The sequence below is a fragment of the Mytilus edulis genome, chromosome 4, assembly GCF_963676685.1.
Source record: "Mytilus edulis chromosome 4, xbMytEdul2.2, whole genome shotgun sequence".
NCBI lineage: Eukaryota > Metazoa > Mollusca > Bivalvia > Mytilida > Mytilidae > Mytilus > Mytilus edulis.
Genome location: NC_092347.1, coordinates 64,442,147 through 64,514,235, shown reverse-complemented (window position 1 = coordinate 64,514,235; position 72,089 = coordinate 64,442,147). Strand labels below are relative to the sequence as shown.

The 72,089-nt window shown below is 32.9% G+C and overlaps 1 protein-coding gene and 1 long non-coding RNA gene across 2 annotated transcripts; one reads left to right on the top strand and one right to left on the bottom strand.

Annotated features, from left to right (window-relative positions):
* Nucleotides 1-1,284: 1,284 nt before the first annotated feature.
* LOC139520231 (glycosylated lysosomal membrane protein-like) lies at nt 1,285-10,405 on the bottom strand. Its single transcript, XM_071312714.1, has 6 exons — nt 10,250-10,405; nt 8,053-8,337; nt 6,801-7,010; nt 5,150-5,377; nt 4,332-4,612; nt 1,285-3,429 (listed from the first exon to the last, which is right to left on the bottom strand). Exons 1-6 carry the CDS (start codon nt 10,337-10,339, stop codon nt 3,243-3,245), a joined length of 1,281 nt encoding a protein of 426 aa, XP_071168815.1. The 5' UTR covers nt 10,340-10,405; the 3' UTR covers nt 1,285-3,242.
* A 9,392-nt stretch (nt 10,406-19,797) lies between these two features.
* On the top strand, nt 19,798-70,120 carry LOC139520233 (uncharacterized). The gene is made up of 3 exons (XR_011663842.1): nt 19,798-19,915; nt 69,236-69,485; nt 70,079-70,120. It is a non-coding gene; the product is annotated as an uncharacterized lncRNA (long non-coding RNA).
* Nucleotides 70,121-72,089: the final 1,969 nt, after the last annotated feature.

Here is a 72,089-nt window from a genome sequence, read left to right as displayed (position 1 = left end):
TTGTCCTGTTCGTAAACGTAAGAGTTTTCACAGCAAATCTTACAAGTAAAATTGATCATAATTACACTAAAATATGCATGACTTACACAAGTATTTTTACTCATAAGAATTTGTTGAGAAAATAGCCCCTGATCGTTTTGTTGTTCCTACCGGCCAACACAATGTTGTACCTGTAAACTTGCGGACAAATAAACTCATCATAGATACCAGGAGTGGACTAAATTTTGTATATAAGCCAGATGCGCGTTTCGTCTACAAAAGACTCATCAGTGACGCTCGAATCCAAAAAAGTTCAAAATGCCAAATAACAAGTTACTGTATTGGTTTATACCATATGTATACTAAAACTTTTCATCTTAATTAATTTAGGTTTTATATCTAATGATAGTTATGCATTGACTGTGTGTCAAGTGTCTTGTATATAATTAAGTAGCATCTTTTGGTTCTAACAAGATCAGTAAGAGTTCGGGAATTATCTTTAGAGAGTTTGTCTATAAAGCAGATTTTGCCTAAATAATTGGATCTAAAGTATTCCAATGTCTAATGGTGTTGGATATTAAGCTGTACATGTATGAAACTGCTCTTCCGTGAGGCTGGGAACAGTATATCTGTTCTTGCGTCAGGTATTTGAAATTGATTGTTGTGTCTGTTTCGATTGTTCTCTGTGTTCTATACAAATTGGAAAATTTAAAAAGTTTTTAAAAACAATTGCCCTCATTACTAAATAATGTGAGTTTGAAAGCCTTTAAAGGTCAGGTGCATGCGACTACAATCTTAATTGACTACGATTGCCAGTTTTCCTCCCAAAGGTTATGAACTATATTCACGAGAGCTGAAAGTGGTATTAACACCAACAATCAATCTAACATGCAAATTTGTTTACATATTGACCTTGTAATGGTTCAAAGGTTTAGGGATGGACAGTTTAAAACAATATGCTAAACCGGTATTTATTTTTGTTTTATATTGTCAGTTGAAAAATATCTCATGCCTACTGTTGACAGGAACAAAAAGTTATCTATTGTTACAAATTTGCATACAAATTACAAATCCTGACCAAGACCAATGTATAAATCAATTCAAACCTCTGGGCTCATGGTTTCTTTTTTAAGAATCAACGCTTATCCATTGTATCTATATCACGTAACCAATGGAGAACTAGACAATTTTTAAGATCAGTTCTTTTTTGGAGTTAACCTTAAAGTAGGGTAAAGAGAGTTCAATGTTATTTTTTTCTTCTTTGTATGATTTTACCAACCAAAACACAAATATCAACATAAATATAATTTTAACTTTTATTTATTAAAGTATAACATACAAACAAGAACAAAGATATCACAGTAAAACAGATAATGTGTACTTGTAAATAGATAGAAGTAATTTCAATGATAATTTACTGATTTCCCCTTGTTTCGCTTTAAACCTTCCATTTATTATTTGTAACTCAACTGAAAATTTGCAATTTTTCCCAGCAACCCTTACATTTGTCAAAACTTTTTTACAGCAAACTTTTTCACATATTTGAAAACACAGTAAACATACTAATAATTCAGCCCATACATTTCTGATCAGATTTCCAGAAATTCTATTCGTACAAAATTCTGGTCTTCAATGCTTGTATTTCAAAATATATAGACAATAACTGTTTAGTGTCTTTAAATATCAGCTGTATTTGTACGAGGCTAGAAAACAAGGTGTATGCGAGCTTTTAGCGAGCTACTACACCTGTTTCGAGCCGAGTACAAATACAGCTGATATTTAAAGACACTAAACAGTTAATGTCTTTTATCCTCCAATTAATTCTGTATATTGTTTGTGTTTTGAAAGACACAAAAACTAACATATTTAGAATTTATTTTGGATTTGTAATCCCTTGAGGCCCTCGTAGTAATATCAAAATCACACATAACGCTGAAGACGGTTTTGCAAAAATGAATCTTGAATGGTCAACAATAATACATCGCTTAAGGTGAATAATTATCTATTTTAACATAACAACTAATTTCAACAGTAAAAACAAATAACAAATCATTGTCAAATTTGAAACAGAAGTGTACGAGTTGTCCTACGCTTCAGACTTGACATTCACTAAACATGCATGCTGAAATTGACATGGTTGACTTTGTAACACAATCATACACAAGTTTTGAAATCGACAATTGTCATCGTCATTGGAATGCAACTGGAATACACATTCTGAGGTCACACAGGTTCAAACAATACTCAATACTCAGTCCGGCAGTGGGCGGAGCTTTAAAGTGATATCTGTATAGTATACAGATACAGCATAGCGATATCTGTATAGTAGGACACCCAATGCAAGATAAAGTGCAATAACCAAATAACTTTGATTTATTCTTCAAGTTCTTTTGACTAACATTTCATTGATTTTTTTTTTATTATCTGAAAATGTGTTTAATAAATCAGATATCATCATATCGTTAAAGCTATTGATTATAAAATAAAACTTATTTTGAAATTAACCTTATTTCAAGTGGAGGATAAAAGATAAAAAAAAAAAAAAAAAAAAATTCAAAAGGGGCATGTGTATTCTCTTACATTTTTACATTTTTTATGTGTATATTTTATATTCGGAACCAATTGATGTATTAGAATTTTAAAAAGTAAACTTCTAAAGATGAAAATAAATTTTTATTAATTTTTAGTCTTTAGTGCTCTTCTGGAGTTACGTAACTTAATAAATAACCATCAAATCTAAACATTTGAAAGCAAGTGAAGGAAAAATAATTACAACTTCTTTTATTTATCATTCTGTGATTAGTTTCACAAAGAATCTTTCCAATTAAGGATGTTGACCTAGGATAAAGGAAAAACTCTTAAAATCATCACTTCGTTTGTGTCCACCATTTTCAAAAATATATTCGAGGCTTCTAGGTTACATAGATTAGTTCCAATCTGTTTCAGGTAAATGTTTAAAATACATTGATGAACTTGACTTTTACAAACTCATAACTGATTAAAAGAGTTATCTCCTTGAACCAAGGTTAACCCCCTTAAGTTGATTGAAAGTATACTGACTAGTTCATGACTTACGATGACCTTTAGTTGTAAGATTTTAACCTCTGTCAACATTAATAATTGTTGGTGGCAGAAACTGCTTTCCTTAGTCTTGCTTTTACAACTTTTGAAGTAGCTGAGACATAAATTAATCTAAGACTTAAAAAGAACAGTCAGTAAAACTAATAAATGAGTATTTTTTTTATCACTTCACTGAATTGTATTCAGTTTACAGACATAGCATTTTTAGAAACATCAACTAATAGAGGATCTGATTTTTTCTTTAGACAGACAAAAATTCCTCCAAATATAATAAGTACAACAGGTATACCAAGTCCAACAGATATCACAACAACCACTAGAGATGATACAGCATCCATTGGAGGTTTGCCGTAACCTAGGGAACCAGTCCTGAAACAAAAAAATACACAACATTCAAACTGGAAAATTAGTGTGGATTCATTTTGATTTTTAAAATACCAGCAATCTAAAATTTTCATTTTTAATCTTGTGTGTTTTGCCAACATTTTCATAAAAAGTGGTGGTATAAACTTTTTCTTAAACAAAACTGTCATCTAAAAATGTATGCAGATTAATGCATTTTACATGAACTTGTATGTCTGTATATATCAACAAATGAAGTAATCCAAACACATCAAAGGGAGACAATTCATTCTATTTTAACAAAGATAATTGCAATTTATTTTCTCATCAAAATTTTACTGTTTGGGCTGGTTTGTTTTTTCTTTTTTTTTTCTCTCTCTGCTAAAAACCTTTTGTGGAAAATTTCACAGCTTACTTGTTAAAAATGTTTAAGTTGGAGATTGCTTATTGTTGTAATCTGTAAATTGACCTAAACCTTTCCTTTTGTTGTATTTTACACAAGGCAGTCCATTTATTTCATCCTCAATCATATGTAAGCTGCATGGCCAAAACTCAGGCCTATGGATTTGTTGGTCATTGTGTTTAAGCCTCCCTATGAACAAGTTTGAGTACATAAAAACCAAAGGGAGGCTTAAACACAATGACCAACAAATCCATAGGCCTGAGTTTTGGCCATGCAGCTTACATATGATTGAGTCAACAAACTTTTGACCTTGAGCACTAACTAGCAACATAATGTTTGCATAAAGTATACAGAAAAATAAGATTTAAAAGATTTACTGAAAAATTTAAAGGTGAAAACCATCTCAGTAAAGCATACATGGATGAAGAGTTGTCTCATTGGCACTCATACCACATCTTCTTTTATCTTTGCATGTACCAGGCTTATAATTTGGTATGATTTTGTCTCTAAAATAATATGTACTAACCAAACAGTGTAATTAGTCTTTGTAAATGTTCCATCTTCACTTAGACCAAATGAAAAGTTTGTAGAGCTAATTCTCAAGTTAGCCATTTTTGCACTTCCAAAGTACGCCAAAACTGCACTTTGGTTTAATAAATACTGAACATCTGTCACTTTGGTCAGACCATAACCTCTGACATAAGTCCCAACGGCTCTTTCACGATATGCTTTAGTATAACACACTGGCTTATGTTGAAGATAACCACCCTGTTCTTCTTTCTCTGGTCTGGTTAGCCAGTTTGATATCTATCAGAAATAAATTGGGTAATATGAGAAATAAACAAATGTAACAAGAAACATAAATGGATTATTATATATGTGGGAGATTGTATTTACAATACACTTATTGCAGAAATAAAAAATTTACAGCACAAAACTCTACAGAACAGGAGGTAGAATTAAAATTGCTGCATCAGTGTTCAAAATATATGAAAATAATAAACTAAACAAGCCCTCATCAAGAGTAACTCGAAAAGTCCAAAATATTGTTTAAAGATGGGTTTTTTTACTAATGTTTAAAATCACATTCCAAATGGCAATGCAAAATGACAAAAATAATTAGTAGTAAATATGATGTGTTTTCTCTTGGAAAATGTAGTAATGGAATAGGACATAAACTATATACCATACATATGTGTGTGTGTTATTGTTTCTACATGTACTTAATTAAGTTTTGAATTATAAGATAGTGTGTTGGCCCTTGTCTTACAATTAAAAGAGAATACACATAGCCAGTGTGACAATTGATATGATTAGAAATAAATACTGCTTTATAATACATACCGTAAACACCCCAGGTGTGTATTCATCATCTATAGACTTGGTCTCATCAAATTTCATATCTCTATCTGCAGGATCAGTACTAAATAATACAGTTTCTAAAGCAAATCTGGATAGTGACATGTTCCCTGTATTAATATTCATCAATTTAAAGTCAAACTGACTGGTATCTTCAGTATACTGTAGATGGGGTAAATCTGTAGCTCTATCCATATGGTCAAAAAACATAAACTGAAATTACAAGTAGAATATATTTTTTTATTGTCATGATTGTGAACCAAATGAAAGTTTTTCCACAGAGTTATCTGCTCTTGGTCTAGGTATTTTAATTTTTGTAAGTTCTTTTGTCCCATTGAATAAATACACTAGCTATCGTACTCCATGTAGTTTATTTATTTCTATATGATGTTGTATTTATTCCATATCAATAACATATTTTCAATCTGTTCAATACAAACACTGATTCATTTTTTGAATTATGAAAAGTGTATTTCTGAAGAAAAAAAATTAGTATTGGTCCAATGAATTTGCATGTTTTTTGTGGTTGTTCAGTTATAGAATACATTTAGGAATAACTTGATTTAAACATAATTATTTTAAGTTTTATTTGGTCGAACACACACAGAAAAAGCATATATTACATGCAAATTCAGGAGGATTACATGTTAGTAATATATATTGTGATTTGATAATAAATCCTGCACCAAGCAGTTCAAAAATTTTAAATGACAAATTTTCTTGAATCTATATGGTGTGAATACTCATCTTTTAAGCAACACGACGGGTGCCGCATGTGGAGCAGGATCTGCCTACCCTTCCGGAGCACCTGAGATCACCCCTAGTTTTTTAGTGGGGTTCGTGTTGTTTATTCTTTAGTTTTCTATGTTGTGTCGTGTTTGCTGTTGTTTGTTTGTCTTTTTCATTTTTAGCCATGGCGTTGTCAGTTTGTTTTAGATTTATGAGTTTGACTGTCCCTTTGGTATCTTTCGTCCCTCTTTTTTAAAACAGTATTTCTATTTGGTTTGGCTGTTATTTGTTTGTTTTCACAATAAAATATATCATTGTAGATTCTGTGTCTACATTTATTCATAATCTGACACAAACATAAATTTACCCTTGAACACCTAATGGATTACAGATTTTTACTGTTCATGCAGTCATGAGTCATTACACTTTGTAAGTTATAAGTGGCTACTTCAAATAACTGAAGATGTATCTATAATAATCTGTTAAACAATTAAAAAAAAAAATATGACCTAATCATTAGTACATCTAACGTTTTTAGTACAATATTTTTCCAGAATTATCTTTCTACAAATTTCCTGTTTGTCAATAAAACTCAATTGTCAGAATGAAACATTACTGGTGTGACTCAAATGATCCAGTCATACACTTAAGCCAAACATAAAAGTATGTGTGTTAACTGTCATGTGATGAAAAAATAGGGATTTTTAAAAATTTCAATAAACTTTTTTACATTGCATTTATGGGAGCAACATTGTGACTTAAACAGTGCTTAATCAAAAACGGTAAAAAAAACTTTAGGGTAGGGGATAAAAATAAGGGTAAGTGGGGATACAGTAAATTCACATACTTTTTTGTTTGGCCTGAACAAAAATGAGCCAATGTATGTGCCTGTAAATTTTAAACTTACTTTAAATTCTAAAGAGCCATTATTTATTGTCTGTCCCATCACAGCTGAACTATTTTTAACCCTCAACTTAATTGCAGAATCTGATGAGATGGCTTTCAGGTCAAACCATTCAAACATTGATCTAGAGAAGTCAAATACTCTAAAGGCTGTTTTGTTCAAATTTAATTTTCCAAGCTCTGCTACATCTGTTGTGTCGTTGTATTGAAATAACTGAAAAGTAAATAAAAAAAATGTACATGTAGGTTATAAAACAAGCTAACTTAATTCTGGTGCACATTTTGTGCCAGTGTTCTCCCCAGGGTCTTAAAGCACAGTGGTACCTTGGTGCTATATTTTCTACCATGGCGCTTTCTTGAATGATTTTATGATAGACTGTATAGGGGCTATGGTGCTATATTTTTTGAAAAAAAACAGTGCTACTTTGTATGTTAATTTCCATGGTGCTATTTAAAAATTCTGGTGCTAATTGTGTGCCTTATATGATAATATATCATGAAAGTGACTTCAAGAAACTAACTAACTCAATGATAATATATTGCGTTGTCTTCAAGAAACTGACTTAATCTAATTGAAGCAGTCAGGGATATAACTCTATAGGGTTAATACAGAAAAATAACATACATTTGTTATTGTGGACTAAAAAATCAAAGAACTGTGATAACATACGTATGTTACATGTATGTTACATGTTTCAAAAGGACAATATATATATCATTACTCTAGTTAAAATGTATAAAAGTTCTATTGATATTGCTTCTGTCTATATGTATACTTAACTATTGAAAGATATAACAGTTCATAGTTTGCAAATTTTGCATGGTACACCTATATGTTATTACAGAAAAATTATGCCTGTAATAACTAAAGAGTGTTATCACAGCTTCTCTATCTCACTTCAAAGCATTTGCTCAGACATAAATCATTCTTAATTACAATGTATTTTAATTTATTGTAAGAAATAATTACCCGAGCATGTAATGAGGTTCAGCGCAAGATTCTCTGTAATTCCCAAGTGTCATATATAATAAGTTATATTCCTTAAATAACCTAGCCTTGTTATCACAGCTAAGTTTCTCCCTTAATAGCCTTGTCTCATTCTGACATTAATCAAAAATATTAATTTAATTAAACAAATAGTTAGCAAGGTTATGCATTCAGTTTCTGCGCAAAGTCTCAAGTGTTCCCTATGCCCCACTATAAATGAAATAATTTTACTAATAACAAACATATATTATTACAGATTTAGATTTACCCTTGTAAAGACAACTCCATAAGAATACAGTATTTTATAACTTGGATCTAGTTTGATTGAATTTTCCATTTCTGTGATATTGCCTGATTTAAAGTTGTCCCAATTGATGCTTATTCCTGCATCTTTTGTTGTTTTCTCCGTCTTGATGACCAGGACTGTGGGAGGTCCAATGGCTGTGAGTATATAATGGAATGTATTTTGATCTCCAATAGCTTTGATGTAAGCCACTCCTCCTGCACAATCTTCCTTTGTGTCATCACACCCAGGATTTAATTCAGTTTGTATCTATAATTGAATCACATATTTTTATAGCCTAAACAATTGTATCATATACATGATATACAGAACTACTAAACTAGACTGTTCAGCATTATATAACCGAAAAAATGAGTGCAGAATAAACATGATTTTCCAATAGACTTTTTTCATACTACATGAACATGTACATGTACATGAACAAATGAATCAACTGTCCTCAAGTACCTGTGACTTTTGTGTCCCAGATGTCCGCGTTCAAGAGTTAAATAATATTTGGCCAATTTCCATTAAAAAAAAATGCATTATCAGATAAAATTTGTTTTATTTTAAGTCAAATTTATATCAAATTGAAATAATTTTTGCTCTGCATCCTTGGTAGTGTGCTTGATTCAAATTCAGCTATATTTCGTAGCAGAAATCTTTCCTATATTCAAAATAAGCTATTTTTGGAAGGCATGTGCGAAATCACAGGACATTTGAGGAACTCTCAGAACAGGAGTTTTCCTAATTTTGGACACACATTACACAAAATCTGGGTCTCACTAATTAGCGACAACAAGCGTCAAGAAGCGACAACAAGCGTCAACAATCGACAAGAAGCGACAACAAAAATTATTTTAGCGACAACAAGCGACAAGAAGACTATTTAGCGACAAGAAAACATTTTTTTTTATTAGATATAAAGAAATTTGTATTTAATGTTTTTTTTTAAATATACGAGCAGATATGTCTAATTAAAAAGTTTATATTAGTATATTGGTAGATGAAGAAATTTAACATTTGTGAAAAAGAAAGAGATTGAGCTTCTTTTTTTTTTATTTTTAAATATGAAGAATATGTATAAGATAATGTATGTATCTGTTTTCATCAAAGTCAAAGTATGAATAAACGAATGGAGATATTGTAACACAATTTGTGTTTCATATCATTAATTATTATTATTATTACTGGAGTATTAATGATCATTAATTAGGAAATTCATTAAGAAGGAATTAATTCTTATCCTCCTGTTTGGTTTCAATTCTTTGCATTTCACAATTTGTGTCAATATTTTCAGGACAATGATGCACAAGTAATTCATTTTGCGAGCTTAATACATATTGCACGAAAAGAGTTTTAAAAAACAAATTATAAGATAAATAATATGTTCTAAAACACAAGGAAAAGTAATTTCATAATACAATAATTAAACGTAATACTGGCTGTTATTCATAATAGATGATAAAATATTATGTAAATAATGTTTATCAATTTTAACTTTCTTGTCGCTAAAATTATTTTCTTTTGCATGTTCTTTTAATATTTATTGCAATAATTAGTTTTGATTAAAAAAAAAAATGTTTTCTTGTCGCTAAATAGTTTCTTGTCGCTTGTTGTCGCTAAAATAATTCTTGTTGTCGCTTCTTGTCGCTTGTTGACGCTTGTTGTCGCTAAAATTCTTGTTGTCGCTAATTAGTGAGACCGCAAAATCTTAACATGCTTAAGGGTGAAACCATACAAACAGATATTTTTATGAAATAAAAGTATCTTATGAATGTGTTCACACAATATTATCCAATACACCTTATCGCTATTTGTCCACCATTACTGGATATCACGCAGGTTCCCGTAAAATTTTGACATCATAAAGCAAAATATACCTGTAACGCCACAAATTTTATGGAAAAGTAATTGTTGTTGATGTCAAAAGTTGAAGCGGCAGTGTCAGCCGGGATTAGCGATAAGGTGTATTATTAGCTTTATCAGTTGAATGAAGTGAATTCATAAGTCTTACATATAGGTGCGCGGATACACCGACTGCACCGTACATGTATAAATTTTAAGTTCTAATACCGAATATTTTTTTAGTCTTGGTTTTAAATTTCTCTCATATATCTCATTATTTGACAATAATAATTGAAATATATTATTTCGTCTTAAAACAAAATCATAGTCTTACCGTTCTTAATGCAACTATTGTCTCCAATAGAACAATAACAAGCAGAACAACTGAAAAAACTTTTGAAACAAATGTTACGGTTACCGCCATCTTTAAACTGTGATGATCACATGATTCATTATCAGCTGAGCGTCAAGTGATAACCAAAAGGTATGTTTTATACCCGCATAAAACTTTTAAAGTATAACGGACTGAAAAGAACTTTATTTTTTCTTTCAAATGAACTGTCAGAGGTTAAAAACATATTGTTTTGAAATAGATAAATTAAGTTTTAAGTAAAAAGTTAAATTTCGTAATGGTCCATTTAAAAAATATTCCTCACAAAATATTTTGCCGACCCTAAGTCTTGAGGGCCTGGACCGGGTATTGGGAGCATGGGAGAGAGGGGCGGGAGAAGATAGAGGGGGAGATAGAGAAGGGAGAGAGGGGCACCGGGGAGGAAGGAGAGAAGGGGCAGGAGAAAGGAGAAAAGAGTATAGAAGGAGACCGTGAAAAATGTGTATTTTAAATTTTTAATATTAAAATTTAGCAGGAAAACAATTATTTAATAAATGAGTGAATCAAAAGTTTCAAGAAAGTGGTAATAAAAAGTAAAGCAACAAAAAAAAAAAAAAAAAAAACCGACTCCGACAAAATCTAAAAACGGAAAGTCCTTAAAAGAGGGACGAAAGATACCAAAGAGACAGTCAAACTCATAAATCCAAAACAACTGACAACGCACGATGGCTAAAAACGAAAAAGACAAACAAACAACAGCACACACGACACAACATAGAAAACCAAATAATAAACAACACGAACCCCACCAAAAAACTAGGGGTGGTCTCAGGTGCTCCGGAATCTAACTGCAAAATCAAACAAATATATAACAAAACGGTTATATTCCGAATTGGTTCAGCTAGGCATTTTCTTATGCAGAAAATGGTGGATTGGACCTGGTTTTATGGTTAGCCAATCCTCTCACTTGTATGACAGTCGCAGAAAATTGCGCATAGTAACGGAAAAATTATTCCGAACCTTTTCACTAATTCATTACGATCTCATATATATGGGAAAAGAATAAAAAAACTAACAATTTCCAGGATTTTATTGTGAACCTGTGCATGTATATAGCGACACATGTCACCATCCTTATTTTTTTTTTAGATAAATAGCTTCAAAGTGGCCGATATGCATAGAATTTGGCAGAAAAAGGATGACATTACTTAATATAGAGTAACGGTTTTTTATTTCCCCTGTCTGCTTTCGTAAATTTCCTATTCTAACTGATTTAGTTTGATTTCCAACTAACAGGGTGGAGTCTGAGATTCAGCTTTCAAAATTTCATTGGGTGAACAATGATTTTCAAGTACAATTTGAATTGATTGATTTGAGGTTGCAAAATGTCCGGTGGCAAATATTTCAGGCATGTTCAGGACCATACAATACAATTTGAAATGGATGTGTCTAAAAAAAAAAAACACACATTTCTAGATCTAATGCAGCCATAACAAAGGTTACAAAATCATCCCATCAGTTATAAAAGTGAAAGATAAAATAATACATGTTTTTAATGTAGTATATTCTCTGTATGATGTAAACGTTTGGGTAGTGTGCATAGTTGCAGACAAACCTTGCAAACTGTATTAAATGTAAGTTCAATTAACATTCTGTCTTTCGTGAAAAATGATATAATAAAAAAAAATCTGAGACCATACATGCATCCTCTATAATAGGTAAAACACTTGGTGCATTATAAAATTTCCACCTTGAACTTGTACACTGTAGAAAAAGGAAGTCAGACATCGTGGAATATAGTTGGGAAATCTCAATTGTAAATCATGTCCAACTCAACAACAAAACACACCCATCCCTGTAAACCCAAGTGTAATTAACATGAACCAAAATGATATTAAAATGTTTACGTGTTTTCAGTTTGTTTCTGAATTTGAAGAAATATATCAAACAAATATATATCTCTTTTATTTTGTTTTGGCGTTCGGAGCGCTTTTCTTGGTTTACCTTCGACAATTATTAAAATAATTAAACAATTATTCGTTTATTGTTGGCCACTGAGTTTTATTTAATGAATTGTGTGATTGCAAATTTCAAGAAATATTTTTTAAACTACTAAATTGAAAGAAAAAATATGTAACGGGGTCTGAGAGATATAATTTTATTTCGTCCCAACGGATGCGCATTAAGTGTTGACATCCCAAAATGACAGGCCTTTGCTAACTTTTTTCTCATTCCGATGTTGCTGTCCTGTGTAAACTGTAACTTTAAGATTACAGTATCGGAAATCTTTTCGTTTACAAGCTTCCGGAACCATATTTTTCTCATGCTGTACAGTCCAATATTATTCCAAAACTGGTTACACTTGGAACATATAGGAAAAGTTGTGTGCCAAAATAACCAAGTTCAAGGACAATGTATTATTCTTCTTTGTTAATTCCATTCCAAAAATCATGTTCTGCCTGATTTTCAAAGACTGCTTGTGCTATGTATTTTCAACAAATTATATCCCGTATTATTTGTCAAAAGAATTTTATTTTTCTATTTAGCAAGAAGCGTTTTTTTTGTCAACCATTACAAAACGAATTGGTTTCTTACGAAATTGCTCAAATAGTGTCAGAAAAATTCCCCGTATTTTCACAAATCAACCTTCGTTTCTATAGTTTTGATTTACAGGGGCGTAGCAGCCGGCTGCCGTACCAATAATTGTCGTTGATACGGCATGCCGTACCTATATTTTTCATAATTTATTGAAAAAACAAAGTTTTTACAGGGAAAAACAAAGACAGAAAATCCCATTTTTGAGTCATAGGCAATGTAAACGGTATACATTTATTAATACTGGTTCAATAGAAATAAGGGGATGTGGTAGACTAGTAGCCAATTAATGAGACGAGTTGAACTCTTAATCCAGGTTTCACAATTTGTTAAAAGTAAACAGTTATTGTAGGTCAAACTGAGTACGACATTCAGAATGGAGCCTATGCTCACACAGATCAGCAAGCTAAAAAAAAAGTGGGAACCGAAATGAAAAAATAAATTATAGAAAACTTTTTTAAAATACTTTTTTATGTCTAGATGATGCAACCTTAGCCTACCAGTTACGATATTTTTGTGTAGCTGTACTTTATGTGAAAGATTTTTAAAACTTACCACGATTTCTTTAGAAATGATGGTGAATTTGGGATGTCCCTGTCAGAATAGGCTGAAAATGTTCTATTTTCCTTTGTTCATACATTGTCACAAAAAATGTCAGTATTCACCTCAAAAGCTAAAACAACCTTTAAACATACTTATTAAGAAGTGTCTCTGGCCTTTGTTAGTCTTGTATTATTTTAACTTTTAGTTTCTTGTGTACAATTTGGAGTTTAGTATGGTGTTCATTATCACTGAACCAGTATATATTTGTTTAGGGGCCAGCTGAAAGACGTACGCCTCCGGGTGCGAGAATTTCTCGTTGCATTGAGGACCTGTTGGTGGCCTTCTGCTGTTGTCTGCTCTATGGTCGGATTGTTGTCTCTTTGGCACATCATCCCCATTTCCATTCTCAGTTTTAGTTACGATACTGTTGTCAGTTCACTATAAAGATTGCTTATTTTAGCTTTAATATTGATACACTTACAGGGTCTTTGCATAGGAATTAAACACGTTTATTCTAAAACCAGTTGTTGGCATGATACAAGTTATGTTCTTTTCATGCATATATTTCCGGGCATCCTGGAGTTTCTCCCTACATTGAAGACGTACCCGTTGGTGGCTTTCGGCTGTTGTCTGCTCTATGGTCGGGTAGTTGTCGCTTTGACACATTCCCCATTTCCTTTCTCAATTTTATGATGGTATACTACATAACCCCTAACGACAGTGGTTGTGCTTGATATTCATATGATGAAGACGATATCATTACTTAGTTTAATTCAGGTCTCGAGCTCGCATGTCAGTAACTGGAAGTCCTTTGTTAAATTATGTATCATTGTTAATTAGTTTAGTTTCTTTTGTTACCTATTCTTACATCGGACTCGGACTTCGCTTAAGCTGGGGTCACACATTCACGATTTGTACTGCCGTCCTTGACAGGACCATTCCCGATTAAAATTTGTCAAAAGTCTGATCAAGATCCTGTGAATCGTGGATGGAAATTCGATTTGTATCTTTCTCCAGGTAAAATTCGACCGCGAGTCTGTCACGACTGCGTCCCGATTCTACCGAATGTAATCCGACAGAGATCAGATAGTGACAAAACAGTGAACCGACGCTGACGGAAGTTATCCGTTCGAAAACTGTCGGCATAATCGGGATGATCAGGTACTGTCGGAGCGTAATCCTATCACGGTCCGCTCTAACGCATTGCAAACGGCTTTGTCTGGTCTCAGTCGTATTGTATTCTGTTATTGTCGGGACTTCTCCAGATCATTCCCGTTCCACAGGACACCGTCCCGAATACACAGAACATTGTTAGGAATTCGATCCGATAAAGCAGAATCTGTCACGACATAGGCACGATTGTAATCCGACTAGACAAAATCGGCTGAGTTTCCCCGAATGTTACGGGACGCACCTAACTGTCGGGGTGCTTTGCCGAACTATTAGGACCCTTCCCGACCAGTAGGAATCTGTTACGAACTAAAACGACTGCGTTCAGACAATAATAGGACATTCCAGATAATTGAGGATACTAATCCGACTTTTTCACTTCTCGTGTCGTATCGCTGTCTGATCTCAAACGGGAGCAATAATCGGCAATGTGTGAACCCCGCATCAACTGAGTTTTACTGTGCGTAATGTGTTTGTTTTTCTACATTGACTAGAGGTATAGGGGGAAGATTGAGATCTCAAAAACATGCTTAACTCGCCGCATGTTTGCGCCTGTATCGAGTCAGGAGCCTCTGGTCTTAAACAAAACTTTCCAATAGTCTAAAACAATGAAATTTCGAACCATAAATTCGTAAAACAGCCTTTAAAAGCTACTTTCGAAATGAAAATAAACTTCTTAAAATTAGCATAAAAATCTCTGTATTAAATTACGATTAATTATAATACGTTTTAGTTAAATAAATAAGTTTCGAAAACGTCAACACTTGGCCTTACTTTCTATTTAAATTTTGGCAGCGGTTCGTTCCCCTAGTAAAATGACGTGAAAGTGACGTCAGTGCAGCGTTTTTGAAAGGTTATAAATATAATACCCGCGCTGCACGGGATGCTCTTGGAAAGATATCTGCATATAGTATCGCCTATTCTAGACGATCCGGTACGTAGTAAATTTGCTGCTTGGTCCTTTTTATAGACTTATATATATATAAGGCAGCAACCATTTGATTTTCTGGGGGGGGGGGGCTATGGTTTTTTTTTCTGGACACATTTTTTTTTTCGCTTGCGGCGAAAAACAATCTATTTTTTTCGTGACAAGTCGAAAACAATTTTTTTTTCTTTCAATTTTAGCATTAAATATAGTGGCATGCAGCTGAGGGTGAAAAAAACAATTTTTTTTTCTCAGAATCAAAAACAAATTATTTTTTTCTCCAAAAACTGGAAAAAAACTTTTTTTCTTCCAAAAAAAACCATAGCCCCCCCCCCCCCCCCGAAAATCAAATGGGATCCAAGGTCTCCAAGTAACAGCTCATGCCAGTGCAGTGCATGCATATATATATAGTGTTTATGCCTGTTTTATTTTTACTTGTATTATTTGTGTGATTATATGGTTTGTGCAATCTTATTATTAACTTGTGCTATGTTTTAAGTGTACTATATACTTTTAACTTATATATGTCATTATGGTATCTTACTATGCATTATATGTTTAAACTATGATTGTGTTGTTTTCATGACTATTGTATGTGTGTATTGTATTTTGTTATTAAGTCGATTTGAAAAACTCACTAGAGCTTGTGTTATGTAGTTTATTGAATATCGACTCCAAATAAAACTTTGAATTTAATTGAATTGAATTTTTCCTGACATGAATATATCACTGTTAAGCTATTGAAAGCCGGTCAGTATAGAGCTTAACTACAGATGTTATTCGCTCAATCCAGTAGGCACTGATACCTATTTTTAGCTTTATTTAACAGTTCATTCATGGCCATTTTCATCTGAATATCTAGCCACTCACTTCAAGTGCATTTTCCTACATGGCCAACTATTGTCCTCAGTGTAAGCCAGTACGAGTTATCGCGCATGATTTTGATTTCTTATCCGTCTGATCAGTCCTTTCTGCGTGTGATATCTTATCAAGACAACATGCTGAGTTTGTAAAGACAATGTTGACACTCGTAAATAATTTGACTACCCTAAATAAACAATATTATAAATATATGACACTGTAGCATGCTAGGTTCCGCGGCATGAATACGAGTTGTAAAAAGATTTTAAACTGACTTTATTTCCCGAAAGATATACAATTCGATTTTACCGAATATCAAACCATGCATACAAAATAAAAAGTCGAAAAAGGACAAATATGAGATCATGATTACCAAACATATATATATATCGTTCGACCTAAACCCGAATATGAGACAGCGTAGAATTTGAATATACATACACAACTTGAACACAAACTCATTGCAACATTTTGCTTTTTTATTAAAAGAATAAATTCAGTCTTTATTAAAAGAATAAATTCAGTCTCTGATTTTACTCTTATTTTCAGTTACCTCCCAGAATTGTTTGTTTATCAATATTTGCCCTAACTTTTCAGCCATGATTTCTGAGAGAAAAATTGGCCTTCAACACTAAATGCTTAATAGTACGTTTGCCAACGACGATGCAGTTTAATAGTACTTTTGCCCGCGACGATGCAGTTTGTTTATAAATCACAATGGAAAACACGCTACAGTACATCAACGTATTGTCCTTTAAATAGCTTTAATTTTGCTATGTGAAAAAAAGACAAATGTCGTATTAATAATGAATAAGTATAAATGTACAGCTAAATTTTCAGATTTCTTTAAAAATGTCTTCAGTTAAGACAAACTGTTTAACGATTTGAAAAGCAGCGTCTTCTAAGTAAAATAAGATTGCAGATTTTGGCACTTCTATCACATTCACTGGCTACCTATAAAACAATAGACAATTTTTCAAATTGGATTGTTTTTTTAAAGTTTGGATGTTCCGAAGTGACAAAGTTTTTCTATAAAAGATGAGTTTGCAGGTGATCTTAGAATGGACACTATATCAATACATATTTCTCAGTTTCAACAATATTTATACACGCTTCACATGTTCGTTGATGGATGAAAAGGTCTGTCTCTTACAATAATGATATAGTCTTAGATTACTTTTTTTTTATATAGATAAAAGCCAATCGAAGCACATACTAATGAATTTATATACTGATATTCTCAAATTTTCCTAAAACCGTAAAGAAAGTCCCACAGAAAAAGTGTTTACAATAATGTTCCGAGTATAATATATAAAAAAGGGGGGGGGATACCCTACCCGGAAAATAATATTACTGATATGTATAGGAAAGTTTATAAACCACGGATTTGACTGAACTTGACAGTGTTATCTGAAATTCACAACAGGTGATCAAATGAATGATGAAATTTGTGAACTTCACACGGGTATCTTTAGAAAACATGCTAATCGAAACAACAGGGGTCACAGGCATCTGTTTGCATGTATAATACTAAATTTTAACGATTCCAACTATCTCATTCATTCGATAAATAAAAAAATAAAAAATTCTGCAAATACATGTACAATATAAATGCAAGAAGATTTGCGGGGATGAGTTGGTATGAGTTCCAATGAGACAGCTCTCCGTAAACTTTACCTTAACAGAACAATAATTAAAATAAGTTTTCTTTTTAATACAAATTTTACATAAATGTTCAAGTATAAAATTAAATATATTTCATGATAGAAACTTCTGAAAGGAGAGAGACAAATTAAAATTAACTTTATTTTGTTCTATGCGATTTATTTTTCTCAGTAACAGTTAAAATAATAAAAGGAGAATGTACACCAAACAAGCAATAGACTAGTATACATCACATGTACATGTAAGATAGTACAGCGATTCATATTGCCAATCAAAAGCAGTGAAAAGGTATAAAATTGATGAAAGAAAATTTGACGTTTAAGATTTCATTCCAAATCCATCTACTACAAAAGATCTTCCGAAAGTGTTACTGCATCTGAAAAATTTAAGATAATGACACTTTACCTGTTTCATCAAAACTTATTGGTCTTTTTAGAACATGAAAATAATATATATAAAATATGTATCTATTACTTCTATGTAAATCAGATGAGCATGTTTATTTATCAAAATTGTTTAGTAACGGCCGCCTAATTATTTAAAAAAAACTTTTAAAAAGATATGTAAGAAAATTGCAAAAAAAAAAATCATTTTAGATGGGATTTCATCTTTTTTAATACGCTTCACGAAAAACATCCAAAAGTCTCAGTTAATGTAGTAGTGAAAGATTTTATACTATCAAAAATAAAGAAAACTGACGGCTGGACAAAAAATTTCTTTTAAATTAAAAGTTACACTTCTTTTACTTTATTTACTAAATTTTTAAATTCATGATATAAAACATTGTATTAAATGTATAAATATTTTATGTGCAAATAGATTAAACTTTGTTTTGTGACTTGTGGGCGATTTACTTGGTAGGACCATGAAGGTACTATATCAATATAATACTTCCATGGACTTAGAATTTTTCTCGCAATCTTCAAACAATGACAATAACTCCAGTTTTGGATAAAAAAAGGCCCCGATTCATTAAATTTTCTAAATTATCAAATATATATCATTGGAAAGATTATAAAGCAAAGAATATATATTTATGCCAATGAATTTATTTCTAAAAATAGTGAAAGATGTAATCATATATGAAAACTCCTTTGCAAACGTTTTTGATTTTGAATTGTATGAAGTAATAGGGAATGGACCACTTTTTTAAAAATGAAAATGGCCGTAACTTCTGCTATCCCGATTCAATTATAAAATATGTCATTAGAAAGCTAAGAAAATGTATTTTCTAATGTGATGCCAATGAAAAAGATATTTATTTTTGTTTACTGTCAGCTAACCAAAATTCAATATTTCCTTTAATAATCTATAGTAAATTTATCGATATCGATTGCGATCAAATTTAGCGCATGCGCACTGCGGGTGCTGATAATAGTTGCGTATGGATCGTATTTTAGCATGATTGTTTTTACTTCAATAAACCAACTGTTACTATTCATTGACTTGATGCACAATTGCCTCATTGCTAGTTGTTTTTGGGTTGGGTACATACATTTATGAAGAGGGTCATAACCTTAAGTGTATTTGTGCTTCTACTGGTACTAAGTATCGCACAGGGGCATGCACGATGGATCTACCCTTAAGTGCCTCATCTTGCACTGATAGCCAATCAAAAAGCTCCATTCTTTATCAAGTTGAAACGACAAAGAATACAAAATTATTAAAATATAAACTTTCATATTTTCTAACTTTAATCGTAAAATAAAACATTTGTATAACAGTTTCCACAAAAATTAAGGTAAAATACTTTATTATTTTGATCAACCAATGAAATCGCTAGCCTTTCATCTGAAGTAATGGCGATACATGTTGTGAGACACGAAGATCGACAAGTTTAAACAAAATGCATAACCTTCAGTGGGGAAAAGTAAATTCTAGAACTCGAATTTAGAAAAGAGTGTATATAAGTAAGTTTGGTTGTCATTGTCCAAAACTGACAGAAAGTATGTCTAAAGTGATCCCGAAAAAGTTTCAGATGAAAAAGTGCGGGAACTTTCTCAAAATAACAAGTCTCAAAAATCTGAATATCACAATATTCCTCATTTTCTACCCATTTGTTGGTACAAGTTAATAAACAAACACAATTATTCAAGCATTTGCAATGACTAGATAAACATAAAAATATGGAAAGTAATTTCAACAAAATCTTGATGTTTACAATTTATATATGCAAAAATGAAAACATTCCTGACTTGGAATACTTAATGAAAATATCTCTTCTATAAACAATAAACAAACAGTAAAGTCCTATTATCATAGAAACTTAGCACTTGTATAGAATAAATAACATTATCAACAATTTTAAACATATATCATATCTATAACAAGGAAAAAACATATTTACAGCTACATGTAGTCCAAATAATTATGACGTCTGGCAATGCTATGTGTCCCAGAAAAATAAATAAAATAGCCTTGCCAAACGTCATAATTATTTGGACTAATTTACAGCATAATAAAAATATAAAATCAAAGTACTGAAGTACTGAACATCAGATGACCGCAGGTTCTTGCAGTCTGCACCAAAAACATTTTGAACTACTACATGTAGTCCGAAGACCAATATCCTGACATTTTTCTTATTGATCCAAACAAAATTTTGAAAAAACTTACTATTCCGAATGAAATTTTACTAGTCTGGGGCATCAGACTTGTGGCTAACCGTGCAGACACTTCTTGTGGATGGTCAAAAGCACATATCACAGAAACAGATCACATCTCTATACCTGAAACTGAGGTTAATTTATAGAGATATTTTTTTCTGACACAAGTTCGTGCTTGGATGATAAACATACCTGCCAAGTTTTGAAAGTGTCCATGGGGGTTTTAGTGCGCGACAACAATTTCAAAGGTTACAATTCTTTGTGACGACTATTTTGCGTGTGCTGTTTTGTGGTCTAGAAAAAGTGTCATATTTGTCAGATGAGCTTACATGCCTTTTTCTTAAGTTTATTTGCATGATTCTAGTTATTATATATCAGTAGAAAAGATGAACATGTAGCTGCAAGATTAGGAATTAATTTCATGTGTAAGGATATTAAATAATTGTTGACTTTTCCAATTTAAAATTATGCACAAAGAAAGACCTTTATCAGGTTGGGAACAACACCTAGGGGTATCCCCTCAATGTAAGGACATTAAAAACACTTTTTTAAGTAAAAATGAGCACATATTCATATTATTTGAAGAAACTTTTCCCAAAGAATTATACATCTTATATGATCTATCTGGTATAATATGGTAAACACATGTCCAAGAATTTTGGTATGTTCTTGGCCTAATATATCATGTCTATCTTCTTTATTTTTCAAAATAATTGGACCCTACATTAAGAAAAGTAGTTCTAAATATAATGTCAGAATTTCCCATTTTTAAGTTAAATAAAAATCTACATTTTTCATTTTTATTTTTCACAGAAGTAAAATGACCCCTTGACTAAGGGAAGTCCCTCATTTAAGGGATTCCTCATGTGGGTTTTTTTGTTTTGTCCATGTGAAAAATAAAGAATAGTACATTAAATGATTTGGTATTTTAATTAAATACATAAATAACATTTGTTACAGCAAGTGTAATATCAATAAATTAGTGAATAAACTACTATTTATTATCTTTATGGTAGTACTGCATCATTGAAGTTTGTCAATCAGCCATGCTTTTATTCTTATTCTGTGTAAGAACCTCCTTGCAGGTGAAAAACCATTTGCCATGTTTACGATTTTAAAAAACAGAGGAATTCAACACAAGTTCAAAATCTAGGATGTTAGAATTATCTTGAGAGAAAACGTTTTTGATTGGCTGATTAATTTGATCATGAGAAACATAGAATTTGATTGGCTGAACACGAATGTCTTCCTTTGACACAGTTCAAAATCAGGAACCATCCATATTTTTCGCGTAGATTTTCACAAAATCGTGTTTTAGAGGGTTTTTCACGATCACGATCGTGCAATCGTGACAAAGGGTCAAAATCGTGTAATACACGCCTAAATCGTGAAAGTTGGCAGGTATGGATAAATAAATGCAACCTCACCGTAATAACTCATATTGTAGTGATACAAATTAGTATACCTTGGACTATTATACTAATATAATAATAGTCCCAGAGAATACACTGGTTTGTTGTTATATATGTTATATATTATATTAATATTACAGTTGCATGTATCATCTATTTATATCATAATCTTAGGCATGTTAGGAAGGCCTGTGAATGGGGATGAAGTCTATGAATTTATTTTTTTTGTAACTTGGATAATTGTTAAAAAAAAAAAGGAACGGAAATACCGTAATGTTTCCGATTTTGATTCTGTTGTTAGAGATTATACTTGTGATGTTATTAAAGTAATGATGTCATGTTCAATGTAAACAAGGAAACGCAATGCATCAGGTAACGTTAATTCAATATAATCAAAGACAAAGAATTATTAAAAATGAAATATTGGTATTGTGTTACTTGAGTTCCTATATTTTACCTATACTACTATAACACAGAGATTGGTCATTACCGATTTATCGTGTAATGTGAGTCTCCAGCTTTTCAGCTACGTTAATATAACATAGTTTCGTATTTAACTGTAGTTTTGTATTTAACAGTAGCAGACGACATATATCTCCACTTATCACTGAGACTACTAATTGTCTATATCAGTATCGGATGTAATTAATAATAAAATATAAAAAATAATAGATAAGAGGGAAAAGGAAAATAATTTATTAAACCTTTCGCCGATGAGTCCCGGTTTACCGGGATTCACGCTTCAGACAACTGACGACGAGTCCCGTTTTACCGGGATCGGAATACATCTTTTATGTTTCCCGCTCAAAACAGTGCAAACATGAGTTATCTTTCTTTGATGAATACCCGGATGAAAGTGTAAACATAGCGCTTCCGTTTGTTGAAAACCGTGTCAAAATCAGACGAAATTTACGGAATTTACGAGAATTTGAAATGAGGGAACATTTTTTTTGAAAGAATATGGAAGAATTGAAGCCAAACTAGTATACTTTTTTGACATAAAATGTCGTTTTATGAACAAAACACTTGGAATGGATATCGTTCAGTGCAGAGATGCAAACAGTTTTTTTTCCCTGTCAGACAATGGGGCCTACAGGGTACCAAGTTTTGCCAGACCCATCAAATTTCTGCCAGACCCATATTTTCACTCAAAAATCAAATGAAATTATGCTATTGAACAAACGTTAATTTTGATTTTGTTGATATTATTATTATTTTAATATAACCTGTGATTCATAACAATTGTAGTTCAGTGATCGGGAAAGTCGTGCGCCCTGCGCCTATAGCGCATATTGACAAGAAATGGCGCATACAGTGACAAATGTAAGCGCCCACGTGGCGCACGATATTTTTCACTTCGTTTCAAAACGCTTAGAAATCGTCAAATGGATTTCCGATCGTGTTCCGTGCCGCAATGTGTGTGTACACAACTGTGTAATGTTCCTCCAATTATAGGAGCACCTATATATTTTTGGGACGTCTCGGGTTTTTCCCTATGATAATAGAACCATGCGGTTTAACGTCTCGGGTGTTTTCCTATTGTAATAACAGAACCATGTGATCTAACTGAGAACCGGAAAAACGTATTTAACCATCATTCATGATATATTTTTTTCATAAACAACTTTAAATTTGTGAAATTTGGCTAGTACAGACGAGATTTAACTCTAATAATAATCTCATTTAGTTTAGCTTTCTATTATTTCGATTGAAGAACCCCAAAGACTTTTTAGGAATATAGTTTTTGTCTCCAAAAAAGGCGCTTAACTGTCCTTGTCATTTTTTGGTCTTTGGCTCGTTTTGACATTTGGGTGGAATCAGAAAAAATGAAGCAAAAGTGTGACATGGGGGGTCCAATTTCAAACTTAATATTTTGTATTTCTTTTTGTCTTGCCCTATTACCAATACTTTAAATTTTATAATTCCAAAGTTTCAGGCCGAACGAAACAGACACATTGAATAATCTTAAATTTTAATAGCATACATCTCAAAAATATTTAACAGAAACCATACTACTTAAAAACAAGTTTGGTAATAAAACAGTCCAGAAAACATTGCTCAGACCTTTTCCAAATGAAAGTCAATATAAAAAGGAAAATTTTAAAACCAAAATTTCCATCTTTTCTGCTAAATCATATAATAACAATCAAATTGAATAGCTTAATTTGAAAAAAATAATAGTAACTAGTGATTGAAGTTTTTGCCAATAAAAAGAATCTTAATATATTTCAGTTACAATAGTAAACTTTGAAAGCCCTGAGATTTTGTGATCATTTGCAAAAAACAAAATGTCATTTCATTGTACCGTTTTAATGTAATTGTATGTAGAAAAAGCCTTCTATTTTCAGTATTTTGTCACACTCCTGACATATTTTATAAAGATTGAAAAATGCTTTAAACTTTCACAAAAAATCACTAAACACATTGCTATATCATTGATTTCAATTTCTGATATCTTTACCCATAGAACAGGACTTTCTTTTTAGGACCATTTAAAAAAAACACAAAGAGAGGCACCCCAAAATGTCGGGAGTGTGACAACTGTCTTTAAACATCTACCAAAGAATACAAAGGACTTAAATGTTTTATTTTTTTTATTTTTGAGAAGTGGCTATTCCAAAGAGAAGAAAAAAAATCATTACCACTGTGATATGTTTATATCATAGATGTGGGAGTGCATTATATATGTCAGGAGTGTGACGCTTTTTTAAGGCATTTTCTGTCAATTCATAATTTCACAAGAACAAGTTCCACAAGTTTCTTTGTGTAAGAAATGTTAAAACCAAGTAATATTCATATCATTTACCTCTTAAATGTGTTATTTATCATGATTGTTTTGGCACAATCAGTTTTAATTAGTCATTTTTCTATTTTTTGTGCACTGAGTAATGCAAATTTATCAAAGGAAATAAGTGTGTACAACTATAATATCATATAGGAAAGTGAGGAAATGAATTTTGTACAAAATAGAACAATTATTTTGATTTAAAATGGTATATTTAAAGATGTTTCAAGGATTAACCATTCAGATGTAATTCGTCACACTCCTGACATGAATTTAACAATTTAAGAAAAATATGAAAATTAGCTTTATTTTTAGGACAGATAATTGAAAGACAGCTAGTAAAATGAAGAAACTTATGGTAAACCTTCCATTCCTTAAAACATCTACCAGATTTGCTGAAATAAGCAGGGCAAAATTTTCTAGAAGAAATGATTCAAAGAAAGAGACTTCGAATGAGAGAACTCGCAAATACTGGCTGAATCTGAAATAAAAAATTGATCAGTGGAAGTTGGACCATCTTAAAATAAAAACCTATAAAACCAAGCTAACAAAAAAAAGCTTAAAGAAAGAAGAACTTCAAATTCCAAATTTTATAAACAATATAAAGAAAAACAAAGGCAGTGGCAGAGAAACAGTAGAAAAAAAGGAAGAAAGATAAAAAAGAAGTTGGGTTGAATAAGGACTTAGAATCGAACAAAAACAGCTCAAAAATTAAAATGAGAACAGATCTGTGACTGTGTCAGATTCCAGATCTACAGTGAGAAAACCTGCACAACAAACAAGAAAACAATTGCCACAAAACAAAAATGCTTATAAATGATCCCTTCTAGAAGGCCCTTCTGGGTGTAGCATTTTTTATGATGTGTTTCAAAGAACTCGTCCAAACATTTGGGTTTTGTGGCAGTTGTTTTCTTGTGTGTTGTGCAGGTTTTCTCACTGTAGATCTGGAATCTGACACAGTTACAGATCTGTTCTCATTTGAATTTTTGAGCTGTTTTTGTTCGATTCTAAGTCCTTATTCAACCCAACTTCTTTTTTATCTTTCTTCCTTTTTTTCTACTGTTTTTCTGCTACTGCCTTTGTTTTTCTTTATATTGTTTATCAAATTTGGAATTCAAAGTTCTTCTTTCTTTAAGCCTTTTTTTGTTAGCATGGTTTTGTAGTTTTTTATTTTGTTTAAGATTGTCCAACTTCCTCTGATAATTTTTTAATTTTATATTCAGCCAATATTTGCGGGTTTTCTCTTTCCAAGTCTCTTTCTATGAATCATTTCTTCCAGATAATTTTGCCTGGCTTATGTCAGCAAGTCTAGTGGATGTTTTAAGGAATGGAAGATTTACCAAAAGTTTCTAAATTACTAGCTGTCTTTCAACTATCTGTCCTAAAAATAAAGCTAATTTTCATATTTTTCTTAAATTGTTAAATTCATGTCAGGAGTGTGACGAATTACATCTGAATGGTTAATCCTTGAAACATCTTTAAATATACCATTTAAATTCAAAATGATTGTTCTATTTTGTACAAAATTCATTTCCTCACTTTCCTATATGATTTTATAGTTGTACACACTTATTTCCTTTGATAAATTTGCATTACTGTGCACAAAAAATAGAAAAATGACTAATTAAAACTTATTGTGTCAAAACAATCATGATAAATAACACATTTAAGAGGTAAATGATAGGAATATAACTTTGTTTTAACATTTCTAACACAAAGAACCCTGTTGAACTTGTCCTTGTGAAATTATGAATTGACAGAAAATGCCTTAAAAAAGCGTCACACTCCTGACATATATAATGCACTCCCACATCTATGATATAAACATATCACAGTTGTAATAAATTTTTTTCTTCTCTTTGGAATAGCCACTACTGAAAAATAAAGAAGAAGAACATATTTAAGTCCTATGTATTCTTTGGTACATGTTTAAAGACAGTTGTCACACTCCTGACATTTTTGGGTGCTTGTATAGAAGTTAATCCAATATGTGAATTATGCACCTCAGGATGTCTGTATAGCCTTTTATGGATAGCTTATACATGTATACAATAAATACTTACCAGTTTTACACACAAATACTCCTTTAAAATACAACCATAACACTTTAATTTAGAAATTATCAAATTTTGCCAATATTAATTTTTGGTACATACCTTTTCACAATGTATATTTATTTACATAATATTTGTGCAATGATAACACCAATCTATAATCTACAAAACCTAGTATTGAAGAATGATTATAAACCATCTTCATATACATGCATTCATCATAATAATTTTTACTCAACATGTAAATTATTAAACAAAAATCCTGTCACACAAAAAGCGTCACACTCCTGACAAATTTGACATGTTTTTTTAATAAAACTTTTGGCTGGTACAAGATATCTAAATGAAATTTGGCTGCAAGTTAGCTGGTATTGAACTTGTTGGTTTGACATTTAATTTACTTTCCTAAATATAATGGGGGAAACAATATGCCCCAATATGTTAAAATCTTCATTTTTTCTGATTCCACCCATTTTGTAAACATGACTTCAGCGATTTGTTGTTTTGTTCTATGAATTAATGGTACTCTATACTGGTATTCTTGCCACACCGTGATGAAGTTATAATAATACAAGAAGTGCAGAGGAAATGCCTGAAATGTCCTCTGATACGGAACGTCTGGAATAAGTATGGTATCGACCAAGACCCAAATTTAATGTACAAAAAAAACCCATGAACATGAACACGGCAACAGTACCAGTTTAAACATTGTAAATAAATTTAACGGGTAACTTAAATATTGTTCGTGTTGGAAGAAGTTATTGTATATTCATTGAAATTGAAATTACAAAATCACAGGAACAATACCCATGATTTTATTTAAAATCATAAAGGTAAGTACAAACATCTCTTTGCCAAAATATACTGATACATTTTTTTTTTTTACAATAGTCAATTCAAATGGCCCACTCATTTGACAACATGGCCCATAATTTTTTAAAATGGCCCATTAAATTTATTTTTGAGGGGCCCTGGGCCCATAGGGAAAAAAACCTTCCAGATCACTGTAGTTTATTGAATAATACATTACATAATATTGATCTGATTAAAAGTTATTCTTCACAAGAGTACTTGGAAACAACTATGCTTAATAGACCTCCTTCCTAGAGAGCAAATTTCTAAAACAAAAAACATGACGGAAATACGGAGAATTGTTCGGGGCGAGATGGACAAGGTACGAAAGACTATTACTGGGCGGAAATACTGGTTCCCGGAGTTAGAAAATGCGGGGGAACAGGACATTTACTTTTATTAAAGATGATCGCAATTTTATAAACAAAATACTCTGCCGGGGCCGACGGGGATTTCAGTTTTGGCGGACCCAAGCTGACTTAAATATTGCCGACCATCAGGTCCTGCACAGCTACGAGTTTTGCCGGACTTGCATAAATTCTGCCCCTTAGGTCCGACGGGTCCGACGATTAGTTGCATCTCTGTCAGTGTGAGGAATTTGTACAGCCTCATAAAATTTTTCAAAAGTTTGCCGTTTTGGGTTAAAAAATTACAATTTGGGGTCAAAGAGCAGAATTTTTAGAATTTCACCTAGATAATGCCGAAAATTTGAAAATTTGAATATTTTATGAGGAAAAAATTATCAAAACATGAATAAAACTGTGAACATGGTGTTAGTGAATGAAATAAATACACAAATAACTACAAACAAGTTTTTATTGACATTTATTATGAAGATCTCCCACTTGAGCAATAGTAGCCAGGGAAGCCATCGTCTCAGAGTAGCTTCTGTCTGGGCAGCAATCGGTGAAAGGGTTAATATCTTTGTTATCATGGTTATCACTATTCATATCTATTTATTTTTTTAATCAGTTTATAGTTCATTAATTATAAAAAGGAGATAATTAATCCAAATGACTTCATAGGGGGTGAACAATAAAGATTTGTTTTATACTGTCAGGTTTGAGGTAACGGTAGGTTATACTTTGTTTATAATGTATTAAGGGGAGATACATGTAATCAATCCTCTTGACTTCATAGGGGGTGAACAATAAAGATTGGTTTTATATTGTAATGTTTGAGGTAATGGTAGGTTATACTTTGTGTATAATGTATTTAGGGGAGATAAATAATCCAAATGACTAAATAGGTGGTGAACAAAAAGATTTGTTTTATACTGTAAGGTTTGAGGTAACCGTAGGTTGTATATACTTTGTGGATAATGTATTAAGGGAAGATAATCAATCCAAATGACTTCATAGAGGGTGAACAATAAAGATTTGTTTTATACTGTAATGTTTGAGGTAATGGTAGGTTATACTTTGTGTATAATGTATTAAGGGGAGATAATCATTCAAAATGACTTCATAGGGGTGATCAATAAAGATTTGTTTTATACTGTAATGTTTCAGGTAATGGTAGGTTATGCTTTGTGTATAATGTATAAAGGGAAGATAATCAATCCTCTTGACTTCATAGGGGGTGAACAATAAAGATTGGTTTTATATTGTAATGTTTGAGGTAATGGTAGGTTATACTTTGTGTATAATGTATTTAGGGGAGATAAATAATCCAAATGACTAAATAGGTGGTGAACAAAAAGATTTGTTTTATACTGTAAGGTTTGAGGTAACCGTAGGTTGTATATACTTTGTGGATAATGTATTAAGGGAAGATAATCAATCCAAATGACTTCATAGAGGGTGAACAATAAAGATTTGTTTTATACTGTAATGTTTGAGGTAATGGTAGGTTATACTTTGTGTATAATGTATTAAGGGGAGATAATCATTCAAAATGACTTCATAGGGGTGATCAATAAAGATTTGTTTTATACTGTAATGTTTGAGGTAATGGTAGGTTATGCTTTGTGTATAATGTATAAAGGGAAGATAATCAATCCTCTTGACTTCATAGGGGGTGAACAATAAAGATTGGTTTTATACTGTAATGTTTGAGGTAATGGTAGGTTATACTTTGTGTATAATGTATTTAGGGGAGATAAATAATCCAAATGACTAAATAGGTGGTGAACAAAAAGATTTGTTTTATACTGTAATGTTTGAGGTAATGGTAGGTTATACTTTGTGTATAATGTATTAAGGGGAGATAATCATTCAAAATGACTTCATAGGGGTGATCAATAAAGATTTGTTTTATACTGTAATGTTTCAGGTAATGGTAGGTTATGCTTTGTGTATAATGTATAAAGGGAAGATAATCAATCCTCTTGACTTCATAGGGGGTGAACAATAAAGATTGGTTTTATATTGTAATGTTTGAGGTAATGGTAGGTTATACTTTGTGTATAATGTATTTAGGGGAGATAAATAATCCAAATGACTAAATAGGTGGTGAACAAAAAGATTTGTTTTATACTGTAAGGTTTGAGGTAACCGTAGGTTGTATATACTTTGTGGATAATGTATTAAGGGAAGATAATCAATCCAAATGACTTCATAGAGGGTGAACAATAAAGATTTGTTTTATACTGTAATGTTTGAGGTAATGGTAGGTTATACTTTGTGTATAATGTATTAAGGGGAGATAATCATTCAAAATGACTTCATAGGGGTGATCAATAAAGATTTGTTTTATACTGTAATGTTTGAGGTAATGGTAGGTTATGCTTTGTGTATAATGTATAAAGGGAAGATAATCAATCCTCTTGACTTCATAGGGGGTGAACAATAAAGATTGGTTTTATACTGTAATGTTTGAGGTAATGGTAGGTTATACTTTGTGTATAATGTATTTAGGGGAGATAAATAATCCAAATGACTAAATAGGTGGTGAACAAAAAGATTTGTTTTATACTGTAATGTTTGAGGTAATGGTAGGTTATGCTTTGTGTATAATGTATAAAACCCCAAGGGTGTTTGGGGTATAGAAATATGGTCACTTGGTCTTCTCCAGACTGGCAGTAAAACGCTTGCAGAAGTGGGGCGTCCGTTTGGCTGTGCGGGATGTATCAAGTTGGCCGTCACGTCTGGTCAGAAGGGGGACGTTAAATCTGATGCCTCGTGTAAAGAGAGTGCCACGCTCTTTGCACGTTAACCCTTTCACCGATTGCTGCCAAGACAGAAGCTACTCTGAGACGATGGCGTCCCTGGCTACTATTACTCAAGTTGGAAATATTCATAATAAATGTCAATAAAAACTTGTTTGTAGTTATTTGTGTATTTATTTTATTCACTAAGACCATGTTCACAGTTTTGTTCATGTTTTGACAATTTTTTCTTCATAAAATGTCCAAATTTTCAAATTTTCGTCATTATCAAGGTGAAATTCTCAAAATTCGATTCTTTCACCCCAAATCGTAATTTTTTAACCCGAAACGGCAAAATTTTGAAAAATTTTATGAGGCTGTACAAATTCCTCACACTGATCGATGTCCATTCCAACTGTTTTGTACATAAAACGACATTTTATGTCAAAAAAGTATACTAGTTTGGCTTCAATTCTTCCATATTCTTTCAAAAAAAATGTTCCCTCATTTCAAATTCTCGTAAATTCCGTAAATTTCCTCTGATTTTGACACGGTTTTCAACAAACGGAACCGCAATGTTTACACTTTCATCCGGGTTATCCATCAAAGAAAGATAACCCACGTTTGCACTGTTTGAGCGGGAAACATAAAAGAGGTATTCCGATCCCGGTAAAACGGGACTCATCGTCAGCTGTCTGAAGCGTGAATCCAGGTAAACCGGGACTCGTCGGCGAAAGGGTTAAGAACCCGTGCAACAACTCTTTGAGGGGTCCGTAGGTGGCCTGTTGCAAGGCAAAATTTCGGTCCCTATCCAATATACCCTCATTTTCCAGTGGCAGTCCAAATTTCCCCCAACCATCATCCCAGATGGCCTCTATCGTATCAACCTACATATTGTATTTATCGTGAACTTGTTCTCGTCCTGAATATGCATGAAATATTTCCCAATGGACATTAAGCAACCAACAATCAATCAATCAATATAATGTATAAAGGGGAGATAATCAATCCTCTTGACTTCATAGGGAGTGAACAATAAATACTGGTTTTATACTGTAATGTTTGAGGTAATGGTAGGTTATACTTTGTGTATAATGTATTTAGGGGAGATAAATAATCCAAATGACTAAATAGGTGGTGAACAAAAAGATTTGTTTTATACTGTAAGGTTTGAGGTAACCGTAGGTTGTATATACTTTGTGGATAATGTATTAAGGGAAGATCATCAATCCAAATGACCTCATAGAGGGTGAACAATAAAGATTTGTTTTATACTGTAATGTTTGAGGTAATGGTAGGTAAAACTTTGTGTATAATGTCTTAAGGGGAGATAATCATTCAAAATGACTTCATAGGGGTGATCAATAAAGATTTGTTTTATACTGTAATGTTTGAGGTAATGGTAGGTTATGCTTTGTGTATAATGTGTAAAGGGGAGATAATCAATCCTCTTGACTTCATAGGGGGTGAACAATAAAGATTGGTTTTATACTGTAATGTTTGAGGTAATGGTAGGTTATACTTTGTGTATAATGTATTTAGGGGAGATAAATTATCCAAATGACTAAATAGGTGGTGAACAAAAAGATTTTTTTTTATACTGTAAGGTTTGAGGTAACCGTAGGTTGTATATACTTTGTGGATAATGTATTAAGGGAAGATAATCAATCCAAATGACTTCATAGAGGGTGAACAATAAAGATTTGTTTTATACTGTAATGTTTGAGGTAATGGTAGGTTGTACTTTGTGTATAATGTCTTAAGGGGAGATAATCATTCAAAATGACTTCATAGGGGTGATCAATAAAGATTTGTTTTATACTGTAATGTTTGAGGTAATGGTAGGTTATGCTTTGTGTATAATGTATAAAGGGGAGATAATCAATCCTCTTGACTTCATAGGGGGTGAACAATAAAGATTGGTTTTATACTGTGATGTTTGAGGTAATGGTAGGTTATACTTTGTGTATAATGTATTTAAGGAAAATAAATAATCCAAATGACTAAATAGGTGGTGAACAAAAAGATTTGTTTGATACTGTAAGTTTTGAGGTAACCGTAGGTTGTATATACTTTGTGGATAATGTATTCAGGGAAGATAATCAATCCAAATGACTTCATAGAGGGTGAACAATAAAGATTTGTTTTATACTGTAATGTTTGAGGTAATGGTAGGTTATACTTTGTGTATAATGTATTAAGGGGAGATAATGATTCAAAATGACGTCATAGGGGTGATCAATAAAGATTTGTTTTATACTGTAATGTTTGAGGTAATGGTAGGTTATGCTTTGTGTATAATGTATAAAGGGAAGATAACCAATCCTCTTGACTTCATAGGGGGTGAACAATAAAGATTGGTTTTATACTGTAATGTTTCAGGTAATGGTAGGTTATACTTTGTGTATAATGTATTTAGGGGAGATAAATTATCCAAATGACTAAATAGGTGGTGAACAAAAAGATTTGTTTTATACTGTAAGGTTTGAGGTAACCGTAGGTTGTATATACTTTGTGGATAATGTATTAAGGGAAGATAATCAATCCAAATGACCTCATAGAGGGTGAACAATAAAGATTTGTTTTATACTGTAATGTTTGAGGTAATGGTAGGTTATGCTTTGTGTATAATGTATAAAGGGGAGATAATCAATCCTCTTGACTTCATAGAGGGTGAACAATAAAGATTGGTTTTATACTGTAATGTTTGAGGTAATGGTAGGTTATACTTTGTGTATAATGTATTAAGGGGAGATAAATAATCCAAATGACTTCATAGGTGGTGAACAAAATGATTTGTTTTATACTGTAAGTTTTGAGGTAACCGAAGGTTGTATATACTTTGTGAATAATGTATTAAGGGAAGATAATCAATCCAAATGACTTCATAGAGGGTGAACAATAAAGATTTGTTTTATACGGTAATGTTTGAGGTAATGGTAGGTTATACTTTGTGTATAATGTATTAAGGGGAGATAATCATTCAAAATGACTTCATAGGGGTGATCAATAAAGATTTGTTTTATACTGTAATGTTTGAGGTAATGGTAGGTTATGCTTTGTGTATAATGTATAAAGGGGAGATAATCAATCCTCTTGACTTCATAGGGGGTGAACAATAAAGATTGGTATTATACTGTAATGTTTGAGGTAATGGTAGGTTATACTTTGTGTATAATGTATTAAGGCCGTGTCTGTTTTTTTCTTTGTTTTGCGTCAACTGATTCTGAGAAAACCTACCAGACAGCAAGGAAAAAAAACACACACAAAGAAAATAACACAAGAGTCTGCTTAAGTTCTGGACTGATTAACAGTGACTTTAGATCAATACTGTCATATCTAAGTAAAAGAGCAAACATGACAAACAGGAAATTTAGCAATGTACAAACTTGATATGACTATATTCTGAGAAATGGCCTTGGTATTTCAAACATTTCCCATTTATACTGAAGCCTTTGAGAAGAGACATGTTTTGATCTGAGATGTGTCATGTTGTATTAAAACCTATGTATAATCAATAATTCCCTCATGTATCAAATCAATAATGCTTTAAGCATTAATTATCTCCCATTTGCAGAGTTATCTTCCTATAATTGGAATACTTTATGTAAACTTTTTGGCAATATATTAATATTTTGTTCTGCATACTTTTTTTTCAGAAAATAAACTAATGAAATTATGTTTTATATCTTAATATCTTGTGGAATTAAAAATGTACATACTAATTTATCCTATCTTATCAGACAGTAGATATCATTTAAAGAAATTTATTAGAAATATTTGCAAAAACTACTATTTTTCATTTAAAAAAGTATAAAAATTTATTTCAATTATAAAATAAAATAACTGTGCAAATGGGAGGTAACTCTTGCTTCAAGCAAGTAAGGAACGCCTACTGTAAGACCTGTACCAAGGAAGAACCATTACAGTGAAATTGGTTGATCTTTTCAATATCAAATTTAGTGAATCTTAATATTAAAGCACATCAAAGGCACTCTTTTGTTGATCTGAATTAGTTTTTTCACAAAATTTGTCAGTCAGCTCAAAGCTTACATATGCACCAAACATTTTAACAGCATCTATAGCCTTGAGAGATGTATTCATTTCAATTTTTTCCCCGTTAGAGCTAGATGAAACAACATTTTATCAGAGTTTTATCCCCTATGGTGATAGGTTCATTGAATCTTGTATTTAACGTGTCTCTTATGCTGGCTACGTAAAGGCTCTCTAGGATCTGAGAAAAAGTTTCTGTGCCGGCGAGCGGAAAGGCATATGGAGCCAGAACGATCCTTTTATCTTTGAAAAGTGAAACACAAACGATCTCGCTCGCCGGCACATTTATACTGGCCATTTCTGCTGTCAAATGTATCGAAGTCAAGATCGCTTAAACGCTTTAAATAAGGAGCGTACTTGTTTAAAGCGCAAAATAGATTTGAGTATAAGAATACACAAAAACACGGCTGGAAAAACCCGGAAAATACGGATTTTCTACTGACAAACAAAAAAAAGTTTGTGTTTGTTTTTGACACAAATTGGCCAAAAACCTACTCGCACGCGGACGCAAAACAAATAAAAAAACAACTATGGCCTAAGGGGAGATAAATAATCCAAATGACTTCATAGGTGAACAAATAGATTTGTTTTATACTGTAATGTTTGAGGTAATGGTAGGTTATGCTTTGTGTATAATGTATAAAACCCCAAGGGTGACGGGTATAGAAATATGGTCACTTGGTCTTCTCCCGACCGGCAGTAAAACGCTTGCCAAAGTGGGGCGTCCGTTTGGCTGTGCGGGATGTATCAAGTTCGCAGTCACTTCAGGTCAGAAGGGGGATGTTAAATACGATGCCTCGTGTAAAGAGTGCCACGCTCTTTGCAAGTTAAGAACCCTTGCAACAACTCTTTGAGGGGTCTGTAGGTGGCCTGTTGTAAGGCAAAATTTCGGTCCCTATCCAATATACCCTCATTTTCCAGTGGCAGTCCAAATTTCCCCCAACCATCATCCAAGATGACCTCTATCGTATCAACCTACATATTGTATTTATCGTGAACTTGTTCTCGTCCTGAATATGCATGAAATATTTGCGAATGGACGTTTAGCAACCAACAATCAATCAATCAATATAATGTATAAAGGGTAGATAATCAATTCTCTTGACTTCATAGGGGGTGAACAATAAATACTGGTTTTATACTGTAATGTTTGAGGTAATGGTAGGTTATACTTTGTGTATAATGTATAAAGGGGAGATAATCAATCCTCTTGACTTCATAGGGGGTAAACAATAAATACTGGTTTTATACTGTAATGTTTAAGGCAATGGTAGGTTATACTTTGTGTATAATGTATTTAGGGGAGATAAATAATCTAAATGACTGAATAGGTGGTGAACAAAAAGATTTGTTTTATACTGTAAGGTTTGAGGTAACCGTAGGTTGTATATACTTTGTGGATAATGTATTAAGGGAAGATAATCAATCCAAATGACCTCATAGAGGGTGAACAATAAAGATTTGTTTTATACTGTAATGTTTGAGGTAATGGTAGGTTGTACTTTGTGTATAATGTCTTAAGGGGAGATAATCATTCAAAATAACTTCATAGGGGTGATCAATATAGATTTGTTTTATACTGTAATGTTTGAGGTAATGGTAGGTTATGCTTTGTGTATAATGTATAAAGGGGAGATAATCAATCCTCTTGACTTCATAGGGGGTGAACAATAAAGATTGGTTTCATACTGTAATGTTTGAGGTAATGGTAGGTTATACTTTGTGTATAATGTATTTAGGGGAGATAAATTATCCAAATGACTAAATAGGTGGTGAACTAAAAGATTTGTTTTATACTGTAAGGTTTGAGGTAACCGTAGGTTGTATATACTTTGTGGATGATGTATTAAGGGAAGATAATCAATCCAAATGACCTCATAGAGGGTGAACAATAAAGATTTGTTTTATACTGTAATGCTTGAGGTAATGGTAGGTTGTACTTTGTGTATAATGTCTTAAGGGGAGATAATCATTCAAAATAACTTCATAGGGGTGATCAATAAAGATTTGTTTTATACTGTAATGTTTGAGGTAATGGTAGGTTATGCTTTGTGTATAATGTATAAAGGGGAGATCATCAATCCTCTTGACTTCATAGGGGGTGAACAATAAAGATTTGTTTTATACTGTAATGTTTGAGGTAATGGTAGGTTATGCTTTGTGTATAATGTATAAAGGGGAGATAATCAATCCTCTTGACTTCATAGGGGGTGAACAATAAAGATTGGTTTTATACTGTAATGTTTGAGGTAATGGTAGGTTATACTTTGTGTATAATGTATTTAGGGGAGATAAATAATCTAAATGACTGAATAGGTGGTGAACAAAAAGATTTGTTTTATACTGTAAGGTTTGTGGTAACCATAGGTTGTATATATTTTGTGGATAATGTATTAAGGGAAGATAATCAATCCAAATGACTTCATAGAGGGTGAACAATTAAGATTTGTTTTATACTGTAATGTTTGAGGTAATGGTAGGTTGTACTTTGTGTATAATGTCTTAAGGGGAGATAATCATTCAAAATGACTTCATAGGGGTGATCAATAAAGATTTGTTTAATACTGTAATGTTTGAGGTAATGGTAGGTTATACTTTGTGTATAATGTATTTAGGGGAGATAAATTATCCAAATGACTAAATAGGTGGTGAACTAAAAGATTTGTTTTATACTGTAAGGTTTGAGGTAACCATAGGTTGTATATACTTTGTGGATGATGTATTAAGGGAAGATAATCAATCCAAATGACCTCATAGAGGGTGAACAATAAAGATTTGTTTTATACTGTAATGTTTGAGGTAATGGTAGGTTGTACTTTGTGTATAATGTCTTAAGGGGAGATAATCATTCAAAATGACTTCATAAGGGTGATCAATAAAGATTTGTTTTATACTGTAATGTTTGAGGTAATGGTAGGTTATGCTTTGTGTATAATGTATAAAGGGGAGATAATCAATCCTCTTGACTTCATAGGGGGTGAACAATAAAGATTGGTTTTATACTGTAATGTTTGAGGTAATTGTAGGTTATGCTTTGTGTATAATGTATAAAGGGGAGATAATCAATCCTCTTGACTTCATAGGGGGTGAACAATAAAGATTGGTTTTATACTGTAATGTTTGAGGTAATGGTAGGTTATACTTTGTGTATAATGTATTTAGGGGAGATAAATTATCCAAATGACTAAATAGGTGGTGAACTAAAAGATTTGTTTTATACTGTAAGGTTTGAGGTAACCGTAGGTTGTATATACTTTGTGTATAATGTCTTAAGGGGAGATAATCATTCAAAATGACTTCATAGGGGTGATCAATAAAGATTTGTTTTATACTGTAATGTTTGAGGTAATGGTAGGTTATGCTTTGTGTATAATGTATAAAGGGGAGATAATCAATCCTCTTGACTTCATAGGGGGTAAACAATAAATACTGGTTTTATACTGTAATGTTTGAGGTAATGGTAGGTTATACTTTGTGTATAATGTATTTAGGGGAGATAAATAATCAAAATGACTAAATACGTGGTGAACAAAAAGATTTGTTTTATACTGTAAGGTTTGAGGTAACCGTAGGTTGTATATACTTTGTGGATAATGTATTAAGGGAAGATCATCAATCCAAATGACCTCATAGAGGGTGAACAATAAAGATTTGTTTTATACTGTAATGTTTGAGGTAATGGTAGGTTATACTTTGTGTATAATGTTTTAAGGGGAGATAATCATTCAAAATGACTTCATAGGGGGCCGGGTGATCAATAAAGATTTGTTTTATACTGTAATGTTTGAGGTAATGGTAGGTTATGCTTTGTGTATAATGTATAAAGGGGAGATAATCAATCCTCTTGACTTCATAGGGGGTGAACAATAAAGATTGGTTTTATACTGTAATTTTTGAGGTAATGGTAGGTTATACTTTGTGTATAATGTATTTAGGGGAGATAAATTATCCAAATGACTAAATAGGTGGTGAACTAAAAGATTTGTTTTATACTGTAAGGTTTGAGGTAACCGTAGGTTGTATATACTTTGTGGATAATGTATTCAGGGAAGATAATCAATCCAAACGACTTCATAGAGGGTGAACAATAAAGATTTGTTTTATACTGTAATGTTTGAGGTAATGGTAGGTTATACTTTGTGTATAATGTATTAAGGGGAGATAATCATTCAAAATGACTTCATAGGGGTGATCAATAAAGATTTGTTTTATACTGTAATGTTTGAGGTAATGGTAGGTTATGCTTTGTGTATAATGTATAAAGGGGAGATAATCAACATCTTGACTTCATAGGGGGTGAACAATAAAGATTGGTATTATACTGTAATGTTTGAGGTAATGGTAGGTTATACTTTGTGTATAATGTATTTAGGGGAGATAAATTATCCAAATGACTAAATAGGTGGTGAACTAAAAGATTTGTTTTATACTGTAAGGTTTGAGGTAACCGTAGGTTGTATATACTTTGTGGATGATGTATTAAGGGAAGATAATCAATCCAAATGACCTCATAGAGGGTGAACAATAAAGATTTGTTTTATACTGTAATGTTTGAGGTAATGGTAGGTTGTACTTTGTGTATAATGTCTTAAGGGGAGATAATCATTCAAAATAACTTCATAGGGGTGATCAATAAAGATTTGTTTTATACTGTAATGTTTGAGGTAATGGTAGGTTATGCTTTGTGTATAATGTATAAAGGGGAGATAATCAATCCTCTTGACTTCATAGGGGGTGAACAATAAAGATTTGTTTTATACTGTAATGTTTGAGGTAATGGTAGGTTATGCTTTGTGTATAATGTATAAAGGGGAGATAATCAATCCTCTTGACTTCATAGGGGGTGAACAATAAAGATTGGTTTTATACTGTAATGTTTGAGGTAATGGTAGGTTATACTTTGTGTATAATGTATTTAGGGGAGATAAATAATCCAAATGACTGAATAGGTGGTGAACAAAAAGATTTGTTTTATACTGTAAGGTTTGTGGTAGCCGTAGATTGTATATATTTTGTGGATAATGTATTAAGGGAAGATAATCAATCCAAATGACTTCATAGAGGGTGAACAATAAAGATTTGTTTTATACTGTAATGTTTGAGGTAATGGTAGGTTATACTTTGTGTATAATGTCTTAAGGGGAGATAATCATTCAAAATGACTTCATAGGGGTGATCAATAAAGATTTGTTTTATACTGTAATGTTTGAGGTAATGGTAGGTTATACTTTGTGTATAATGTATTTAGGGGAGATAAATTATCCAAATGACTAAATAGGTGGTGAACTAAAAGATTTGTTTTATACTGTAAGGTTTGAGGTAACCATAGGTTGTATATACTTTGTGGATGATGTATTAAGGGAAGATAATCAATCCAAATGACCTCAATATAGAGGGTGAACAATAAAGATTTGTTTTATACTGTAATGTTTGAGGTAATGGTAGGTTGTACTTTGTGTATAATGTCTTAAGGGGAGATAATCATTCAAAATGACTTCATAGGGGTGATCAATAAAGATTTGTTTTATACTGTAATGTTTGAGGTAATGGTAGGTTATGCTTTGTGTATAATGTATAAAGGGGAGATAATCAACATCTTGACTTCATAGGGGGTGAACAATAAAGATTGGTATTATACTGTAATGTTTGAGGTAATGGTAGGTTATACTTTGTGTATAATGTATTAAGGGGAGATAAATAATCCAAATGACTTCATAGGTGAACAAAAAGATTTGTTTTATACTGTAATGTTTGAGGTAATGGTAGGTTATGCTTTGTGTATAATGTATAAAACCCCAAGGGTGACGGGTATAGAAATATGGTCACTTGGTCTTCTCCCGACCGGCAGTAAAACGCTTGCCGAAGTGGGGCGTCCGTTTGGCTGTGCGTTATGTATCAAGTTCGCAGTCACGTCCGGTCAGAAGGGGGACGTTAAATCCGATGCCTCGTGTAAAGAGTGCCACGCTCTTTGCAAGTTAAGAACCCTTGCAACAACTCTTTGAGGGGTCTGTAGGTGGCCTGTTGTAAGGCAAAATTTCGGTCCCTATCCAATATACCCTCATTTTCCAGTGGCAGTCCAAATTTCCCCCAACCATCATCCAAGATGGCCTCTATCGTATCAACCTACATATTGTATTTATCGTGAACTTGTTCTCGTCCTGAATATGCATGAAATATTTGCCAATGGACGTTAAGCAACCAACAATCAATCAATCAATATAATGTATAAAGGGTAGATAATCAATCCTCTTGACTTCATAGGGGGTAAACAATAAATACTGGTTTTATACTGTAATGTTTGAGGTAATGGTAGGTTATACTTTGTGTATAATGTATTTAGGGGAGATAAATAATCAAAATGACTAAATAGGTGGTGAACAAAAAGATTTGTTTTATACTGTAAGGTTTGAGGTAACCGTAGGTTGTATATACTTTGTGGATAATGTATTAAGGGAAGATCATCAATCCAAATGACCTCATAGAGGGTGAACAATAAAGATTTGTTTTATACTGTAATGTTTGAGGTAATGGTAGGTTATACTTTGTGTATAATGTTTTAAGGGGAGATAATCATTCAAAATGACTTCATAGGGGGCCGGGTGATCAATAAAGATTTGTTTTATACTGTAATGTTTGAGGTAATGGTAGGTTATGCTTTGTGTATAATGTATAAAGGGGAGATAATCAATCCTCTTGACTTCATAGGGGGTGAACAATAAAGATTGGTTTTATACTGTAATTTTTGAGGTAATGGTAGGTTATACTTTGTGTATAATGTATTTAGGGGAGATAAATTATCCAAATGACTAAATAGGTGGTGAACTAAAAGATTTGTTTTATACTGTAAGGTTTGAGGTAACCGTAGGTTGTATATACTTTGTGGATAATGTATTCAGGGAAGATAATCAATCCAAACGACTTCATAGAGGGTGAACAATAAAGATTTGTTTTATACTGTAATGTTTGAGGTAATGGTAGGTTATACTTTGTGTATAATGTATTAAGGGGAGATAATCATTCAAAATGACTTCATAGGGGTGATCAATAAAGATTTGTTTTATACTGTAATGTTTGAGGTAATGGTAGGTTATGCTTTGTGTATAATGTATAAAGGGGAGATAATCAACATCTTGACTTCATAGGGGGTGAACAATAAAGATTGGTATTATACTGTAATGTTTGAGGTAATGGTAGGTTATACTTTGTGTATAATGTATTAAGGGGAGAGAAATAATCCAAATGACTTCATAGGTGAACAAAAAGATTTCTATTATACTGTAATGTTTGAGGTAATGGTAGGTTATGCTTTGTGTATAATGTATAAAACCCCAAGGGTGACGGGTATAGAAATATGGTCACTTGGTCTTCTCCCGACCGTCAGTAAAACACTTGCCGAAGTGGGGCGTCCGTTTGGCTGTGCGGGATGTATCAAGTTCGCAGTCACGTCCGGTCAGAAGGGGGACGTTAAATCCGATGCCTCGTGTAAAGAGTGCCAGGCTCTTTGCAAGTTAAGAACCCTTGCAACAACTCTTTGAGGGGTCTGTAGGTGGCCTGTTGTAAGGCAAAATTTCGGTCCCTATCCAATATACCCTCATTTTCCAGTGGCAGTCCAAATTTCCCCCAACCATCATCCAAGATGGCCTCTATCGTATCAACCTACATATTGTATTTATCGTGAACTTGTTCTCGTCCTGAATATGCATGAAATATTTGCCAATGGACGTTAAGCAACCAACAATAAATCAATCAATATAATGTATAAAGGGTAGATAATCAATCCTCTTGACTTCATAGGGGGTAAACAATAAATACTGGTTTTATACTGTAATGTTTGAGGTAATGGTAGGTTATACTTTGTGTATAATGTATTTAGGGGAGATAAATAATCAAAATGACTAAATACGTGGTGAACAAAAAGATTTGTTTTATACTGTAAGGTTTGAGGTAACCGTAGGTTGTATATACTTTGTGGATAATGTATTAAGGGAAGATCATCAATCCAAATGACCTCATAGAGGGTGAACAATCAAGATTTGTTTTATACTGTAATGTTTGAGGTAATGGTAGGTTATACTTTGTGTATAATGTTTTAAGGGGAGATAATCATTCAAAATGACTTCATAGGGGGCCGGGTGATCAATAAAGATTTGTTTTATACTGTAATGTTTGAGGTAATGGTAGGTTATGCTTTGTGTATAATGTATAAAGGGGAGATAATCAATCCTCTTGACTTCATAGGGGGTGAACAATAAAGATTGGTTTTATACTGTAATGTTTGAGGTAATGGTAGGTTATACTTTGTGTATAATGTATTTAGGGGAGATAAATAATCCAAATGACTGAATAGGTGGTGAACAAAAAGATTTGTTTTATACTGTAAGGTTTGTGGTAGCCGTAGATTGTATATATTTTGTGGATAATGTATTAAGGGAAGATAATCAATCCAAATGACTTCATAGAGGGTGAACAATAAAGATTTGTTTTATACTGTAATGTTTGAGGTAATGGTAGGTTATACTTTGTGTATAATGTCTTAAGGGGAGATAATCATTCAAAATGACTTCATAGGGGTGATCAATAAAGATTTGTTTTATACTGTAATGTTTGAGGTAATGGTAGGTTATACTTTGTGTATAATGTATTTAGGGGAGATAAATTATCCAAATGACTAAATAGGTGGTGAACTAAAAGATTTGTTTTATACTGTAAGGTTTGAGGTAACCATAGGTTGTATATACTTTGTGGATGATGTATTAAGGGAAGATAATCAATCCAAATGACCTCAATATAGAGGGTGAACAATAAAGATTTGTTTTATACTGTAATGTTTGAGGTAATGGTAGGTTGTACTTTGTGTATAATGTCTTAAGGGGAGATAATCATTCAAAATGACTTCATAGGGGTGATCAATAAAGATTTGTTTTATACTGTAATGTTTGAGGTAATGGTAGGTTATGCTTTGTGTATAATGTATAAAGGGGAGATAATCAACATCTTGACTTCATAGGGGGTGAACAATAAAGATTGGTATTATACTGTAATGTTTGAGGTAATGGTAGGTTATACTTTGTGTATAATGTATTAAGGGGAGATAAATAATCCAAATGACTTCATAGGTGAACAAAAAGATTTGTTTTATACTGTAATGTTTGAGGTAATGGTAGGTTATGCTTTGTGTATAATGTATAAAACCCCAAGGGTGACGGGTATAGAAATATGGTCACTTGGTCTTCTCCCGACCGGCAGTAAAACGCTTGCCGAAGTGGGGCGTCCGTTTGGCTGTGCGTTATGTATCAAGTTCGCAGTCACGTCCGGTCAGAAGGGGGACGTTAAATCCGATGCCTCGTGTAAAGAGTGCCACGCTCTTTGCAAGTTAAGAACCCTTGCAACAACTCTTTGAGGGGTCTGTAGGTGGCCTGTTGTAAGGCAAAATTTCGGTCCCTATCCAATATACCCTCATTTTCCAGTGGCAGTCCAAATTTCCCCCAACCATCATCCAAGATGGCCTCTATCGTATCAACCTACATATTGTATTTATCGTGAACTTGTTCTCGTCCTGAATATGCATGAAATATTTGCCAATGGACGTTAAGCAACCAACAATCAATCAATCAATATAATGTATAAAGGGTAGATAATCAATCCTCTTGACTTCATAGGGGGTAAACAATAAATACTGGTTTTATACTGTAATGTTTGAGGTAATGGTAGGTTATACTTTGTGTATAATGTATTTAGGGGAGATAAATAATCAAAATGACTAAATAGGTGGTGAACAAAAAGATTTGTTTTATACTGTAAGGTTTGAGGTAACCGTAGGTTGTATATACTTTGTGGATAATGTATTAAGGGAAGATCATCAATCCAAATGACCTCATAGAGGGTGAACAATAAAGATTTGTTTTATACTGTAATGTTTGAGGTAATGGTAGGTTATACTTTGTGTATAATGTTTTAAGGGGAGATAATCATTCAAAATGACTTCATAGGGGGCCGGGTGATCAATAAAGATTTGTTTTATACTGTAATGTTTGAGGTAATGGTAGGTTATGCTTTGTGTATAATGTATAAAGGGGAGATAATCAATCCTCTTGACTTCATAGGGGGTGAACAATAAAGATTGGTTTTATACTGTAATTTTTGAGGTAATGGTAGGTTATACTTTGTGTATAATGTATTTAGGGGAGATAAATTATCCAAATGACTAAATAGGTGGTGAACTAAAAGATTTGTTTTATACTGTAAGGTTTGAGGTAACCGTAGGTTGTATATACTTTGTGGATAATGTATTCAGGGAAGATAATCAATCCAAACGACTTCATAGAGGGTGAACAATAAAGATTTGTTTTATACTGTAATGTTTGAGGTAATGGTAGGTTATACTTTGTGTATAATGTATTAAGGGGAGATAATCATTCAAAATGACTTCATAGGGGTGATCAATAAAGATTTGTTTTATACTGTAATGTTTGAGGTAATGGTAGGTTATGCTTTGTGTATAATGTATAAAGGGGAGATAATCAACATCTTGACTTCATAGGGGGTGAACAATAAAGATTGGTATTATACTGTAATGTTTGAGGTAATGGTAGGTTATACTTTGTGTATAATGTATTTAGGGGAGATAAATTATCCAAATGACTAAATAGGTGGTGAACTAAAAGATTTGTTTTATACTGTAAGGTTTGAGGTAACCGTAGGTTGTATATACTTTGTGGATGATGTATTAAGGGAAGATAATCAATCCAAATGACCTCATAGAGGGTGAACAATAAAGATTTGTTTTATACTGTAATGTTTGAGGTAATGGTAGGTTGTACTTTGTGTATAATGTCTTAAGGGGAGATAATCATTCAAAATAACTTCATAGGGGTGATCAATAAAGATTTGTTTTATACTGTAATGTTTGAGGTAATGGTAGGTTATGCTTTGTGTATAATGTATAAAGGGGAGATAATCAATCCTCTTGACTTCATAGGGGGTGAACAATAAAGATTTGTTTTATACTGTAATGTTTGAGGTAATGGTAGGTTATGCTTTGTGTATAATGTATAAAGGGGAGATAATCAATCCTCTTGACTTCATAGGGGGTGAACAATAAAGATTGGTTTTATACTGTAATGTTTGAGGTAATGGTAGGTTATACTTTGTGTATAATGTATTTAGGGGAGATAAATAATCCAAATGACTGAATAGGTGGTGAACAAAAAGATTTGTTTTATACTGTAAGGTTTGTGGTAGCCGTAGATTGTATATATTTTGTGGATAATGTATTAAGGGAAGATAATCAATCCAAATGACTTCATAGAGGGTGAACAATAAAGATTTGTTTTATACTGTAATGTTTGAGGTAATGGTAGGTTATACTTTGTGTATAATGTCTTAAGGGGAGATAATCATTCAAAATGACTTCATAGGGGTGATCAATAAAGATTTGTTTTATACTGTAATGTTTGAGGTAATGGTAGGTTATACTTTGTGTATAATGTATTTAGGGGAGATAAATTATCCAAATGACTAAATAGGTGGTGAACTAAAAGATTTGTTTTATACTGTAAGGTTTGAGGTAACCATAGGTTGTATATACTTTGTGGATGATGTATTAAGGGAAGATAATCAATCCAAATGACCTCAATATAGAGGGTGAACAATAAAGATTTGTTTTATACTGTAATGTTTGAGGTAATGGTAGGTTGTACTTTGTGTATAATGTCTTAAGGGGAGATAATCATTCAAAATGACTTCATAGGGGTGATCAATAAAGATTTGTTTTATACTGTAATGTTTGAGGTAATGGTAGGTTATGCTTTGTGTATAATGTATAAAGGGGAGATAATCAACATCTTGACTTCATAGGGGGTGAACAATAAAGATTGGTATTATACTGTAATGTTTGAGGTAATGGTAGGTTATACTTTGTGTATAATGTATTAAGGGGAGATAAATAATCCAAATGACTTCATAGGTGAACAAAAAGATTTGTTTTATACTGTAATGTTTGAGGTAATGGTAGGTTATGCTTTGTGTATAATGTATAAAACCCCAAGGGTGACGGGTATAGAAATATGGTCACTTGGTCTTCTCCCGACCGGCAGTAAAACGCTTGCCGAAGTGGGGCGTCCGTTTGGCTGTGCGTTATGTATCAAGTTCGCAGTCACGTCCGGTCAGAAGGGGGACGTTAAATCCGATGCCTCGTGTAAAGAGTGCCACGCTCTTTGCAAGTTAAGAACCCTTGCAACAACTCTTTGAGGGGTCTGTAGGTGGCCTGTTGTAAGGCAAAATTTCGGTCCCTATCCAATATACCCTCATTTTCCAGTGGCAGTCCAAATTTCCCCCAACCATCATCCAAGATGGCCTCTATCGTATCAACCTACATATTGTATTTATCGTGAACTTGTTCTCGTCCTGAATATGCATGAAATATTTGCCAATGGACGTTAAGCAACCAACAATCAATCAATCAATATAATGTATAAAGGGTAGATAATCAATCCTCTTGACTTCATAGGGGGTAAACAATAAATACTGGTTTTATACTGTAATGTTTGAGGTAATGGTAGGTTATACTTTGTGTATAATGTATTTAGGGGAGATAAATAATCAAAATGACTAAATAGGTGGTGAACAAAAAGATTTGTTTTATACTGTAAGGTTTGAGGTAACCGTAGGTTGTATATACTTTGTGGATAATGTATTAAGGGAAGATCATCAATCCAAATGACCTCATAGAGGGTGAACAATAAAGATTTGTTTTATACTGTAATGTTTGAGGTAATGGTAGGTTATACTTTGTGTATAATGTTTTAAGGGGAGATAATCATTCAAAATGACTTCATAGGGGGCCGGGTGATCAATAAAGATTTGTTTTATACTGTAATGTTTGAGGTAATGGTAGGTTATGCTTTGTGTATAATGTATAAAGGGGAGATAATCAATCCTCTTGACTTCATAGGGGGTGAACAATAAAGATTGGTTTTATACTGTAATTTTTGAGGTAATGGTAGGTTATACTTTGTGTATAATGTATTTAGGGGAGATAAATTATCCAAATGACTAAATAGGTGGTGAACTAAAAGATTTGTTTTATACTGTAAGGTTTGAGGTAACCGTAGGTTGTATATACTTTGTGGATAATGTATTCAGGGAAGATAATCAATCCAAACGACTTCATAGAGGGTGAACAATAAAGATTTGTTTTATACTGTAATGTTTGAGGTAATGGTAGGTTATACTTTGTGTATAATGTATTAAGGGGAGATAATCATTCAAAATGACTTCATAGGGGTGATCAATAAAGATTTGTTTTATACTGTAATGTTTGAGGTAATGGTAGGTTATGCTTTGTGTATAATGTATAAAGGGGAGATAATCAACATCTTGACTTCATAGGGGGTGAACAATAAAGATTGGTATTATACTGTAATGTTTGAGGTAATGGTAGGTTATACTTTGTGTATAATGTATTAAGGGGAGAGAAATAATCCAAATGACTTCATAGGTGAACAAAAAGATTTCTATTATACTGTAATGTTTGAGGTAATGGTAGGTTATGCTTTGTGTATAATGTATAAAACCCCAAGGGTGACGGGTATAGAAATATGGTCACTTGGTCTTCTCCCGACCGTCAGTAAAACACTTGCCGAAGTGGGGCGTCCGTTTGGCTGTGCGGGATGTATCAAGTTCGCAGTCACGTCCGGTCAGAAGGGGGACGTTAAATCCGATGCCTCGTGTAAAGAGTGCCACGCTCTTTGCAAGTTAAGAACCCTTGCAACAACTCTTTGAGGGGTCTGTAGGTGGCCTGTTGTAAGGCAAAATTTCGGTCCCTATCCAATATACCCTCATTTTCCAGTGGCAGTCCAAATTTCCCCCAACCATCATCCAAGATGGCCTCTATCGTATCAACCTACATATTGTATTTATCGTGAACTTGTTCTCGTCCTGAATATGCATGAAATATTTGCCAATGGACGTTAAGCAACCAACAATAAATCAATCAATATAATGTATAAAGGGTAGATAATCAATCCTCTTGACTTCATAGGGGGTAAACAATAAATACTGGTTTTATACTGTAATGTTTGAGGTAATGGTAGGTTATACTTTGTGTATAATGTATTTAGGGGAGATAAATAATCAAAATGACTAAATAGGTGGTGAACAAAAAGATTTGTTTTATACTGTAAGGTTTGAGGTAACCGTAGGTTGTATATACTTTGTGGATAATGTATTAAGGGAAGATCATCAATCCAAATGACCTCATAGAGGGTGAACAATCAAGATTTGTTTTATACTGTAATGTTTGAGGTAATGGTAGGTTATACTTTGTGTATAATGTTTTAAGGGGAGATAATCATTCAAAATGACTTCATAGGGGGCCGGGTGATCAATAAAGATTTGTTTTATACTGTAATGTTTGAGGTAATGGTAGGTTATGCTTTGTGTATAATGTATAAAGGGGAGATAATCAATCCTCTTGACTTCATAGGAGGTGAACAATAAAGATTGGTTTTATACTGTAATGTTTGAGGTAATGGTAGGTTATACTTTGTGTATAATGTATTTAGGGGAGATAAATTATCCAAATGACTAAATAGGTGGTGAACTAAAAGATTTGTTTTATACTGTAAGGTTTGAGGTAACCGTAGGTTGTATATACTTTGTGGATGATGTATTAAGGGAAGATAATCAATCCAAATGACCTCATAGAGGGTGAACAATAAAGATTTGTTTTATACTGTAATGTTTGAGGTAATGGTAGGTTGTACTTTGTGTATAATGTCTTAAGGGGAGATAATCATTCAAAATAACTTCATAGGGGTGATCAATAAAGATTTGTTTTATACTGTAATGTTTGAGGTAATGGTAGGTTATGCTTTGTGTATAATGTATAAAGGGGAGATAATCAATCCTCTTGACTTCATAGGGGGTGAACAATAAAGATTTGTTTTATACTGTAATGTTTGAGGTAATGGTAGGTTATGCTTTGTGTATAATGTATAAAGGGGAGATAATCAATCCTCTTGACTTCATAGGGGGTGAACAATAAAGATTGGTTTTATACTGTAATGTTTGAGGTAATGGTAGGTTATACTTTGTGTATAATGTATTTAGGGGAGATAAATAATCCAAATGACTGAATAGGTGGTGAACAAAAAGATTTGTTTTATACTGTAAGGTTTGTGGTAGCCGTAGATTGTATATATTTTGTGGATAATGTATTAAGGGAAGATAATCAATCCAAATGACTTCATAGAGGGTGAACAATTAAGATTTGTTTTATACTGTAATGTTTGAGGTAATGGTAGGTTGTACTTTGTGTATAATGTCTTAAGGGGAGATAATCATTCAAAATGACTTCATAGGGGTGATCAATAAAGATTTGTTTTATACTGTAATGTTTGAGGTAATGGTAGGTTATACTTTGTGTATAATGTATTTAGGGGAGATAAATTATCCAAATGACTAAATAGGTGGTGAACTAAAAGATTTGTTTTATACTGTAAGGTTTGAGGTAACCATAGGTTGTATATACTTTGTGGATGATGTATTAAGGGAAGATAATCAATCCAAATGACCTCAATATAGAGGGTGAACAATAAAGATTTGTTTTATACTGTAATGTTTGAGGTAATGGTAGGTTGTACTTTGTGTATAATGTCTTAAGGGGAGATAATCATTCAAAATGACTTCATAGGGGTGATCAATAAAGATTTGTTTTATACTGTAATGTTTGAGGTAATGGTAGGTTATGCTTTGTGTATAATGTATAAAGGGGAGATAATCAACATCTTGACTTCATAGGGGGTGAACAATAAAGATTGGTATTATACTGTAATGTTTGAGGTAATGGTAGGTTATACTTTGTGTATAATGTATTAAGGGGAGATAAATAATCCAAATGACTTCATAGGTGAACAAAAAGATTTGTTTTATACTGTAATGTTTGAGGTAATGGTAGGTTATGCTTTGTGTATAATGTATAAAACCCCAAGGGTGACGGGTATAGAAATATGGTCACTTGGTCTTCTCCCGACCGGCAGTAAAACGCTTGCCGAAGTGGGGCGTCCGTTTGGCTGTGCGTTATGTATCAAGTTCGCAGTCACGTCCGGTCAGAAGGGGGACGTTAAATCCGATGCCTCGTGTAAAGAGTGCCACGCTCTTTGCAAGTTAAGAACCCTTGCAACAACTCTTTGAGGGGTCTGTAGGTGGCCTGTTGTAAGGCAAAATTTCGGTCCCTATCCAATATACCCTCATTTTCCAGTGGCAGTCCAAATTTCCCCCAACCATCATCCAAGATGGCCTCTATCGTATCAACCTACATATTGTATTTATCGTGAACTTGTTCTCGTCCTGAATATGCATGAAATATTTGCCAATGGACGTTAAGCAACCAACAATCAATCAATCAATATAATGTATAAAGGGTAGATAATCAATCCTCTTGACTTCATAGGGGGTAAACAATAAATACTGGTTTTATACTGTAATGTTTGAGGTAATGGTAGGTTATACTTTGTGTATAATGTATTTAGGGGAGATAAATAATCAAAATGACTAAATAGGTGGTGAACAAAAAGATTTGTTTTATACTGTAAGGTTTGAGGTAACCGTAGGTTGTATATACTTTGTGGATAATGTATTAAGGGAAGATCATCAATCCAAATGACCTCATAGAGGGTGAACAATAAAGATTTGTTTTATACTGTAATGTTTGAGGTAATGGTAGGTTATACTTTGTGTATAATGTTTTAAGGGGAGATAATCATTCAAAATGACTTCATAGGGGGCCGGGTGATCAATAAAGATTTGTTTTATACTGTAATGTTTGAGGTAATGGTAGGTTATGCTTTGTGTATAATGTATAAAGGGGAGATAATCAATCCTCTTGACTTCATAGGGGGTGAACAATAAAGATTGGTTTTATACTGTAATTTTTGAGGTAATGGTAGGTTATACTTTGTGTATAATGTATTTAGGGGAGATAAATTATCCAAATGACTAAATAGGTGGTGAACTAAAAGATTTGTTTTATACTGTAAGGTTTGAGGTAACCGTAGGTTGTATATACTTTGTGGATAATGTATTCAGGGAAGATAATCAATCCAAACGACTTCATAGAGGGTGAACAATAAAGATTTGTTTTATACTGTAATGTTTGAGGTAATGGTAGGTTATACTTTGTGTATAATGTATTAAGGGGAGATAATCATTCAAAATGACTTCATAGGGGTGATCAATAAAGATTTGTTTTATACTGTAATGTTTGAGGTAATGGTAGGTTATGCTTTGTGTATAATGTATAAAGGGGAGATAATCAACATCTTGACTTCATAGGGGGTGAACAATAAAGATTGGTATTATACTGTAATGTTTGAGGTAATGGTAGGTTATACTTTGTGTATAATGTATTAAGGGGAGAGAAATAATCCAAATGACTTCATAGGTGAACAAAAAGATTTCTATTATACTGTAATGTTTGAGGTAATGGTAGGTTATGCTTTGTGTATAATGTATAAAACCCCAAGGGTGACGGGTATAGAAATATGGTCACTTGGTCTTCTCCCGACCGTCAGTAAAACACTTGCCGAAGTGGGGCGTCCGTTTGGCTGTGCGGGATGTATCAAGTTCGCAGTCACGTCCGGTCAGAAGGGGGACGTTAAATCCGATGCCTCGTGTAAAGAGTGCCAGGCTCTTTGCAAGTTAAGAACCCTTGCAACAACTCTTTGAGGGGTCTGTAGGTGGCCTGTTGTAAGGCAAAATTTCGGTCCCTATCCAATATACCCTCATTTTCCAGTGGCAGTCCAAATTTCCCCCAACCATCATCCAAGATGGCCTCTATCGTATCAACCTACATATTGTATTTATCGTGAACTTGTTCTCGTCCTGAATATGCATGAAATATTTGCCAATGGACGTTAAGCAACCAACATTCAATCAATCAATATAATGTATAAAGGGTAGATAATCAATCCTCTTGACTTCATAGGGGGTGAACAATAAATACTGGTTTTATACTGTAATGTTTGAGGTAATGGTAGGTTATACTTTGTGTATAATGTATTTAGGGGAGATAAATAATCCAAATGACTAAATAGGTGGTGAACAAAAAGATTTGTTTTATACTGTAAGGTTTGAGGTAACCGTAGGTTGTATATACTTTGTGGATAATGTATTAAGGGAAGATAATCAATCCAAATGACTTCATAGAGGGTGAACAATAAAGATATGTTTTATACTGTAATGTTTGAGGTAATGGTAGGTTATACTTTGTGTATAATGTATTTAGGGGAGATAAATTATCCAAATGACTAAATAGGTGGTGAACTAAAAGATTTGTTTTATACTGTAAGGTTTGAGGTAACCATAGGTTGTATATACTTTGTGGATGATGTATTAAGGGAAGATAATCAATCCAAATGACCTCATAGAGGGTGAACAATAAAGATTTGTTTTATACTGTAATGTTTGAGGTAATGGTAGGTTATACTTTGTGTATAATGTCTTAAGGGGAGATAATCATTCAAAATGACTTCATAAGGGTGATCAATAAAGATTTGTTTTATACTGTAATGTTTGAGGTAATGGTAGGTTATGCTTTGTGTATAATGTATAAAGGGGAGATAATCAATCCTCTTGACTTCATAGGGGTGAACAATAAAGATTGGTTTTATACTGTAATGTTTGAGGTAATGGTAGGTTATGCTTTGTGTATAATGTATAAAGGGGAGATAATCAATCCTCTTGACTTCATAGGGGGTGAACAATAAAGATTGGTTTTATACTGTAATGTTTGAGGTAATGGTAGGTTATACTTTGTGTATAATGTATTTAGGGGAGATAAATAATCCAAATGACTGAATAGGTGGTGAACAAAAAGATTTGTTTTATACTGTAAGGTTTGTGGTAGCCGTAGATTGTATATATTTTGTGGATAATGTATTAAGGGAAGATAATCAATCCAAATCACTTCATAGAGGGTGAACAATAAAGATTTGTTTTATACTGTAATGTTTGAGGTAATGGTAGGTTATACTTTGTGTATAATGTATTAAGGGGAGATAATCATTCAAAATGACTTCATAGGGGTGATTAATAAAGATTTGTTTTATACTGTAATGTTTGAGGTAATGGTAGGTTATGCTTTGTGTATAATGTATAAAGGGGAGATAATCAATCCTCTTGACTTCATAGGGGGTGAACAATAAAGATTGGTTTTATACTGTAATGTTTGAGGTAATGGTAGGTTATACTTTGTGTATAATGTATTTAGGGGAGATAAATTATCCAAATGACTAAATAGGTGGTGAACTAAAAGATTTGTTTTATACTGTAAGGTTTGAGGTAACCGTAGGTTGTATATACTTTGTGTATAATGTCTTAAGGGGAGATAATCATTCAAAATGACTTCATAGGGGTGATCAATAAAGATTTGTTTTATACTGTAATGTTTGAGGTAATGGTAGGTTACGCTTTGTGTATAATGTATAAAGGGGAGATAATCAATCCTCTTGACTTCATAGGGGGTGAACAATAAAGATTGGTTTTATACTGTAATGTTTGAGGTAATGGTAGGTTATGCTTTGTGTATAATGTATAAAGGGGAGATAATCAATCCTCTTGACTTCATAGGGGGTGAACAATAAAGATTGGTTTTATACTGTAATGTTTGAGGTAATGGTAGGTTATGCTTTGTGTATAATGTATAAAGGGGAGATAATCAATCCTCTTGACTTCATAGGGGGTGAACAATAAAGATTGGTTTTATACTGTAATGTTTGAGGTAATGGTAGGTTATACTTTGTGTATTATGTATTTAGGGGAGATAAATAATCCAAATGACTGAATATATAGGTGGTGAACAAAAAGATTTGTTTGATACTGTAAGGTTTGTGGTAGCCGTAGATTGTATATATTTTGTGGATAATGTATTAAGGGAAGATAATCAATCCAAATGACTTCATAGAGGGTGAACAATAAAGATTTGTTTTATACTGTAATGTTTGAGGTAATGGTAGGTTGTACTTTGTGTATAATGTCTTAAGGGGAGATAATCATTCAAAATGACTTCATAGGGGTGATCAATAAAGATTTGTTTTATACTGTAATGTTTGAGGTAATGGTAGGTTATACTTTGTGTATAATGTATTAAGGGGAGAAAAATAATCCAAATGACTAAATAGGTGGTGAACTAAAAGATTTGTTTTATACTGTAATGTTTGAGGTAATGGTAGGTTATGCTTTGTGTATAATGTATAAAACCCCAAGGGTGACTGGGGTATAGAAATATGGTCACTTGGTCTTCTTCCGACCGGCAGTAAAACGCTTGCCGAAGTGGGGCGTCCGTTTTGGCTTTGCGGGATGTATCAAGTTCGCAGTCACGTCCGGTCAGAAGTGGGACGTTAAATCCGATGCCTCGTGTAAAGAGTGCCACGCTCTTTGCAAGTTAAGAACCCTTGCAACAACTCTTTGAGGGGTCTGTAGGTGGCCTGTTGCAAGGCAAAATTTTGGTCCCTATCCAATATACCCTCATTTTCCAGTGGCAGTCCAAATTTCCCCCAACCATCATCCAAGATGGCCTCTATCGTATCAACCTACATATTGTATTTATCGTGAACTTGTTCTCGTCCTGAATATGCATGAAATATTTGCCAATGGACGTTAAGCAACCAACATTCAATCAATCAATATAATGTATAAAGGGTAGATAATCAATCCTCTTGACTTCATAGGGGGTGAACAATAAATACTGGTTTTATACTGTAATGTTTGAGGTAATGGTAGGTTATACTTTGTGTATAATGTATTTAGGGGAGATAAATAATCCAAATGACTAAATAGGTGGTGAACAAAAAGATTTGTTTTATACTGTAAGGTTTGAGGTAACCGTAGGTTGTATATACTTTGTGGATAATGTATTAAGGGAAGATAATCAATCCAAATGACTTCATAGAGGGTGAACAATAAAGATTTGTTTTATACTGTAATGTTTGAGGTAATGGTAGGTTATACTTTGTGTATAATGTATTTAGGGGAGATAAATTATCCAAATGACTAAATAGGTGGTGAACTAAAAGATTTGTTTTATACTGTAAGGTTTGAGGTAACCATAGGTTGTATATACTTTGTGGATGATGTATTAAGGGAAGATAATCAATCCAAATGACCTCATAGAGGGTGAACAATAAAGATTTGTTTTATACTGTAATGTTTGAGGTAATGGTAGGTTATACTTTGTGTATAATGTCTTAAGGGGAGATAATCATTCAAAATGACTTCATAAGGGTGATCAATAAAGATTTGTTTTATACTGTAATGTTTGAGGTAATGGTAGGTTATGCTTTGTGTATAATGTATAAAGGGGAGATAATCAATCCTCTTGACTTCATAGGGGGTGAACAATAAAGATTGGTTTTATACTGTAATGTTTGAGGTAATGGTAGGTTATGCTTTGTGTATAATGTATAAAGGGGAGATAATCAATCCTCTTGACTTCATAGGGGGTGAACAATAAAGATTGGTTTTATACTGTAATGTTTGAGGTAATGGTAGGTTATACTTTGTGTATAATGTATTTAGGGGAGATAAATAATCCAAATGACTGAATAGGTGGTGAACAAAAAGATTTGTTTTATACTGTAAGGTTTGTGGTAGCCGTAGATTGTATATATTTTGTGTATAATGTATTAAGGGAAGATAATCAATCCAAATCACTTCATAGAGGGTGAACAATAAAGATTTGTTTTATACTGTAATGTTTGAGGTAATGGTAGGTTATACTTTGTGTATAATGTATTAAGGGGAGATAATCATTCAAAATGACTTCATAGGGGTGATTAATAAAGATTTGTTTTATACTGTAATGGTAGGTTATGCTTTGTGTATAATGTATAAAGGGGAGATAATCAATCCTCTTGACTTCATAGGGGGTGAACAATAAAGATTGGTTTTATACTGTAATGTTTGAGGTAATGGTAGGTTATACTTTGTGTATAATGTCTTAAGGGGAGATAATCATTCAAAATGACTTCATAAGGGTGATCAATAAAGATTTGTTTTATACTGTAATGTTTGAGGTAATGGTAGGTTATGCTTTGTGTATAATGTATAAAGGGGAGATAATCAATCCTCTTGACTTCATAGGGGGTGAACAATAAAGATTGGTTTTATACTGTAATGTTTGAGGTAATGGTAGGTTATGCTTTGTGTATAATGTATAAAGGGGAGATAATCAATCCTCTTGACTTCATAGGGGGTGAACAATAAAGATTGGTTTTATACTGTAATGTTTGAGGTAATGGTAGGTTATACTTTGTGTATAATGTATTTAGGGGAGATAAATTATCCAAATGACTAAATAGGTGGTGAACTAAAAGATTTGTTTGATACTGTAAGGTTTGAGGTAACCGTAGGTTGTATATACTTTGTGGATGATGTATTAAGGGAAGATAATCAATCCAAATGACCTCATAGAGGGTGAACAATAAAGATTTGTTTTATACTGTAATGTTTGAGGTAATGGTAGGTTGTACTTTGTGTATAATGTCTTAATGGGAGATAATCATTCAAAATGACTTCATAGGGGTGATCAATAAAGATTTGTTTTATACTGTAATCTTTGAGGTAATGGTAGGTTATGCTTTGTGTATAATGTATAAAGGGGAGATAATCAATCCTCTTGACTTCATAGGGGGTGAACAATAAAGATTGGTTTGATACTGTAATGTTTGAGGTAATGGTAGGTTATGCTTTGTGTATAATGTATAAAGGGGAGATAATCAATCCTCTTGACTTCATAGGGGGTGAACAATAAAGATTGGTTTTATACTGTAATGTTTGAGGTAATGGTAGGTTATACTTTGTGTATAATGTATTTAGGGGAGATAAATAATCTAAATGACTGAATAGGTGGTGAACAAAAAGATTTGTTTTATACTGTAAGGTTTGTGGTAGCCGTAGATTGTATATATTTTGTGGATAATGTATTAAGGGAAGATAATCAATCCAAATGACTTCATAGAGGGTGAACAATAAAGATTTGTTTTATACTGTAATGTTTGAGGTAATGGTAGGTTGTACTTTGTGTATAATGTCTTAAGGGGAGATAATCATTCAAAATGACTTCATAGGGGTGCTCAATAAAGATTTGTTTTATACTGTAATGTTTGAGTTAATGGTAGGTTATACTTTGTGTATAATGTATTAAGGGGAGATAATCAATCATTCAAAATGACTTCATAGGGGTGATCAATAAAGATTTGTTTTATACTGTAATGTTTGAGGTAATGGTAGGTTATGCTTTGTGTATAATGTATAAAGGGGAGATAATCAACATCTTGACTTCATAGGGGGTGAACAATAAAGATTGGTATTATACTGTAATGTTTGAGGTAATGGTAGGTTATACTTTGTGTATAATGTATTAAGGGGAGAGAAATAATCCAAATGACTTCATAGGTGAACAAAAAGATTTCTATTATACTGTAATGTTTGAGGTAATGGTAGGTTATGCTTTGTGTATAATGTATAAAACCCCAAGGGTGACGGGTATAGAAATATGGTCACTTGGTCTTCTCCCGACCGTCAGTAAAACACTTGCCGAAGTGGGGCGTCCGTTTGGCTGTGCGGGATGTATCAAGTTCGCAGTCACGTCCGGTCAGAAGGGGGACGTTAAATCCGATGCCTCGTGTAAAGAGTGCCAGGCTCTTTGCAAGTTAAGAACCCTTGCAACAACTCTTTGAGGGGTCTGTAGGTGGCCTGTTGTAAGGCAAAATTTCGGTCCCTATCCAATATACCCTCATTTTCCAGTGGCAGTCCAAATTTCCCCCAACCATCATCCAAGATGGCCTCTATCGTATCAACCTACATATTGTATTTATCGTGAACTTGTTCTCGTCCTGAATATGCATGAAATATTTGCCAATGGACGTTAAGCAACCAACATTCAATCAATCAATATAATGTATAAAGGGTAGATAATCAATCCTCTTGACTTCATAGGGGGTGAACAATAAATACTGGTTTTATACTGTAATGTTTGAGGTAATGGTAGGTTATACTTTGTGTATAATGTATTTAGGGGAGATAAATAATCCAAATGACTAAATAGGTGGTGAACAAAAAGATTTGTTTTATACTGTAAGGTTTGAGGTAACCGTAGGTTGTATATACTTTGTGGATAATGTATTAAGGGAAGATAATCAATCCAAATGACTTCATAGAGGGTGAACAATAAAGATATGTTTTATACTGTAATGTTTGAGGTAATGGTAGGTTATACTTTGTGTATAATGTATTTAGGGGAGATAAATTATCCAAATGACTAAATAGGTGGTGAACTAAAAGATTTGTTTTATACTGTAAGGTTTGAGGTAACCATAGGTTGTATATACTTTGTGGATGATGTATTAAGGGAAGATAATCAATCCAAATGACCTCATAGAGGGTGAACAATAAAGATTTGTTTTATACTGTAATGTTTGAGGTAATGGTAGGTTATACTTTGTGTATAATGTCTTAAGGGGAGATAATCATTCAAAATGACTTCATAAGGGTGATCAATAAAGATTTGTTTTATACTGTAATGTTTGAGGTAATGGTAGGTTATGCTTTGTGTATAATGTATAAAGGGGAGATAATCAATCCTCTTGACTTCATAGGGGGTGAACAATAAAGATTGGTTTTATACTGTAATGTTTGAGGTAATGGTAGGTTATGCTTTGTGTATAATGTATAAAGGGGAGATAATCAATCCTCTTGACTTCATAGGGGGTGAACAATAAAGATTGGTTTTATACTGTAATGTTTGAGGTAATGGTAGGTTATACTTTGTGTATAATGTATTTAGGGGAGATAAATAATCCAAATGACTGAATAGGTGGTGAACAAAAAGATTTGTTTTATACTGTAAGGTTTGTGGTAGCCGTAGATTGTATATATTTTGTGGATAATGTATTAAGGGAAGATAATCAATCCAAATCACTTCATAGAGGGTGAACAATAAAGATTTGTTTTATACTGTAATGTTTGAGGTAATGGTAGGTTATACTTTGTGTATAATGTATTAAGGGGAGATAATCATTCAAAATGACTTCATAGGGGTGATTAATAAAGATTTGTTTTATACTGTAATGTTTGAGGTAATGGTAGGTTATGCTTTGTGTATAATGTATAAAGGGGAGATAATCAATCCTCTTGACTTCATAGGGGGTGAACAATAAAGATTGGTTTTATACTGTAATGTTTGAGGTAATGGTAGGTTATACTTTGTGTATAATGTATTTAGGGGAGATAAATTATCCAAATGACTAAATAGGTGGTGAACTAAAAGATTTGTTTTATACTGTAAGGTTTGAGGTAACCGTAGGTTGTATATACTTTGTGTATAATGTCTTAAGGGGAGATAATCATTCAAAATGACTTCATAGGGGTGATCAATAAAGATTTGTTTTATACTGTAATGTTTGAGGTAATGGTAGGTTACGCTTTGTGTATAATGTATAAAGGGGAGATAATCAATCCTCTTGACTTCATAGGGGGTGAACAATAAAGATTGGTTTTATACTGTAATGTTTGAGGTAATGGTAGGTTATGCTTTGTGTATAATGTATAAAGGGGAGATAATCAATCCTCTTGACTTCATAGGGGGTGAACAATAAAGATTGGTTTTATACTGTAATGTTTGAGGTAATGGTAGGTTATGCTTTGTGTATAATGTATAAAGGGGAGATAATCAATCCTCTTGACTTCATAGGGGGTGAACAATAAAGATTGGTTTTATACTGTAATGTTTGAGGTAATGGTAGGTTATACTTTGTGTATTATGTATTTAGGGGAGATAAATAATCCAAATGACTGAATATATAGGTGGTGAACAAAAAGATTTGTTTGATACTGTAAGGTTTGTGGTAGCCGTAGATTGTATATATTTTGTGGATAATGTATTAAGGGAAGATAATCAATCCAAATGACTTCATAGAGGGTGAACAATAAAGATTTGTTTTATACTGTAATGTTTGAGGTAATGGTAGGTTGTACTTTGTGTATAATGTCTTAAGGGGAGATAATCATTCAAAATGACTTCATAGGGGTGATCAATAAAGATTTGTTTTATACTGTAATGTTTGAGGTAATGGTAGGTTATACTTTGTGTATAATGTATTAAGGGGAGAAAAATAATCCAAATGACTAAATAGGTGGTGAACTAAAAGATTTGTTTTATACTGTAATGTTTGAGGTAATGGTAGGTTATGCTTTGTGTATAATGTATAAAACCCCAAGGGTGACTGGGGTATAGAAATATGGTCACTTGGTCTTCTTCCGACCGGCAGTAAAACGCTTGCCGAAGTGGGGCGTCCGTTTTGGCTTTGCGGGATGTATCAAGTTCGCAGTCACGTCCGGTCAGAAGTGGGACGTTAAATCCGATGCCTCGTGTAAAGAGTGCCACGCTCTTTGCAAGTTAAGAACCCTTGCAACAACTCTTTGAGGGGTCTGTAGGTGGCCTGTTGCAAGGCAAAATTTTGGTCCCTATCCAATATACCCTCATTTTCCAGTGGCAGTCCAAATTTCCCCCAACCATCATCCAAGATGGCCTCTATCGTATCAACCTACATATTGTATTTATCGTGAACTTGTTCTCGTCCTGAATATGCATGAAATATTTGCCAATGGACGTTAAGCAACCAACATTCAATCAATCAATATAATGTATAAAGGGTAGATAATCAATCCTCTTGACTTCATAGGGGGTGAACAATAAAGATTGGTTTTATACTGTAATGTTTGAGGTAATGGTAGGTTATACTTTGTGTATAATGTCTTAAGGGGAGATAATCATTCAAAATGACTTCATAAGGGTGATCAATAAAGATTTGTTTTATACTGTAATGTTTGAGGTAATGGTAGGTTATGCTTTGTGTATAATGTATAAAGGGGAGATAATCAATCCTCTTGACTTCATAGGGGGTGAACAATAAAGATTGGTTTTATACTGTAATGTTTGAGGTAATGGTAGGTTATGCTTTGTGTATAATGTATAAAGGGGAGATAATCAATCCTCTTGACTTCATAGGGGGTGAACAATAAAGATTGGTTTTATACTGTAAGGTTTGAGGTAACCATAGGTTGTATATACTTTGTGGATGATGTATTAAGGGAAGATAATCAATCCAAATGACCTCATAGAGGGTGAACAATAAAGATTTGTTTTATACTGTAATGTTTGAGGTAATGGTAGGTTATACTTTGTGTATAATGTATTTAGGGGAGATAAATAATCCAAATGACTAAATAGGTGGTGAACAAAAAGATTTGTTTTATACTGTAAGGTTTGAGGTAACCGTAGGTTGTATATACTTTGTGGATAATGTATTAAGGGAAGATAATCAATCCAAATGACTTCATAGAGGGTGAACAATAAAGATTTGTTTTATACTGTAATGTTTGAGGTAATGGTAGGTTATACTTTGTGTATAATGTATTTAGGGGAGATAAATTATCCAAATGACTAAATAGGTGGTGAACTAAAAGATTTGTTTTATACTGTAAGGTTTGAGGTAACCATAGGTTGTATATACTTTGTGGATGATGTATTAAGGGAAGATAATCAATCCAAATGACCTCATAGAGGGTGAACAATAAAGATTTGTTTTATACTGTAATGTTTGAGGTAATGGTAGGTTATACTTTGTGTATAATGTCTTAAGGGGAGATAATCATTCAAAATGACTTCATAAGGGTGATCAATAAAGATTTGTTTTATACTGTAATGTTTGAGGTAATGGTAGGTTATGCTTTGTGTATAATGTATAAAGGGGAGATAATCAATCCTCTTGACTTCATAGGGGGTGAACAATAAAGATTGGTTTTATACTGTAATGTTTGAGGTAATGGTAGGTTATGCTTTGTGTATAATGTATAAAGGGGAGATAATCAATCCTCTTGACTTCATAGGGGGTGAACAATAAAGATTGGTTTTATACTGTAATGTTTGAGGTAATGGTAGGTTATACTTTGTGTATAATGTATTTAGGGGAGATAAATAATCCAAATGACTGAATAGGTGGTGAACAAAAAGATTTGTTTTATACTGTAAGGTTTGTGGTAGCCGTAGATTGTATATATTTTGTGTATAATGTATTAAGGGAAGATAATCAATCCAAATCACTTCATAGAGGGTGAACAATAAAGATTTGTTTTATACTGTAATGTTTGAGGTAATGGTAGGTTATACTTTGTGTATAATGTATTAAGGGGAGATAATCATTCAAAATGACTTCATAGGGGTGATTAATAAAGATTTGTTTTATACTGTAATGGTAGGTTATGCTTTGTGTATAATGTATAAAGGGGAGATAATCAATCCTCTTGACTTCATAGGGGGTGAACAATAAAGATTGGTTTTATACTGTAATGTTTGAGGTAATGGTAGGTTATACTTTGTGTATAATGTCTTAAGGGGAGATAATCATTCAAAATGACTTCATAAGGGTGATCAATAAAGATTTGTTTTATACTGTAATGTTTGAGGTAATGGTAGGTTATGCTTTGTGTATAATGTATAAAGGGGAGATAATCAATCCTCTTGACTTCATAGGGGGTGAACAATAAAGATTGGTTTTATACTGTAATGTTTGAGGTAATGGTAGGTTATGCTTTGTGTATAATGTATAAAGGGGAGATAATCAATCCTCTTGACTTCATAGGGGGTGAACAATAAAGATTGGTTTTATACTGTAATGTTTGAGGTAATGGTAGGTTATACTTTGTGTATAATGTATTTAGGGGAGATAAATTATCCAAATGACTAAATAGGTGGTGAACTAAAAGATTTGTTTGATACTGTAAGGTTTGAGGTAACCGTAGGTTGTATATACTTTGTGGATGATGTATTAAGGGAAGATAATCAATCCAAATGACCTCATAGAGGGTGAACAATAAAGATTTGTTTTATACTGTAATGTTTGAGGTAATGGTAGGTTGTACTTTGTGTATAATGTCTTAATGGGAGATAATCATTCAAAATGACTTCATAGGGGTGATCAATAAAGATTTGTTTTATACTGTAATCTTTGAGGTAATGGTAGGTTATGCTTTGTGTATAATGTATAAAGGGGAGATAATCAATCCTCTTGACTTCATAGGGGGTGAACAATAAAGATTGGTTTGATACTGTAATGTTTGAGGTAATGGTAGGTTATGCTTTGTGTATAATGTATAAAGGGGAGATAATCAATCCTCTTGACTTCATAGGGGGTGAACAATAAAGATTGGTTTTATACTGTAATGTTTGAGGTAATGGTAGGTTATACTTTGTGTATAATGTATTTAGGGGAGATAAATAATCTAAATGACTGAATAGGTGGTGAACAAAAAGATTTGTTTTATACTGTAAGGTTTGTGGTAGCCGTAGATTGTATATATTTTGTGGATAATGTATTAAGGGAAGATAATCAATCCAAATGACTTCATAGAGGGTGAACAATAAAGATTTGTTTTATACTGTAATGTTTGAGGTAATGGTAGGTTGTACTTTGTGTATAATGTCTTAAGGGGAGATAATCATTCAAAATGACTTCATAGGGGTGCTCAATAAAGATTTGTTTTATACTGTAATGTTTGAGGTAATGGTAGGTTATGCTTTGTGTATAATGTATAAAGGGGAGATAATCAATCCTCTTGACTTCATAGGGGGTGAACAATAAAGATTGGTTTTATACTGTAATGTTTGAGGTAATGGTAGGTTATACTTTGTGTATAATGTATTTAGGGGAGATAAATAATCCAAATGACTAAATAGGTGGTGAACAAAAAGATTTGTTTTATACTATAAGGTTTGAGGTAACCGTAGGTTGTATATACTTTGTGGATAATGTATTAAGGGAAGATAATCAATCCAAATGACTTCATAGAGGGTGAACAATAAAGATTTGTTTTATACTGTAATGTTTGAGGTAATGGTAGATTGTACTTTGTGTATAATGTCTTAAGGGGAGATAATCATTCAAAATGACTTCATAGGGGTGATCAATAAAGATTTGTTTTATACTGTAATGTTTGAGGTAATGGTAGATTATGCTTTGTGTATAATGTATAAAGGGGAGATAATCAATACTCTTGACTTCATAGGGGGTGAACAATAAAGATTGGTTTTATACTGTAATGTTTGAGGTAATGGTAGGTTATACTTTGTGTATAATGTATTAAGGGGAGATAAATAATCCAAATGACTTCATAGGTGGTGAACAAAAAGATTTGTTTTATACTGTAAGTTTTGAGGTAACCGTAGGTTGTATATACTTTGTGGATAATGTATTCAGGGAAGATAATCAATCCAAATGACTTCATAGAAGGTGAACAATAAAGATTTGTTTTATACTGTAATGTTTGAGTTAATGGTAGGTTATACTTTGTGTATAATGTATTAAGGGGAGATGATCATTCAAAATGACTTCATAGGGGTGATCAATAAAGATTTGTTTTCAACTGTAATGTTTGAGGTAATGATAGGTTATGCTTTGTGTATAATGTATAAAGGGGAGATAATCAATCCTCTTGACTTCATAGGGGGTGAACAATAAAGATTGGTTTTATACTGTAATGTTTGAGGTAATGGTAGGTTATGCTTTGTGTATAATGTATAAAGGGGAGATAATCAATCCTCTTGACTTCATAGGGGGTGAACAATAAAGATTGGTTTTATACTGTAATGGTAGGTTATACTTTGTGTATAATGTATTTAGGGGAGATAAATAATCTAAACGACTGAATAGGTGATGAACAAAAAGATTTGTTTTATACTGTAAGGTTTGTGGTAGCCGTAGATTGTATATATTTTGTGGATAATGTATTAAGGGAAGATAATCAATCCAAATGACTTCATAGAGGGTGAACAATAAAGATTTGTTTTATACTGTAATGTTTGAGGTAATGGTAGGTTGTACTTTGTGTATAATGTCTTAAGGGGAGATAATCATTCAAAATGACTTCATAGGGGTGATCAATAAAGGTTTGTTTTATACTGTAATATTTGAGGTAATGGTAGGTTATGCTTTGTGTATAATGTATAAAACCCCAAGGGTGACTGGGGTATAGAAATATGGTCACTTGGTCTTCTCCTGACCGGCAGTAAAATGCTTGCCGAAGTGGAGCGTCTGTTTGGCTGTGCAGGATGTATCAAGTTCGCAGTCAGGTCCGGTCAGAAGGGGGACGTTAAATCCGATGCCTCAGTAAAGAGAGTGCCACGCTCTTTGCACGTTAAGAACCCTTGCAACAACTCTTTGAGGGGTCCGTAGGTGGCCTGTTGCAAGGCAAAATTTCGATCCCTATCCAATATACCCTCATTTTCCAGTGGCAGTCCAAATTTCCCCCAACCATCATCCCTGATGGCCTCTATCGTATCAACCTACATATTGTATTTATCGTGAACTTGTTCTCTTCCTGAATATGCATGAAATATTTGCCAATGGACGTTAAGCAATCAATCAATCAATATAATGTATAAAGGGGAGATAATCAATCCTCTTGACTTCATAGGGGGTGAACAATAAAGATTTGTTTTATACTGTAATGTTTGAGGTAATGGTAGGTTGTACTTTGTGTATAATGTCTTAAGGGGAGATAATCATTCAAAATGACTTCATAGGGGTGATCAATAAAGATTTGTTTTATACTGTAATGTTTGAGGTAATGGTAGGTTATGCTTTGTGTATAATGTATAAAGGGGAGATAATCAATCCTCTTGACTTCATAGGGGGTGAACAATAAAGATTGGTTTTATACTGTAATGTTTGAGGTAATGGTAGGTTATACTTTGTGTATAATGTATTAAGGGGAGATAAATAATCCAAATGACTTCATAGGTGGTGAACAAAAAGATTTGTTTTATACTGTAAGTTTTGAGGTAACCGTAGGTTGTATATACTTTGTGGATAATGTATTCAGGGAAGATAATCAATCCAAATGACTTCATAGAGGGTGAACAATAAAGATTTGTTTTATACTGTAATGTTTGAGGTAATGGTAGGTTATACTTTGTGTATAATGTATAAAGGGGAGATAATCAATTCTAATGCCTTCATAGGGGGTGAACAATAAAGATTTGTTTTATACTGTAATGTTTGAGGTAACGGTAGGTTATATATACTTTGTGTATAATGTATCAAGGGGAGATAATAAATCCACTTGACTTCATAGGGGGTGAACAATAAAGATTTGTTTTATACTGTAATGTTTGAGGTAATGGTAGGTTATGCTTTGTGTATAATGTATAAAGGGGAGATAATCAATCCTCTTGACTTCATAAGGGGTGAACAATAAATATTGGTTTTATACTGTAATGTTTGAGGTAATGGTAGGTTATACCTTGTGTATAATGTATTAAGGGGAGATAATCAATTGAAATGACTTCTAAGGTGGTGAACTATAAAGATTTGTTTTATACTGTCAGGTTTGGGCCATAAAAAAGAATAGGTTTGTTTGCCCAAACGCTACCTACCCATAAAAAAGCTGCCTACTCAAATTCTTTTATTGTCCTGATTTGAAGAAGTTTTTTTTTAATCAGATAGGCATGAAGACTAAAAAACACTCGATACTTCAATTTCTCTTTGGGTAGGGTTTGGGCAAACCAAAATATTTAAAAGATTGGTTTGATACTGTAATGTTTGAGGTAATGGTAGGTTATACTTTGTGTATAATGTATTAAGAGAAGATTAATAATCCAAATGACTTCATAAGTGGTGAACAGAAAGATTTGTTTGATACTGTCAGGTTTGAGGTAACGGTAGGTTATACTTTGTTTATAATGCATTAAAGGGAGATAATCAATCCAATTGACTTCATAGTGCCTAGTGTTGAAACTGGAGATATTATGATATATTTACTCAGTACTTGTCAGTGGTCAGACAAAAGATTGTGTGATTATATTTAAAACAAGCCTGGTTAACTTATGAGGTGTATATGTGCAATCACATTTCAGACGTAAAGCTGTTCAAAACTGACACTTTTGGGTTACATGTATTTTCATGCTAATTGTTTTCCTGAAACTAGACAGAGTGCTGATCCCTATAATACATGGATATGGATATTTAGAACATTTCAGTGGCAGATCCAGCCATTTTAAAAAAAGGGGGGTTCCCAACCCAGAGTAAAAGTGGGGGGTGGGGGGTTTCCAACTATATGCTCCCATTCAAATGCATTGATCAGTAAAAAAAAAGGGGGTTCCAACCCCTGGAAACCACCCCCAGCCCCCTGGATCCACCACTGCATTTTATCATTGATAACTCTAAAACTAAAATGAAACTTTTGTATCAACATAGATACATAATACTATAATATACTTCCCTGATCATGATGTCAACATACATGTAGTCATATATATATGTACAATCAAGGATTGTATGCTATTATACAAATCCTTCACTTTGGTACAATGGACATGTTTACTACATGTACATGTATGTAAAAATAAGATGTGGTACATGTTAGTAGCAAATGAGATAACTCCTCACAAGACCAAATATTGTTGATATAAACAGATATTATACCTGTAAATTGTCATACATCTTTTATCAAGAAGAAAAAAAAACCAACAATACAGTTTACTTAATAACAGTTTTTTTTTCTATACATGTACAATGTAGTAGCGTAGAATTGTAAATTTAGGCTCTTACATTTGTGATGAAATGATAATGTGTAGATACATGTAGGTACAGCAGTTATAAGACTAAGACTGTACAGTATCAGTAACCTTATGATATTGTCTTGTTAAAAATATTCCAACACAAGTCCATGGCATATGTCATATATATGTCATTCACATTGTATGTACATTTATAATGTAGTTCTCAATTATTACAATTATCAACCTTTTTTTTTATGCCCCACCTACGATAGTAGAGGGGCATTATGTTTTCTGGTCTGTGCCTCCGTTCGTCCGTCCGCTTCAGGTTAAAGTTTTTGGTCGAGGTAGTTTTTGAAGAAGTTGAAGTCCAATCAACTTGAAACTTAGTACATGTACATTTGTTCCCCATGATATGATCTTTCTAATTTTAATGCCAAATTATGGTTTTGACCTCAATTTCATGGTCCACTGAACATAGAAAATGATAGTGCGAAGTTCAGGTTAAAGTTTTTGGTCAAGGTAGTTTTTGATGAAGTTAAAGTTACATCAACTTGAAACTTAGTACACATGTTCCCTATGATATCATCTTTCTAATTTTAATTCCAAATTTAAGTTTTGACCCCAATTTCACGGTCCACTGAACATAGAAAATGATAGTGCGAGTGGGGCATTCCTGTACTATGGACACATTCTTGTTTGTATTTGATTTAGGACATGTATATTAATTGTACTAAACATATATAGAATGTTGTTTCTTTTTGCAGAGATGATGGTAGTTGTAAACACGTGGTAACCTTATTGTTTGCATTAAGTTCCTTTGCTCACGGCATACTGATCGCCATACTTTGGTTGGCACTGATACCATTTGTGCATGGAACAAGCCAAAACAGGAGACCAGACCATCAAAAATTGCTGAACTGAAATACTTTAGCAAGAAATCAAGACATGAAGCATACATTTAATCCTGTAAAACAGAGAGATACACATGCATCCAAAAGAGACCTTCAACTCAAGGTAAAAATGTTTACATATATAAAAGATTACATGTATGCTATATGATTGCCAATGATACGACTCTTCACAAAATTTAACTGACAGAAATTAGCAAAGCCAATACTGCATAGTCAGCTATAAATAGTCTTGAAATGACAAATTCCATGTAAACATTTCAAACAATGTCAAACAAGAGACCTGATATCCTAATTTTAATTTTATGTACAAAATAATGAATGAAAAACAAATATGTCATTATGTAGCAAAGCAAAAAGCAGCAACTACTCTTTAGAAAATTTTGCCGAGAAATCAAAATACAATGTATGTATTATTAAAACTATCTGAATAACAAGGGGATATAACATAAAAAAGTAGTGGCTGAAACCTGTATAAATAATTATTTTACTTATACACTATGTACATGTATCACCCCTTACTGTTACATGTACAAAATGTAGTAATTCAAGTTTGAATATTGCATTCTGACAGACAGTTTGGAAAAAATATTTGTTGACACTTTGATGAGGTTAATCTTAATATATAAATAAGAAACCAAAATGTGCAGTGCAAAATTTTCTATCACTTTATTAAAATGTTAATTCTTTTTATTGCAGGTTTATGATCTATGCAAAGGCTCATCTGCAGGTTTTTGTCGAGCCTGCAACTTTTGTTGCAGAAAGCTCGACATAGGGATAGCGGCGGTGTTAGCTCACTTCTTAAAAGCTTTATATTTTAGAAGGTGGAAGACCTGGATGCTTCATACTTTGTATATAGATGCTTCATGTTACAAAGTTTCCGTCAGTCACATGTCCAATAACCTTGACCTCATTTTCATGGTTCAGTGACTACTTGAAAAAAAAGTTCAAATTTTTTGTAATGTTGAATTCTCTCTTATTATAAGTAATAGGATAACTATATTTGATATGTGCGTACCTTGCAAGGTCCTCATGTCTGTCAGACAGTTTTCACTTGACCTCGACCTCATTTCATGGATCAGTGAACAAGGTTCAGTTTTGGTGGTCAAGTCCATATCTCAGATACTATAAGCAATAGGGCTAGCATATTCAGTCTATGGAAGGACTGTAAGTGTACATGTCCAACTGGCAGCTCCTGTATCATCTGACCTTGACCTCATTTTCATGGTTCAGTGGATATAGTTAAATTTTTGTGTTTTGGTCTGTTTTTCTCATATTATATGCAATAGGTCTACTATATTTGTTGTATGGAATGATTGTAAGCTATACATGTCTAGCGGGCAGATGTCATGTGACCTTGACCTCATTTTCATGGTTCAGTGGTCAAAGTTCAGTTTTGAGTTTTGGTCTTTTTATCCAATACTATATGCCATAGGTCAACTATATTTGGTGTATGGAAATATTTTATGATCTTTATGTCAGTCGCACAGGTTTTATTTGACCGTGACCTCATTTTCACGGTTCATTGCACAGTTAAGTTTTTGTGTTTTGGTCTATTTTTCTTAAACTATCAGTAATGGGTCAACTATATATGTTGTATAGAAGCATTGTTAGCTGTACTTGTCTGCCTGGCATGGTTCATCTGACCTTGACCTCATTTTCAAGATTCATTGGTCTTTGTTTAGTTATCTTGGTTAATGTTAAGTTTAAGTGACAGTTGTAATAAAGCTTAGCTTTATACTTAGGACTATCAACATAATATCAATGATTAGTATAGAAGGCGAGACATTTCAGCGTGTGCTCTCTTGTTTGAAATTAGTAGATCCACCATCGGATGAAAGTGAAAGTGACGAGGAGACCGCTGAATATTTTTCAGACATATTAAGAGGATTCAGTGAAAGTGATGACATTTTGGAATGTTTACACAACAAACATGACAATGCATATATTTATAATGTAGAACAAGGTACAATTGAACAGAGAGATAATCCTGAATGGCAAAAACATCAGTGAACATAGAAAATGTAGAATAACTGCATCCGTGATTTCTAACATTATGAAATGTAACTTCGATCAACTAAGTTCAAATCATTACTTGGTAAAAAACTTTCTTGGAACATCAATATCTTTCCGCTCAGATGCAACAGAATTTGGAATTAAGATGGAAAAGGTTGCAAAAACACAATACTTTGACAGGTTCAAGACTCATCACAAGAAAAGCAGCTTTAAAGATTGTGGTTTATTTGTGTCAAGAGCAAGCCCATTCTTAGGTGCTAGGCCTGATGGTGTTGTTAAGTGTAAATGCTGTGGTACACGTCTTGTGGAAATTAAATGTACATTTAAATATGCTGACAAAACACCAATGGAAGTGGCTAATTTACAAACTTATCACGTTCAAAACATAAATGGTGAAATTAAACTAAAAACATCTTCACCATGGTACTATCAGATTCAGACGCATCTAGGAGTGTATGGCAGGGACATTTGTGATTTTGTTTTGTTTACTTCAAAAGCCATTTCAGTTGAGACTTAAGTTTGATCCTGATTTTTACAAGCAGATTGTGGACAGGTCTCATGCGTTCTTTGACATTGTATTTCATAATTATTTTAATTAAATAATGAATATGCATTAAACTCAATATGCTTCTTTATTACAAATGTTTTTTTTATCAACTTCTTGGTAATGAAAGATGGCTGCTTTACATCCAGA

Bases quoted from the DNA above. Each gene is read 5' to 3' on its own strand.
- LOC139520231 (XM_071312714.1), bottom strand. From the start codon at position 10,339: ATGGCGGTAACCGTAACATTTGTTTCAAAAGTTTTTTCAGTTGTTCTG. The intron at 8,338-10,249 runs GTAAGACTATGA...ATTCAATTATAG, and splicing joins CAATAGTTGCATTAAGAACG to ATACAAACTGAATTAAATCC. The intron at 3,430-4,331 runs GTTAGTACATAT...TTTTTGTTTCAG, and splicing joins AAGACTAATTACACTGTTTG to GACTGGTTCCCTAGGTTACG.